The sequence below is a fragment of the Mobula birostris genome, chromosome 19 (assembly GCF_030028105.1).
Source record: "Mobula birostris isolate sMobBir1 chromosome 19, sMobBir1.hap1, whole genome shotgun sequence".
Classification (NCBI taxonomy): Eukaryota; Metazoa; Chordata; class Chondrichthyes; order Myliobatiformes; family Myliobatidae; genus Mobula; species Mobula birostris.
In genome coordinates this window covers 13,167,318-13,239,406 of record NC_092388.1, presented here as the reverse complement: position 1 = coordinate 13,239,406, position 72,089 = coordinate 13,167,318, and the positions used below count along the sequence as shown (strand labels likewise).

At 43.5% G+C, this 72,089-nt stretch overlaps 2 protein-coding genes across 9 annotated transcripts in view; both read right to left on the bottom strand.

Annotated features, from left to right (window-relative positions):
- osbpl3b (oxysterol binding protein-like 3b) overlaps nucleotides 1–20,168 on the bottom strand; it is a 197,490-nt gene extending 177,322 nt beyond the window's left edge. For 2 of the 3 annotated variants that reach the window (XM_072283249.1, XM_072283248.1), the window contains exon 1: nucleotides 19,960–20,138. The gene's annotated coding sequence lies outside the window, so the exon portion shown is untranslated. The other variant, XM_072283250.1, reaches the window with a different exon arrangement.
- Nucleotides 20,169–34,553: 14,385 nt separating this feature from the next.
- On the bottom strand, nucleotides 34,554–71,468 carry LOC140212445 (ornithine decarboxylase-like). 6 transcript variants are annotated; one of them, XM_072283242.1, is made up of 12 exons: nucleotides 71,399–71,465; nucleotides 70,585–70,705; nucleotides 65,536–65,694; nucleotides 61,037–61,210; nucleotides 56,421–56,593; nucleotides 48,890–49,024; nucleotides 47,297–47,378; nucleotides 46,503–46,586; nucleotides 42,717–42,876; nucleotides 38,988–39,091; nucleotides 34,952–35,166; nucleotides 34,554–34,798 (listed from the first exon to the last, which is right to left on the bottom strand). In XM_072283242.1, the coding sequence occupies exons 3-12, from the start codon at nucleotides 65,632–65,634 to the stop codon at nucleotides 34,729–34,731; spliced, it is 1,296 nt and encodes a 431-aa protein (XP_072139343.1). In that variant the 5' UTR covers nucleotides 65,635–65,694; nucleotides 70,585–70,705; nucleotides 71,399–71,465; the 3' UTR covers nucleotides 34,554–34,728. The 6 variants fall into 6 exon arrangements, with proteins under 6 accessions (XP_072139343.1, XP_072139342.1, XP_072139346.1 ...); XM_072283241.1 differs by having other exon boundaries at nucleotides 70,585–70,750; nucleotides 71,399–71,417; XM_072283245.1 differs by having other exon boundaries at nucleotides 65,536–65,660; nucleotides 70,585–70,750; nucleotides 71,399–71,417.
- Nucleotides 71,469–72,089: the final 621 nt, after the last annotated feature.

The window sequence follows — 72,089 nt, the reverse complement described above, 5'->3', positions numbered from 1 at the left end:
TTAGGGGACCAAAACTGCACACAATACTCCAGGTGTGGTCTCACCAAGGCCTTGTACAACTGCAGTAGTACCTCCCTGCTCCTGTACTCGAATCCTCTTGCTATGAATGCCAGAATAACATGTCACGAAGTGTTATTTTGTGACAGCAGTACAGTGCAATGCATTAATATACTATAAATGACAATAAGAAATATATATTAAAACATTTAAAATGTAGTGCAAAAAGGGAACAAAAATAGTGAAGTATTTATGCGTTCATGGACTGTTCAGAAATCTGATTGCAAGGGGGAAGAAGCAGTTGCTAAAATGTTGAGTGTGGGACTTCGGACTCCTGTACCTCCTTGCTGATAGTGGTAATGAGAAGAGAGCTTGTTTTAAGTAGTGGAGGTCCTTAATAATGGATGCTGCCCTTTTGAGGTATCACCTTTTGAAGATGTCCTTGACTGTGGGGAGGTGAATGTTCGCGATGGAGCTGGCCTACTTTACAACCCTCTGCAGCTTTTTATGATCCTGTGCAGTGGCCTTTCCACATCAGGCGGTGATGTAACCTGCAAGAATGCTCTTCACAGTTCATCTGTAGAAACTTGCTAGAATCATTGGTGACAAATCTCAAATCTCCTCAAACCCCTAACGAAATATAGCCACTGTCATGCCTTCTTTGCAATTGCATCAATATATTGGGCCCAGGATAGATCTTCAGAGATGTTGACACCCAGGAACTTGATACTGCTCACACTTTAAACTGCCAACCCCTCAATAATGCTGATGACCTTCTGATCACTGGTGGGATCACCATGCTGCTGAAGAGGAAGCCTGTGTGGCCTGTCACTGTGCCTGAAGCCTCTCTTGCGGTAATGCTGGTGAAAGTGACTGAGGTTTCGGAGTATGAATTTTGGAGTTCTTGTTGCATTATGTATGGGGGGGGGGAGAAGAGATGTTTGTGGGGGGAGTTGATGATCGTGTTCATAGGGTTGCTGTTCCTCTCTGAACTGATTTCCATAGTTTTTCTTTGTTTTGTGGCTATCTGGAGAAGATGAATCTCAGGGTTGTATGCTACATACATACCTTGATTATAAATGAACCTTGAATTTGAACTGGAAGTCCACAAGTCTTCAGTCTTAACAGTAAAATGTGGAAAACGCACAAGTACACAAGACAGAGAACCTTTCCTTCATGAAGGTGTTAAACCATCAGGTTATTCTGTAATATTAACCAAAGGACAAAATAGCAGAATTCACAATAATTAAAGCTACAATGTTTTAATGATAAGTTATTCTTTGACAAAGAATCTGCAGTTCAGATGAAAGCTTACAATAGATAATATTTAGGGCCGTAAGTATACAAAGAGCAACTAGCTTGCATTCAATGTTTACATGAGGTAGTCTTAATGATCCAGGGAATGAAAGGGTTTACGTACGAGGAATATTTGATCGCTCTGAGCCTGTACTCACAGGAGTTTAGAAGAATTGGGGGAGGAGTGGGGAGAGCCTGATTGAAACCTGGATGGATGGCTGGTTCTTTGCTTGTGAAGATCAGGAGGGAAGAAGAGCTGGCATGATTGTTGGTGGCTGTAGAGGCTAATTCTGGATCTACAGACCTGGAGCAGTAGAGACATGGGAACACCTGGGATGTGGGCGACTGGGTAGTGGGATCCTTCCTGCATCTCCTCTTCTCTTCAGCAGTCACTCTTCTGGATTGCTTAAAATCCCTGGCTGCTCCGTGGATCAGCGTTCTCCAGTGGTCTCTGTCACAAGCCAGCTGCTGTCACTCATTGACCTCAATTCTTGCCTGCGAGAGCTGCTGGTTAAGTTGAGCTTTGCACTGATTGTGCAGGGCACCACGATCTCCCTTGCCCTGAGAGAGTTCTCCGTAGAGTACTACTTTCAGTAACCTGGGGTTGTCCATGCAGGACACGTGACCTGACCAGCTGAGATCCAGATGAGCAGCAAAGTGGCTTCAATGCTTGGAGGTTGAGTCCTTCTCCAGGACCTCGTTGCTGGAGACATGATTCCACCAGCTGATACCCATGATAGAGCTGATGGATGCGCTCGAGCAACCAGATTTGCTTCTGGTACAAGACAATCCTTTGGAGCCGTATAGTAGCATTGTGATGATGGCAGCCCTGTACCCCTGGGTTTCTGTGGTCAGATACAACTAGCAGCTCTTCCACACGCGTTTCTGGAGGCTCTCAAAGCCACTGCTGACTCTGGCAAGTTGACTATCATAGTCACATTCACAACACGCTGGAGGAACTCAGTGGGTCGGGCAGCATCTGTGGAAAAGATCGGTCAATCGTAAACACAAAATAATCTGCTGCCCGACCTGCTGAGTTCCTCCAGCGTGTTGTGAGTGTTGCTTTGACCCCAGGATCTGCAGATTATTTTGTGTTTATGATCCGCTACTCCGCTGCGAAGTCTCTTCAAGGTATGCCTACCCTGAAGTTTAAATCTTCTCTTCGACAGGAGTTCAGTGAGACCCTCTCTCACTGCTCCCCCCTGTGATCTCCGCCTCTCTCCGACTCTTCGACCAGATCCCGCACCTGGAACCTACCAGCCTTCTCCTTCCCACCCTCGCCCCACCTCCTTTATAGGGCCTCTGTCCCTTCCCTCTACAGTCCTGACGAAGGGTTCCAGCCCAAAACATCGATCCATCGTTTCCACGGATGCTGCCCCACCTGCTGAGTTCCTCCAGCGTGTTGTGAGTGTTGCTTTGACCCCAGCATCTGCAGATTATTGTGTTTATGACTATCATAGTCCCTTACTACAGTAGATCATTGGAGATGACGCTGGCCAGGGAGGTGAACTGCTCAACCATGGTGACAGGGGAGTCAATGGTGACCAAAGGTGGGTTGTAAACATCACGAGGGGGTTTCTGATGGAGGATCATTGTTTTCTTCAGACTGACCATTAACCCGAGAGCCCTTGCTGCCTTGGCGAACTGAGTGAAGCAGCCTGTAGTGCACCCTGTGTGTGTGTGTGTGTGTGTGTGTGTGTGTGTGTGTGTGTGTGTGTGTGTGTGTGTGTGTGTGTGTGTGTGAGAAGAGCACAGTTGGCTGCTCGAGAAACGGCTCTTGTATGGCTTTTGTTCGGGCGAGAAGGCAGTGAAGGTTGAAGATATTTCCGTCAGTGCAAAACCAAATGTAGATACTCTCTGAAGTGGTCACTTTCACTTCTCACAGCATCATGCTGACAAAGATGGCAAAGAGCGTCGATGAAAAACACAGCCTTGTTTCACACTGGTACCGATGGGTACGGGTCAGACAGGTCGCGGTTGTGTTTAACCCGACCGCTTTGGCCTTCATGGAGCTGCTGCAGGACAGTGAGGAACTCTAGGTAAAGTCAAGCTTCAACAGAATCTTCCCGAGACCATCGTGACTGACTGTACCAAAGGCCTTGGCCAGGCCAATGAATGCTGTGTACAGTCCCTGTCCTGTTCACAACACCTCTCCTGTATCTGGCCCAGGATGAAGACCATGTTGGATGTGCCTCTGTTTGCCCTGAATAGTGAAAGGCCCAGACAGAGTGGGTGTGGAAAGGATATTTCTCTTAGTGCGAGAGTCCAGCATCAGAGGGCACAGTCTCAGAATGGAAGGGTGTCCCTTCAGAACAGAGGTGAGGAGGAATTTCTTTTTTTCATTGTATCTGTCAGTGGAGCCCAAGTAATTTGGTATATTTAAAGCAGAGTGTGATAGGTTTTTGATGAGTAAAGTGTCAAAGGACATGGGGAGAAGGCAGGAAAATAGGATTTAGAGGGATAATAAATCAACAAGAAGGAATAGCAGAGGAAGCTGAATGGCCTAATTCTACTCGTGTTGTCTTGTGGTCTTAGTGAATAGATTCCGCACTAAGCAGCTAAGACAATTCTCTATGAAAATCAATATTAAAGCAAAATAACACTAGCATTTTTACAGTTAAATGCTAAAATCTGAAGTTGGTACCACAGATAACTAGCTCCTTTTGGAATGTAGAGGTCATCAATGAAAAGTGTTTTCTGAGAAATCTTGAACTAGGGGTGTCTCCCAACTCATCTTTAAAGAGAGCATCCTTATGCTGGGACATTCAGAAGTCTTTATAACGGTGTGTACGATCATTTCTCAAACAAATGCTCTAACTGGTGGATAATTTCTTTTCTGAGATGATGGACTTGTGAACATTAAAAGGCCAACAAAAACACACTGTCAGCTGTCTTATTTAATTGCTGATCCAGCCTATATTGTCCATCTTAAACAAGCGATTGCTGAAGGGTCTTGGCCTGAAACGTTGACCGTTTACTCTTCTCCATAGATGCTGCCTGACCTGGTGAGTTCCTCCAGCATTTTGAGTGTGTTGCTTTGTCAATCTTTATTTTGCCTTCTTAAATCATGGCATGGTCGCGTAAGACTATTGCAGCACCAGCAATCGATGATTCGGGTTCATTTCCTGCCACTGCCTGTAAGGAGCTTGCATGTGCTCCCCACGACGCAAGCATTTCCTCCCGGTGCTCTGGTTTCCTCGTACATTCCAAAGATGGACGGTTAGGGTTAGTGAGTTGAGGGCTTAGAGTGTTCTTCTGTCTTCATGGTGTTGTTTTTGCTGGGATACTGACTTCAGCGTTGGACCTTCCCGATACAGGTGTGTTTTTACTACAACCCATTGAAACATCTTGACAGCACACAGACCTCCACTTAACTAATGTGCGACTTCCAAAACCAATTGGCTGCACCAGTGATGATTTGGTGTGTCATATTAAAGGGTGGAAATACTTGTGCAATCAATTATTTTGTGTTTTATACTTGTAATTAATTTAGATCACTTTGTAGAGATCTATTTTCACTGACACAAAAGAGTCTTTTTCTGTTGATCAGTGTGTAAAAAAAAGATAAATCCACTGTGATTCAATGCAGTAAAACAATAAAATATGTAAACTTCCCAGTGTGGTGAGTACTTTTTACAGGCACAATACCTGCATTACCACCTTTAAGAGCTAGAGACTCTGCAGTCCCACTGCTCTTTAATACCCTCCAAGGCCAGATGATTCACAGTGAATGTCCTACGTCCATGGTACATGTCCAAATCATACCCTAGCCCATAATTATACCAACCAAATCAAACAAAATAATAAATAGACCAAGATATTCCTGATGACAAAATTCCTCCAATAACTTAAGTGTTAAATGCTACTATAGGGAAATATTAATGATTTTTAGAATAAATAAATAAAATGGACTGACTCAGACCGAATTAAATAACAGACGTATAAAGAATCTCCTGGAGTTCAGGATTCTGTCATCGGCTAGTCTGGGGTCAATACCAAATATTGGAGCCCAAGTCCAGAAGTTGAAGCCTGATGGCAGAAGCCTGAAGAGGCCTGTCCTGGTGTGCGAGGTCTTAGTCATAGTCATACTTTATTGATCCCAGGGGAAATTGGTTTTCATTACAGTTGCACCATAAATAATTTAATAGTAATAAAACCATAAATAATTAAATAGTAATATGTAAATTATGCCAGGAAATAAGTCCAGGACCAGCCTATTGGCTCAGGGTGTCTGACCCTCTAAGGGAGGAGTTGTAAAGTTTGATGGCCACAGGCAGGAATAACTTCCTATGAAGCTCTGTGTTGCATCTCGGTGGAATGAGTCTCTGGCTGAATGTACTCCTGTGCCCAACCAGTACATTATGTAATGGATGGGAGACATTGACCAAGATGGCATGCAACTTGGACAGCACCCTCTTTTCAGACACCACTGTGAGAGAGTCCAGTTCCATCCCCACAACATCACTGACCTTACGAATGAGTTTGTTGATTCTGTTGGTGTCTGCTACCCTCAGTCTGCTGCCCCAGCACACAACAGCAAACATGATCGCACTGGCCACCACAGACTCTGACCATGGGTGTGGGAGGTCTGACCATGGGTGTGGGAGGTCTGACCATGGGTGAGGGAGGTCTGACCATGGGTGAGGGAGGTCTGACCATGGGTGTGGGAGGTCTGACCATGGGTGTGGGAGGTCTGACCATGGGTGAGGGAGGTCTGACCATGGGTGTGGGAGGTCTGACCATGGGTGAGGGAGGGTGGAACAGTGGTAGGACAGAGGAAATGGGCTTGTTTTGCTGCTTGCTGTGTTCTGTGTTGCTCTGCTGAACATTGTGGGCACGCCAGAAACTTGTGGGCAGGCCACAGCACATCCCGATATTGTGTTGTTTGTGTTAACAAATAGCACATTTCACTGTGTGTTTAAAGGAACCTACAACAAGCAAATCTGAATCTGAGTTACAACTTCTCAGTTCTTGTACGAGGATGGTTTAACTTTTTGTGTTTTCACCTGTGGCTCTTCATTCAATTCAGTATATGAAGACCACAAAATTGTTTTTTTTTTGGCGCGTGCGTGTGCGTCTGTGCGTGTGCGATGTTGGCGGGACGATGTCTTTATCATGGCTTTACAAGGCATGAATGAGGGAGAGACTGTGTGGCGCGCCACTCCTCACACAGACATTTCGCAGTATTTTTCCCTTTATTTTATGAGGTCGAGTTGCAATCTCGACACTCAACCCGGCACGGATAGAAAGCATATTCGGGAGCAGCCCCGACTGAAATCGAACCTGGGAACTTTCGTTCCACAGTCTGGCGCTGATGTCATTGCGCCACCAGCCGGCCCAAGACCACAAAATTGTACGCTACAGATAATATCCTAACCAAAACTGCTTGAAGGTTTAATACGACTTCTTTGCTAGATGAAATCATATTAGCCAAGATGGAAGATATCACATGAAAATTTTTATACAATGACCCACCTCTTGGACTTTTATAAATTTCAAAAATAAAAACAAATCTCCTTATTACTCTGTACATCGGTGACCATAGATAGTCAAGTAGTCGCAGAACAGAATTGATGGGCAAAATGGCCTAACTCTGCTCCCATGTCTCATTTCTGTTAAAGTACTTCACCCTTTTCTTTAAGTATATTTCTCAAAATTACAAATTGGTTAATTATTCCTTTGTATTTTAAATTGCATTTTCCTTTTGTATGAACTGCAACATCCCATTAACAGACCCAGAATTGGAGTAATTGGCAAATACAGACAACACAACAAGTCACTTGTGCAAATTGTGAACAGCGGCCCCAGCAGCTATCTCCATGGAATAATTTTGCCAGATTTAGCAGATGTCAATATAATCCATTTTGATGATCCCTCAATTCCATGGCCTAACTTAATTATGACTCAATGCATAGCCTAACTAAAGAACTTTTATAAACTAATTCCATCTCTTTTGAAAAGGTGAAGACAATTATTATTTTTAATTTTACCTTAGATCAAAAACAATTAACCACTGAGAGAAGCAATAACCCTCAGATGCCCACCAGCCTTCTGATGTTCATACGTAATATTCCTAATTAGATCAGATTATGAGGACACGCAGTCCTCTTTTATTGTCATTTAATAATGCATGCATTAAGAAATGATACAATATTCCTCTGGTGTGATACCACAGAAACACAGGACAGACCAAAACTGAAAAACTGACAAAAACCACATAATTATAACATATAGTTATAACAGTGCAACAATACCATAACTTGATGAAGAACAGGCCATGGGCATAGTAAAAAAAAAATGTTCAAAGTCTCCCAAAAGTCCCGCATCTCATGCAGACAGGAGAAGGAAGAAAACTCTCCCTGCCATGTCTGACCACAGTCCGACTCTGAGTCGTCCGAAAACTTCAAGCCTCCGACCAGCCCTCCGACACTGAGCACCATCTCTGCTGACCGCTTCGACCCCAGCCCCGGCCGCCAGCAGCAGGCAAAGCCAAGGATTTTGGGGCCTTCCCTCTGGAGATTCTTGATCGCCCAGTTACAGCAGCAGCAAACCGGGCATTTAAGAAGTTTCTCCAGATGTTCCTCCATGCCTGCGATGCCTGTCTCCATCAAATCAGAATTGTGCACGGCATCCTACTTACAAATACGATATCATTTCACCGGACAGCTGTGCGCGCTGCGTCGCGCCGCCATCTTCTCCTCCCACCTCAGTTAGTTATATTTATTACAAAATTTCATCAATTAAGAAACTTTTAAGTTCTTCATAAAACTTAAAAAAGTTTGTCTGCCATTTCACAACTTGCGAGATCACTCCAGAATTTCTGTTATGGATCCACAAAACAATTCCATTACCATGGGCGCCATGGTGGTGTTGCCATTAGCACAACAGTTTGAGTCATTTCAGAATTCGATTCCAGTGCCAACTGTAGGGAGATCATATGTTCTCCGCACGATCCTCCCACTGTCCAAAGACATACTGATTAGTAAGTTCATTGGTCATTGTAAATTGTCCTGTGACAAATACGTGTTAAGTAAGTTTTATTCGTGTTAAATAAGTTTTGTTTCTAGGCAGTGTGGCTCATTGGGCCTGTTCCTCATTGTATCCCTAAATAAATATGCATCTGTTGGGCTTAATCTGATTTTAAACCACAATCTATTTAAATTCATTCAAACACAAAACACTTCCTTGTCAACAATCATAAATCCAACAAATTATTTTCTCTGCCTCCAAAACAACAGCAACTCCATTATCACCCTCTCAATAAAGTTCCTCCACTACATAAAAGATAAAGGTGCTTTATTCAGGCAATTACTACTTCTCACATTATTATCCAACATGTTCTACACACTCTTCAAACTAGTTCTCACATATGTACAACTTGCGATGTTACTCCACCATCCAGGTCATCAAGGTAATAGACAAATGCAGCGGAGAGTATACTGCTATTCCATGTAACATTTGCTCCAATTCTACATATTTTGCAGAGGAACTTATTTCTTTGTAGACCATAAAACCATTAAACTCAGGAGCAGAAATAGACTATTTGGTCCATTGAGTCTGCTCCGCCATTCCATCATGGCTGATTTATTATCCCTCTCAACCCCATTGCCCTGCCTTCTCCCCATAACCTTTGACGCCCTGATTAATCAAGAACTTGTCAATCTCCACTTTAACTATATCCAATGACTTGGCCTCCACAGGCATCTGTGGGAATAAATTCCACAGAATCAGCACCAGCTAAAGAAATTCCTTCTCATTTCTGTTCCAAAGGCATGTCCTTCTATTCTGAGGCTGTGCTCCCTGGTCCTAAACTCCCTCACTATAGGAAACATTCTCTCCTCATCCACTCTATCTAGGTCTTTCAATATTGGATAGGTTTTCAATAACCTCCAACAAGTATAGGCCCAGAGCCATCAAGCTGTCCTCAAATGTTAATCCTTCATTCTTGTCATTATAATGCTGCTGCAGCAATTATGCAGCTACTCAAATGCAAGCAGCTAATCCACATTCATTTACTCTTTCAAGATTTGCTCCTGTCTGAAACAATATTCATCTAGGGCATGTGCTCTAGACTGTAAATGGGTTGATGCAAGAGAACAAGTCAATTTCCACTAACAAGTTGCTGGTGACACTTGAAAACTGTGATCCACAACTCCCTTAAAAATGTAAAGTTACAGTAAAAATTGCAGATGCTGGAAACCTGGAATTTGATTAGGGAGCTTAAGGTAAAGGAACCTTTAGGAGATAACGATCATAATATGATAGAATTCACCCTGCTAAAGCCAGATCTATCAGTTTACAGCAGCGTAAAGAGAATTATAGAAGCATGAGAGAAGAGCAGGCCAAAGATGATTGGAAGAGAACACTAGCAGGGATGACAGCAGAGCAGCAAGACTCAGGATAGATACATCCCAAAGAAGTAGTATTCTAAAAGGCAGGATCATGTAACTGTGGCTGTCAAGGGAAGTCAAAGACAACATAAAAGCAAAAGAGGGCATATAATAGAGCAAAACTTAGAAGTTTGAGGACTGGGAAGGTTTTAAAAATCAACAGAAAACAACTAAAAAGCCATTAAGGAAGAAAAGGATGAAATATGAAAGCAAGGTAGCCAATTATATCAAAGAAGACACCAAGCATTTTTTTCAGATAAACAATAAAAGAGACGAAAGTAGATATTAGACCACTGGAAAATGATAAGGGAATAGCAGATGAACTTAATAAGGATTTTGCTCAGTCTTCATTGTGGAGGACAATAGCAATATCACTGAAGTTCAAGAGTGTCAGGGGCAGAAGTGAGTGCAGTTGCTATTACTAGAAGAAAGTGCTTGTGAACCTGAAAGGTCTGAAGGTAGATAAGTCACCTGGACCAGATGGACCACACCCCGGTGTTCTGAAAGAAATAGCTAAAGAGATCGAGGAGGCATTGATAATGATTTATTAAGGATCACTAAATTCTGGCATGGTTCCAGAGGATTGAAAAATTGCAAATGTTATTCCACTCTTTAAGGCAGAAGAAAGGACATTATAGGCCAGTTAGCTTGATCTCAGTGGCTGGGAAGATCCTAGAATTGATTGTTAAGGATGAGGTCTCAAGGTACTTTGAGGCACAAGATAAAATAGGCCAAAGTCAGCATCATTTCCTTAAGGGAAGATCTTGCCTAACATATCTCTTGGAATTCTTTGAGGAAATGAAAAACAGGTTAGACAAAGGATAACTGGTAGACGTTGTGTACTTGGATTTTCAGAAGGCCTTTGATAAGAAGCTGCACTGGAGGCTGCTTAACAAGATAAGAACCCATTGTATTACAGGAAAGATACTAGCACGGATAGAGGATTGATTGATTGGCAGGAGGCAAAGAGTAGGAAAAAAGTGAGCCTTTTCTGGTTGGCTGCTGGTGACTAGTGATGCTCCACAGTGGTCAGTGTTAGGAAAATTATTTGGATGATGGAAATGATGACTTTGTGACCAGGTCTGCAGATGATATGAAGATAGATGGAGAGGCAGATAGTGCTGAGGAAACAAGGAAGCTACAGAAAGATGTGGACAGATTAGGAGAATGGGCAAAGAAGTGGCAGATGGAATACAGCATTGAGAAGTGTATCATCATGCACCTTGCTAAAAGGAATAAAAGTGTAAACTATTTTATAAACAGGGAGAAAATTCATAAATCCAAGGTGCAAAGGTACTTGGGAGTCTTCATGCAGGATCCCCTAAAGGTTAATTGCAGGTTAGATCAATGGTAAAGAAGGCAAATGCAATGTTAGCATTCATTTCGAGAGGACTGGAATATAAAAGGAAGGATGTAATGCTGAGGCTTTATAAGGCACTGGTGAGGCCTCACATGGACTATTGTGAGCAGGTATAGGGCCCTTATCGGAGAAAACACTTATCTAATTCTATGTCTGGCAGCATCTATAGGAAGAGGTACAGTCAATGTTTCATGAAGGATCTCGGCCCGAAACGTCGACTGTACCTCTTCCTATAGATGCTGCCTGGCCTGCTGTGTTCCACCAGCAGTTTGTGTGTGTTGCTTGAATTTCCAGCATCTGCAGATTTCCTCGTGTCTGATCCCATGTCTTGTGGTTTTATGGAATGAAGGAGAAAATTCTAGAAGTACTCAGTAAGTCAGGCCACATCTGAGGAAAAGAAAAACAATGTTAATGTTTCAAATCAAAGACCTTTGTGTCACAAGACCTGAAACATTACTTCCATTTCTCTTCCCACAGATGCAGCCCGACCTGAGTCTTTCGAGCAGTTTCCATTTTTACTTCACCATTCCTTAACGCTGCTAGTTTTCCGGTTAACACTAATTAGTTTCTATCATTATAGCTTTGTAAGAGCAAATTTTATCCTGTGTCTCAAATGTTGGGTAGCAATTTGTAAATTCCGTAAAGTTGAATTTCTGTAACCTGATTTGCCGCAAAAAGCAAACAACTTTGATGTCATCACATGAAATCCAGTTCTCTCCCTTTAGAACAGAATGAAGAGGTGTTTTTTAAGCCAGAGGGTGTCGAACCTGTGGAATTCATTGCCACAGGTGGCTGTAGAGGCCAAGTCACTGGGTGTATTTAAAGGGGAAATTGATAGGTTCTTGATTAGAATGGGTGTCAAAGGTTACATGGAGAGGTCAGGGGGAGAGGGGTTGAAAGGGAATGATGTCATTCAGATTTGATGGGCCAAATGACCTAATTCTGTACTCCTGTCTTATGTTCTCCACAGATGCTACCCCAGCCTCCAGAGAACCTCCAGAATGTTCCATGGTAAAATCAGGTTTAATAAATCTTCGTACCCAATCTGATTTTAATAAGGAAGATTCTCAAATCTTCCGCAAGCCACTTGATATTACTAAAATGCTGCCATAATGCATAATGATAAAAATGAAGAAAGAAACTGGATCTAGGTGCCAGGAGAACAAAAACTATGTACTGACGGCACCGTCATATCTGAAAGTACTGTCATATCTGAAAGCGTGCCAAATTAGGACAGCTTGAAACGGGGTAGAGGAAATTTACAAGATGTTGCTGGCAATTGAGAACCTGAGTTCTAGGGAAAGATTGAATACATTAGGACGTTATTATGAGGGATATAGATAGGATGGCAGGGTGGAGATACGTCTCTACCAAAGCCGGTGTAAGACACTCCTTCCCTCCGCTAACGTGGAGGTCACCCTTGGACAAGGTGTAGCGCCTGCTTAACCCACACCCCTTCCCCACCCCCCAAACCCCGGATCGGGTCACGTGAAGCCATGGGAGCAGGAGGTGGATGGTCGTATGAGCAGCTGGTGCACATCAGAAGTCCTGGTTATGCGACTACTGACGCCAGGCAGACCATTTCTGAAAAGTATTGGTAATGGCTGATGTCCCCGGTTTTGTAAAGAAGTGCCCAGAAGGCGGCAATGGCAAGCCACTTCTGTAGAAATAAGTCGCCAAGAGCAAATCATGGTCGTGGAAAGACCATGATCGTCTACATCACAGGACACAGCACAAAACGAATGAATGAGACGGTGAATGAGTGCAGGCTGTTTCCCCCTCAGGTTAAGTGAGACTAGAACTAGAGGTCATAGGTTGAGGGTGAAAGATGCAATGTTTAAAGGGGACTCCTTCACTCAAAGTGTGGTGCAAGTGTGCACAAGCTCCCAGCGTAAATGGTAACTGCAAGTTCAATGGCAACTTTTAGATCATAAGATATAGGAGCAGAAGTAGGCCATTTGGCCCATCGAGAAGGCCATGTAAGAGAAGTTTGGGTAGGCACATGGATGAGAGAGGTATGGAGAGATATGGTCCGGGTGCAGGTAGATAGGGCAGGACAGAAGCCCAAGCTGACACAAACTAGATGAGCCAAAGACCCTGTTTCTGTGCTGTAATGCTCCATGACTGTACGTACCACAGAAAAAAGTCAGGAAATAGAGTCACCCCCTTCCGACCTTTTGGCCCTCACTCCCACTTTGCAATCTGTTTGGTGCTTTTCCTCTCATCATTCTCTCTCTAGGTAGTGAAATAACGGACTCCATCTGGGAGGGTGACTCAGGATAGCTCCAGTACTGGTCACCAAGGACATTACTTGATATCAGGTGAACCAGATGTAAGAACATCCTGCTAACTACCACCTAATGAACACAGTACAAGAACACTAATAAGGGTGTAGAATTCCCCCTGGGTCACGAACAAGTATCTATTATCACTGTGACTCAGGAGGTCAGCGCTAAATGATGCAAGGAAAAAAAGTCACAACTTAGATCCTTCTCAAAATGGGGAATACAGTTGAGCTTTGTTATGTGGGCAACTTCCTCCAATACTAAATAGGTTAACTAAGGTCATTCCTGTAAGTGAGAGCTCTTCACAGCAAGAACTAAATTCACCAACCTACATAAATCATATTTCAAACCAGGTCTCGGACAGCTGCGTATTCCAGTTATATACTCTCCCACTGACTGTGGATTTGTTCAAAATTTACCAGGGAACATATCAAAACTCATTTGATCCTTCAGCTAACAAATGAAGAGAAAGAAAAAGGGCAGGCTATGTAGGAGAGAAGTGTTAGATTGATCTTGGAGTAGGTCAAAAGGTTGGCACAACATTGCAAGCCAAGGAGACTAATGTGCAGTAGTGTTCTATGTTCTGTCTGCAGAACAGAACAGCCAGTCTGGGTCTAAAGCACAGAACATAACAGCCCTTCAGCCCACAATGTGGTGCCAATCTTTTAATCTACTCTAAGGTCATCTACCCCTTCCCTCCTACAGAGCCTTCAATTTTTCTACCATCCATGTGCCTATCGAAGACTCTCTTAAATATCTTTAAAGTGTCACCCTCTACCACCACCCTTGGCAGTGCGTTCCATGCACCCAAGACTCTCTGTGTAAAAAGCTTACCTCTGATCACTTTCCCCAATCACCTTATGTCCCCTTGTATTAGCAATTGCTGCACTGGGGAAAAAAATCTCTGGCTATCCACTTGAGCTATGCTTTTGTCATCTTGTACACCTCTATCAAATCATCTCTCATCTTCCTTCGCTCCAAAGAGAAAAGCCCTAGCTCACTCAACCAATCCTCGTAAGACAGACTCTCTGATCCAGGTATCAACCAGGTAAATCTCCTCTGCACTCTCTCTAAAGCTTCCACAACCTTCCTATAATGAGGCAACCAGAACTGCCTGGTGTCTCAGGTCTGGGACGTCACGCCACGCCACACCCCAGCACTTCTTCTCTGCTACCTGTTCCACGTACACATGTGGCGCTCCACCATCGCCATTCCCACCAGCCTTTGCTCCCAACAGATTTACAAACTGTGCGAGTCTTGTCCTAGTATATTTTTATATATACACATACATATATATACATACATACACACATAATACACATACACCATATATGCCTAAGACCTTTGCACAATACTGTAGCTCCCAAAAACATTATCACAAGGAGAGGTGCCCAGCCCTGATTCAATGAGAAGGGCAGAATTTTGCACCCTGTGCAGCACAAGGGTCACCCAAAAATAATATGCCAACAAAGCGAATGCTATGATACCAACATAAATGGTATCAGGACATGAATTCAGTGGGTGGACAGTGACCTTACAGGGTAACCATGGTTGTTTCACTTATAGAGCAGGTAACTACATCTTAAATTGTCCTTGCTTTCCTTAGATGTTTACAGACCCAGGGATCCCTTTGCCTGAACCAATCTTCTGGATGTGATTGCTCAAGTTTGCTGTCAGCCAATTTGAGTAACCACCAATTTGTTCTGAGGTATCAGAAAGCAGCCAAGCACTGTACATTCAAAACAGCAAAGTCTTGGAGCCCTGACAACCTCCCAGCTGTCATGCAGAAGACGAATTTCAGAATGTTACATACCAGTAGTCAACATGTTTCTGTGCATTGGCACGTACTAGAAAAAAATCCTACAAGGAAAAGGACAAACAAAGTACGACCAACCACACCCTATCAATGTGCTGGAACATTGTTAGCATTATTGCTGTCAAGTACCACTCACTTTAATCCTGCTTCCCGATTCTCAGCTTGTTCTCTGACTTGACCAATTGTCTCCAGACCTTGAACCCCAAAGGGTTCCAGCGAAGAGGTAGGATCCATGTCTTTTTACATCAAAACAATATTTAACTGGTGCACCAACAAGGAGCCTGAGTAAAAATGAAATTGGGAGGCAAGGATAGGAAAGTACAGTGACAGGGCCAGTGTCAAAACTGGCACAAGAGAGATTTGCAATCCAAGCTTAAATCATCTCATTCCAAATATACACACAAGAGATTCTGCAGATTCGGGAAAGCAAGACAGAAACACAAGAGATTTTGCAGAACTGGTCCAGATGAAGGGTCTCTGCATAAAATGATGGCCCATTCCCAATGATTTGCTCCTCTCCATAGATGCTGACTGTCCTGCTGAGTTTACCCAGCATTTTTTTGTGCACAAGTCATTCCAAATATATTTCTGGATGTATTTTCCAAGAACAGTTGCCTAAGACGGATAATCATTGCCTGCTTCAGTGACGATATTCTCCCCGTAATAAAGTGAATTGAGACTGTCTGCAAATGATTCCAGTGTTCTTATTTGCTCTTCCACAGTTAATAGGAATGTTCAAACATCCAACTTCAAACAGCATTAACGGGAGATCACCACTAAAGTGAAACATAATTTGACCACTCATAGTCATATTAAGACATTACAAAATTATAGAAATGGGCCCTTTAGCCCATTCAGTTTGTACCAACCTGCTTTTTTATCTAGTCAATTCTATCGGAGACAACACTGAAACAGGACTTTTGGCCCAACTTATCCATGCCGACCACATTACCAGTCAGCAAGCCCCATCTGTCCATATTTGACCCATAGCCCTCTAAACCCTTTCTTTCCACGTCCTTATCTAGATGGAAATAAGTGTTGCTAATGAGCCCTCCTCGACCAATATTTCAGGCAGCCAAACAAATATTGCAACAACAAAGAGCCAGGGTACAGGTAGCAAGTGAGTTGCCAGACTTTCCAACGCCTCTTCGTATACACACACATATTAGGAGGAAGACTCCGAAATGTGGCCGTTTGAACCCACTCTGCCATTCAATAAGACCATGATATTCCCATGTGTTAACTTTCTTTGACGACACAAAGGCTGAGGGTGTTATTGATAATCTGGAGGGTTGTCAGAGGTTACAGCAGGACATCACAAGGACGTAGAACTGGGCTGATAGGTGGCACATGGACTTCAACCCAGAAAAGTGTGAAGCGATTCATTTTGGTAGGTCAAACTTGAAGACAGAATATAATATTATTAGCAAGACTCTTAGCAGCGTGGAGGATCACAGAGATCTTGGGGTCCGTGTCCATTGGACACTCAAAACTGCTGCGCAGGTTGACAGTGTTATTAAGAAGGCATATGGTGTGTTGGCATTCATCAACCATGGGATTGAGTTCAAGAGTTGTGAGGTAATGTTACAGCTACATAAGACCTTGGTCAGACCCCACTTGGAGTACTGTGTTCAGTTCTGGTCACCTCACCACAGGAAGGATGTGGATACTATAGAAAGGGTGCAGAGGATATTTACAAGGATGTTGCCTGGATTGAGAATAGGTTGAGTGAATTTGGCCTTTCCTCCTTGGAGCGATGGAGGATGAGAGGTGACTTGATAGAGGTGTATAAGATGATGAGGGGCATTGATCATGTGGATAGCCAGAGGCTTTTTTCCAGGGCTGAAATGGCTAACACGAGGGGGCATAGTTTAAGACGCTTGGAAATGGGTACCGAGGGGCTGTGTGGGTAAGTTTTTCCACACAGAGTGTGGTTGGCGCATGGAATGTGCTGCTGGCAGTGGAAACGGATACAATGGAATATTTTAAGATCCTCTTAGATAGGTACATGGAGCATAGTAAAATAGAGGGCTATGTGCTAGGGAAATTCTAGGCAGTTTCTAGAGTAGGTTACATGGTTGGCCCTTACAGTTAGAGTGCCAGAGGTGGAGAGAATGAGTGGCATTGCATCCACTCCCTCAACTACCTTCTTTCATCTTGAATTCTTGACGGTACAAAAACAACCTGCAGGAAGAACTCAGCAGGTCAGGCAGCATCCGGGGAGGGAAGTGGACAGTTGAGGTTTTGGATCAAGACCTCTCATCAGATCAAATGCTGTCTAACCCACTGAGTTAGTCCAACGATTTGATTTTGTTGCTGCAGATTCCAGCACCTGCACTCTCTGCTGCCTTCATCTTGGGGGAAGGCTGCAGCAATGAAAGGTTCCGCAATCGTCCGGCCTGCCAAGTCACTTGACCCCTGAATCCGATCTGGCATCAGCCTCCCGCGTTCCACAAAGCCATGCGCAGGCGCTCTCCTTTTAGGGAGTAATCCCGTGGGAGAACATTTCACCCGACTCGCGTGATCGCACGACTCGCGTGATCGCACTACAAGTCCCTCCCCAAGGTATAAACCATCCAAAGTCAGAACAGTATGCAGCTTATTTCACCCGTGGTAGCTTTAAATCGTGGAACTTCCGAGTTTACAAATACCTTCGCCAGCAGTCGTTTAGCATCAACTTTTCCAATAGCCAACGGAAATGAATGCTGATGTCGCCGCTGACACCGACAAAGGCAGTGAGAAAATGAAATAAGTGTTGTTTTTGGACTTAAGTTACAAGTACTGATTTCAAATGCTAAACAGTTATCACCTATAATCTATTTGGCTGGTCTCCGAGGAGAGCGGTGAAAGCTAACGCGCTCCTCCATTTAACAGCAAAGCTATCAACTTGCTGGGTTTCCCATTAACTGCCCGAACACTTAGCCGCCTCTCTTTCCCATTACAATATGACCATACATTTCACTTCCCATCTTTTTTTTTTATATTCCTGACTTGAGATTCGTTGTCCATATGCTTCTGCGAAGCACTTTGGACGCTAAAGTGACCAGATAACAGACCCAGATCGGAGCAGCATACATTCCTAAATGACTACGCCGATCAAATATATTTCTCTTATAACACTCCCTCACACTTCTCCACACACAGTCCTGATGTCGGGTCTCGGCCCGAAACGTCGACTGTTTGTTTATTCCTTTCCACTGATGCTGTCTGACCTTCTGCGTTCCTCCACTATTCTTCGTATTACCCCCATAAAATATAATCCGAAGCAAGGACTCTGAATACCTGACGGTCCACTATTTGCTTAATTTGCACCAAGGCGTTGTTTAATCATGCCTGAAGTTGAAATCATACCAGACGGCTTTCCCGACACCACCCTTCATTCGAGAGTTTACCTCCGAAGCCGCCCAGTAATTATCGTCGTATTACATTCAGACGCAGTAAATACACGCCCCGACAATGTCCTGCGAACTCAACAAGTTAGCATTCTGCGTTTCTTAACCTAAATAATGTAATGCTCGACGGAAACAAATCCTCAAGCAGCCTTCACCATGTCAACTATGTGTCTTAGAGTCATAGCACAGAAACAAACCCTTCGGCCCATCCAGTCCGATCCATTTAACCTGCCTACTCCCATGGAACTGCACTGGGACCATAGCCCTCCGTACCCTTAATCTCCTTATATCTATCTATCCAAACTTTGCTTAGACATTGAAATCTTCTAATCACAATGACTACATCACGCACTCTGCACTGCAGTCAGAAAAGGGATTCCTAGCTCTTCACGCCAAAAAGAAAAACATCTCCTCCGCTTGTTATTTCAAACCATGTTTAAGATTCTATTGAATGTACCAGTCAGTCGTTCCCTTCACCAGAGACCAACACCCTTCACTTTCGGTCTATTTTCAAAGCTATTGAAACGTACAACATGGATCTCAAGCAACACACAAAGTTGCTGGTGAACGCAGCAGACCAGGCAGCATCTCTAGGAAGAGGTACAGTCGACGTTTCGGGCCGAGATCCTTCGTCAGGACTAATCTAGGAAGGGGTACAGTCGGCGTTTCAGGCCGAGACCCTTCGTCAGGACTAACTGAAAGAAGAGATAGTAAGAGATTTGAAAGTGGGAGGGGGAGTCCTCCTAGGCCTCCTGTCCCATGATCCTCTCATATCCCTTTTGCCAATCAACTGTCTAGCTCTTGGCTCCATCCCTCCCCCTCCTTTCTTCTCCTATCATTTTGGATCTCCCCCTCCCCCTCCCACTTTCAAATCTCTTACTAGCTCTTCTTTCAGTTAGTCCTGACGAAGGGTCTCGGCCCGAAACGTCGACTGTACCTCTTCCTAGAGATGCTGCCTGGCCTGCTGCGTTCACCAGCAACTTTGATGAGTGTTGCTTGAATTTCCAGCATCTGCAGAATTCCTCGTGTTTGCATGGCTAGATCTCCACGGTTTGGGACAAGCGCCTTGCTATGTTTTCAACTCAAACACCTCAGTTTTTTCTTACTGAGGGAAAGAAAAACTATGAGTACACGTTAACATTAAAAGTTATGTTAACCATATTTTAAATATCGCAACTCAGTAACATTGCCAATATTATTTCTTACACTTTAAAATGTTCGACACTAAACTCGAGAGTGTTTACTAGGGATAGCTGCTGAGGAACTGGCTCTACATTTGGAAGAAAGTTCGCCTCGTTCTACAAGTCTCAGTTAGGGACAACAGCTGTTAACCACAGAGCAGGAAGACGAAGTAATGCGCCAAGCCCGAGTTCGAAGAGCCGACTAGAGCCTCCTGCATCTTGACACACGCACACACCCTTACCTGGATGCCCCAGGAACCGACACTTCCTCTCGCGGTCGCGATCTCGCTCACTTCGACTCCCAGAGAACCTGCCGCAAAAGGCTCAGTCCCGCAGAAGAAGCAGACGGGGGCAATCCGAGCGAAAGAAATCCGGCTTCGGGAAGAACTGGCGGGGGCAATCAGGAAAAGTAGCACAACATACTTACGAACGCGGGCCAATGCGACAGCCCCAGGCACCCGGCAGCCACCAATCACAGGGCACGCGTTCGGTGATAACAGCGCGCAGAGAATCGCCCACCTCTCCGGCATTTCCATGACGTCTCCATGTCAGTAACGGGTGTTCATTCACAGAGGCTGCAATTGACGCCAGCCTTGCTGCAGGTAGTTAAGATAATTGCAAGTGTTGATTAAAGCCTGACAGGGCTGTCATGGCCCGTGAATATCCACTGATTAGCTGGACAAACTCTCTCAGCACGTTATATATTTAAACCACCGAATTCTTCCTCCCCAGCAAATAAAACAGTGCCGAGAGATAGACTGATATTCACGGACTCTGACACTTCGCTGACCGAAGACTACAAAGCCAACCTTTACACTTCATATTTTTTTAAAAAATCATTATGATATCTTATGGAAAAAATAGAAAACAGGTGTTGATATGACTGGAATATCATGGCAAAGTGACTTTGAGCTTGTCGGAAGAAATGGGTTTTGCTAAAGTGTTTCCGGGAAAGGGGAAGAGGGCTGAGGATATACATTCGGTACCTAATAAAGTGGCCACAGAGTGTATGTCCGTGGTCTTTTGCTGCTGCAGCCCGTCCACTCCAAGGTTCCAGGTGTGGTGTATTCACAGGTGCTCTTCCGCACACCACTGTTGTTACGCGAGGTTATTTGAGTTACTGCCGCCTTCTTGTCAGCTTAAACCAGTTTGGGCATTATCCTCTGATCTCGCTCATTAACAAGGCATTTTCGCCCACGAGACTGTCGCTTACTAAGTTTTTTTTTTGGTTTTCGCTCCATTCTCTCTTGAGATTGTTGAGCATGAAAATCCCAGAAGATCAGTAGTTCCTGAGATACTCAAACCACCCTATCTGGAACCAGCAATTATTCCTCAGTCAAAGTCATCTCGACAGCATTTCTACCCCATCCTGGCGTTCATTCTGAGTAACAGCTGAACCTCTTCATTTTGTAAAGTTTAGTGGCCTTGCTGGCAGACCCACATAAGGTGCGTTACCGCCACCTACTGGGTTGGAAGGGGGGAGCAAAAAGACAGGAAGTATACCCATTAATTCCACCCTCCCAAAATAATCAACCTATATCAAAAAGTCTAATGCTTTTCAGAAAGTCAAATTATGTACATTACGATGGCAGTGACATCCTAATAAAAGTTTCATGTTAAAATTTGTCTGTTCCAAAGATCTCAGTTTAGCAATTAGATGTTTCCTTTGCATCTCACAGGAACTGCATTCAACCATTAAATGCTGAACCATTTCTCAACAAGTACTCTTCCTACAGATGCCAGTATCATGTATATTAATTTTGAACTGAACCTCTTGACCATGTCTGCATGCTTTTATGCACTGAGTTGCTGCCACTTGATTGGCTGATTAGATATTTGCATTAATGAGGTGTGCAGGTGTACCTAATAAAATGGTCACTGAGTATAGTTCCACAGAGTATAAAAAAGTTCAAATGTTCTAAGTGTTATTCTATTATCAAGGTACTTTTATGTCACCATATACAACCCTGATATTCATTTTCTTGTGGGCATACTCAACAGATCTATAAAATAATCATAATGGAATCAATGAAAGACTGCACAACTTGGGAATTTAACCAGAGCGCCAAATGCAACAAACTGTGCAAATACAAAAAAGAAATAATAATAATCAATGAATAAGCAATAAATATTGAGATCATGAGATGAAGAGTCCTTGAAAGTGAGTCCATTGGTTGCGGGAACATTTCAATGATTTGGACAAGTGAAGTTGAATGAAGTTGTCCCTTTGCTTCAAGAACCTGATGATTGAGGGGTGATAACTGTTCCTGAACCTGCTGGTGTGAGTCCTGAGGCTCCTATACCGTCTTTCTGATGGCAGCAGTGAGAAGAGAGCTTGATCTGCGTGGTGGCGGTCCCTGACGATGGATGCTGCTTTTGTGAGACAGTGTTTCATGTAGATGTGCTCAATGGTGGGGAGGGCTTTACCCATGATGGACTGGGCCATATCCACTACTTTTTGTAGGATTTTCCATGCAAGTGTATTGGTGTTTCTATACCAACCCGGTCAATATACTCTCCACCACACATATGAATGATGACACTGAGCATAAAAGAGGGAGAGGAGGGGATACTCAGTAGCTTGGACACAAAGGACCAAAGTAAGTGGGAAGGGCAGCCTTTAACAAATGCAATAAGACACCAGTGTAAAATTAGATTAATAGGGAAGTGGAAAACTGTAAAAATTACATTGCTCATACTTTAGAGGGCATGAGCCTTAAGGAGAGGTTGCACAATCTTGGATTCTTTTCTCTGGAGTACTGGAGGCTGAGGGGACACCTGATAGAAGTTTAAAGGCATAAATAAGGTCCCCAGTCAGAATTTTTTTCCCAGGGTAGGAAGCTTAAATGAGATGTGTGGCACAAGTTTTTTTATGCAGAAAGTGGAAGGAGCCAGGAAAGGCTACCAGCGGCAATAGTAGAAGCAGATGCACTAACGGCATTTTAGATTGACACATGAAACTGCATGAAATGGAGGAAAATGGATCACGTGCGGGCAGTAGGCATTTAGCTCAGTCTGGCATTGGTTCAGATATCGCAGGCTGAAGGGTCTGTTGTGTGCTGTAAATTTCTATGTTTCTATGTTCTATGTACCTGGATTGTAGGGGTATGCAGGGCTATGATCCGGTGCAGGTCAATGAGAATAGGCAATTTAAATGGTTTGGCACAGAAGAGATGGGCCGAAGGGCCTGATTTTGGGCTATACTTTTTTATGACTGTATGACTCCATGAGATCTTGCCTCGTGCAAAGCTTCGTAAAATCCTGATTGACTCTTTTTTTCTATTTAGTAATAATTCACATTATGCTGTTTTCTCTCCCTCTTTCCATTTACTAACAAACATTTTTACAACTTATCCTCTCGTTTCCTCTCTATAGACCAAGAAGTGTGAGTGGACACAATTGCTACCTCAGTTCCTGTTGCATAAATCAAAACTTGTCAGGCAGCCGCACTCTCAGTGTTCTCCTCTACTGTGCTCCCCTGCAGCCGAATCAGCAAACCATTATCTGTCTTGAATTGTTCTGCTGCACATAAACATCAGCAGCAAGACAAAGCCGAGGTGTGTTACTAATTTCCTTGCCTTCCATAACTACAGCAGCCGTGGATTACAGAGGACGATTGTGCAGGTTCTGTCCACCCGAACAGCAGTGGACAGAAACCATCATCACCTCTAATTTACCACATTTCCACCGGTGCTGAGTCTGCCTGCTGACCTCTGGCACCCATTGGCCTGATTTATCACTCAGCCGGTCAGGCAGCATCTATGGAGAGGGATAAGCAGATAATGTTTCACTCCTAATGAAGGGTCTCAGCTTGAAATGCTGACTGTTTATTCCTCCTCGTTAGATCTGGCATTCCCAACCTTTTTTCACGCCATGGACCCCTACCATTTGGACCCCAAGAATGGGAACCCCTGCCATAGATGCTGCCTGACCTGCTGAGTTCCTCCAGCACCTTGTGTGTGTGTTGCTCTGGATGTCCAGTATCTGCAGACTCTCTTGTGTTTATTGTTTACGGAGATGCTACTGTAAACATATTGGCTCCAATATGCTAGCAAAATATAGCAAGACTAAAGGCAGCCAGTGTTATCCATCCACAACTGACCCAGCAACTACATATCAAGGAGAATGCAGGGTTAAAAGATGTTTGGACGGAGGCCATTCGGTCAATGTCCGAATGGGGGATATTAGCTAGAAATATTGACTGTTTATTCCTCTGCATAGATGCTGCCTGACTTGCTGAGTTCCTCCAGCACCTTGTGTGTGTGTGTGTTGCTCTGGATTTCCAGCATCTGCAGAATGTCTTGTGTTTATTTATCACTTGCTGTCTTTTCTTTCTAATGGCTTCCTGCCATGTAGTTTTCAGAGCATCCACTGGGAGCCAGTGCTAAATAATTAATATTCCTAGCCCCATTAAGTCCAAAACAGGTAAATGGAAGATACCCGCAGAGGAACGTCCACATGGAATTCTTTCTATTCCATAACAACGCCCACGATGTATGTTGCAAACTCGCACAAAATTCACTTACTCCTCTGATTGCTCCGTCCCTCTCTATTCGATAACAAATATTACCACAGGATGGCCACAGAGCGTAGCGTTGTTCCCTTAATTAAGCACTGTGCAGGAAGAGGCATCCACTGAGAGCTAACAGCTGAACACCGATGTCCTTGATTCTCCGTGCATTAAAATGAGATGATTTAATCTGGAACCACGTTGGAGAGACTCAGCACACCAAAGGGCACCTTTGGCCCATCGAGCCCGTACTGGTCATGTGACCAATTACCCTACTAATCCATATGTCTTTGGAATGTGGGAGGAAGACCACAGTCATGGGGGAGTATACAAACTCCTTACAGACAGCGGCTGACAGGGGTCAGTCATAATTGCACTAGCTGCTATGTTGCTGTGTCCTCCTCTGAGCAATTCATCTTGCTGAGACTTTGCCTGATTACTAAGTGATCAGAATCAGGTTTAGTATCACAGGCATATGTCACGAAATCCGCTGATTACTCACCAACAGCACTCATTACAGACACAGGACTGGTTTGCTGTGGGGTGGATCTTCCGCCTAATCAGTTCAGCAGCGACGAGGCATGTCAAACAAGTTCCAGAAGGCTGATGTTTGCTTCCCCTGGGCTCCTCTGCAGGAATATAACTGATTAAGGGAGAATTTATGATATGACACATAGATAAGACATGGCACATCCTTCAGTAAAAGCACTGTAAATTATTTAAGCCTTCAGCTCTGGCACTCTGAGTCTCTTTTGGCTTTGAGCCATTCTAGAATTTAGTCAATTGCAGACACCAATGAGGTGAGGTGCAATGTAAAGTCCCTGACTATAATAGTTACTCTGCTTAAGAAACAAATTGAATTGAATTGACTTTATTACTTACATCCTTCACATACACGAGGAGTAAAAATCTTTACGCTGTGTCTCTGTCTAAATGTGCAATGTGCAATTTATAGTAACTTATAATAAATAGTATGTACAACAGGACAGTCAATATAACATAGAATACAGTTGTGTCAGTGTGAATTAATCAGTCTGATGGCCTGGTGGAAGAAGCTGTCCCGGAGCCTGGTGGTCCTGGCTTTTATGCTGTGATGCTGTTTCCTGGATGGTAGCAGTTGGAACAGTTTGTGGTCGGGGTGACTCGGGTCCCCAATGATCCTCCGGGCCCTTTTTACACATCTGTCTTTCTAAATGTCCGGAATAGTGGGAAGTTCACATCTACAGATCTGCTGGGCTGTCCACACCACTCTCTGCAGAGTCCTGTGATTGAGGGAACGTAATGAGGAGCTTGGTAGGGGGGATTCAGTTTTCACACGCTATACAAATGAAGGGTCTTGACCCAAAACGCTGACTCTCCATTTCCCTCCACAGATGCTGTCTGACCCATTGAGTTTCTCTGGCATTTTCTTCATTAACTCCAGTCTCCTGTGTCTCTATCTCCTCTGGCTCTACCTGTGCACTTTTGGGTTTTTTTTGTAACTTACTTGCTTTATTTCAGCCTTCTTTCATCTTGTGCAAGTACATCTTGCATCTGTCCACAAAAACGGTGCGTAAGATGGGAGATGTACAGTGCGATCAACTTGACCTCATAATCATTCCCAGGAGTAGAACTGGTAGGGTGGGGAGTAAAAACATAAATAGGCAGATATAAATATCTTTCTCTCTTTTAAAAATTAGCTTTATTTGTCACAAGTACATAGAAACATACAGCAAAATGCATCATTTGCATCAAGTCAGCGAGGCCTGTGCTGGGTACTTCTGACACCAACTTAGCATGTCCACAACTCACTAACCCTAAGCTGTACATCTTTGGAATGTGGGAGGGAACTCATGGGGTTCAAGGAGTTTATACATTCTCCCTACGGACAGCGGCAGGAATTCAAAGTTCAAAGTAAATTTATTATCAAGATACATACATGTCACCATATACAAGTCATTTTCTTGAGGCATACTCAATAAATCCATAATAGAATAATAAGTATAATAGAACCAATGAAAGACAGTACCACCTGGACGGACAGCCGTTGTGCAAAAGACAACAAACTGTGCAAATTCAAAAGAAAATAATAATAAAAATATAAATAAGTAAATATATACACACACAATAAATATCAAGAACATGAGATGAAGAATCTTTGAAAGTGACTCCGTAAGTTGTGGGAATATTTCAGTGATGGGGCAAGTGAAGTTGAATGAGATTATCGCCTTTCATTCAAGGGCCTGATGGTTGAGGGGTAATAACTGTTCTTGAATATGGTAGTGTGATTCCTGAGGCTCCTCTACCTTCTACCTGATGCCTGCAGTGAGTAGAGAGCATGACCTGGGTGGTGGGGGTCCCTGATGATGGATGCTGCTTTCCTGTAACAACACTCTGTGTTAATGAGCACAGTTGAGTGCCAATCACTGGCACTGTAAAGTGATGCACTAATTGCTATGTTACTTTGCTGCTCTTGTCTATGTACTGGCCACATAAAGTGTATCTAAGCTTTCCAATTCCTCCTCAGAAATGCAGCGGATGGTTTTCCTTACTGGATATTAACAAATTAATCCTGCAGCATGCACTCCAAATTGAACTGGACAAAGATGTAATGTTTAACACTAACATTGTAACAGTTAATCCTTCTTCCGCAGTTTATAAACAGAGACTAAATTTTACAATTTACAATTACGCAAGCTGTTCATAATTACGCAAGTTGAGATGGGAAACTGCTTCCTGTTTAAGTTCCTGAAAAGATTACTAGCTGCCCTAAAGTTACCATACAGAAGGATTGTGGGCTTAAAATGCACATTAAGTTAGTAAAGGAATTGCATCACTCCTGTTAGCAAATGAGTTAACTATTTGAATTATAGCTAAGGTAATAAGAATTTAAAAAAACTAAAACATGCACTAATAAGTAATATTGACAATGAATGCTACTTGATTCACCAGCATGCAAATCACAAAGTACATGGAACTGCTAAAAGTTAGAGGATAAGATAAAAACTTGCATTATTCAAAGTAGTTCCCCTGTGATCACTCAACATACTTAGTGATAGAAGGACACCTTGTGGTCATTACTCACAGTTAACAGTAAAGTGCAAGGTTGGGGTTGGTTTTGGGGTGATAGGATTTGCAGAGCAGACTCAATGGGCCAAATAGCCTAATTCTGCTCCTATATTTAACGGTCCTATCTTATGATCAATAACTACAGCTTCAAATGTATGGAACAAAACTGTCTGTCCACCATAGGCGAAGCATATATTTTGTAGTTTAAATGAGTGAAGAGCTGGAGATGGTTTAGTGGCAAAGTGTTGCAAGAGGTGCTGGTAGCAGACCCAAATGCAAGACACAGACACCGAGTACTAGGAACAGGACTAGGTGGTCAAGAAAGCAAGGGAAGAAATGACACTGGACATTGACACAGGCCCTGGACAAGACTAGGATTCAGGGCCTGGGCTAGGACTTGGGCTAGAAGCATAGGACCCGGACGAGGAACTAGGAACTCAGAACTCTGGAACCAGAGTCTGGGCTAGGACTCGGGACTAGGATCTTGGCATGGGCAGGGCAAGGATCCAGAACCAGATGAGGACACAAAGCTCAGATTTGGACAGGGCTGGAACACAGCACCTGGACTTGGTCTTGGAACACAGAGCCTTGGACGTGGACTGGACGCTCAGAGCCTTGGACGCGGACGTGGACTGGACGAGGTACTCCAGGGCAGGATGAGGCTCTTGGACTAGGCTTGGCTCAGCTCTTGGACTCAGCTTGGTTAGGCTCTTGAGTACAGAGCCAGGACTCCTCCTTGGAGCGCAGGGCCAGGATCCTTTCTAGGACGCAGGGCCCAGGTGACTAGCAAGGTAAACTGCTGAGGATTCAGATGGGGACAATCCAGCACAGGACAAGGAATCTCCAGCACCAGGCTGGGCGAGGTACCAGAACTGGATGAGGACACAAAGCTCAGACTTGGACAGGGCTGGAACATGCACCCGGACTAGGTCTTGGAACACAGGAACACAGAACACAGAGTCAGGACCCCTCCTTGGGAACAGGGCATAGGGCCAGGACTTGTACACAGAACACAGACACTAAACACAGGGACACAAAGAGACAGTTCCAAACTCAATGATAGATAATCCCTTCTCTTGGCGTGGCAAGGCTCCAGTCTCACTCCAGCAGTTGAACTTGACAGGGATATTAACAAAGTTGCAGGTAAAAGTTCAGAAGGAAGGGGAAGGGAACTGTCCAGCAGGGAATCCTTGGTTTGAGCATTATTTAAGGGCCAGCCCAAAACAAGAATCAGGTGCCTCAATTACGGCATCCAATGGAACAAGGGAAAACAGGAAAACCCGGAATAAGGAATCAACGGACCGGGCCGTGAACCGGAATGCAGACTTCACGGACTGGACCATGACACAAAGGGCTAGCAATCAAATCTGTATAGCGGCTTCAACAATTTCCAGACCTGCAAAATCAGATTACAACTAAGGTGAATTTTCCTGAGCTGGAGCCTAGAAACACAACTCAGCTGACTTTCTGACCACATAGCTACTGTGCTTTAGAGTGTGTTTTGTCAAATGACCCCGTGTAAAGCAACACGGGGCATTGTCTGAAACAGCTCCACTTCCACTTTATTAAAATATAGCAAAATAGGACAGAGTTCAGGCTTTCTTTATCAAGTATTATATTTTCTGTGCTATGCCATTGCTGTGACTGTGAATGAAGCCACCGGAGAGACACAGAGGGTAGATGTAAAAGTCTTTATTCGGGACACACAAGAGCTGACAGTTGTTGAAGTCACTCAAAAGAGAGGGAGGGAGATTCTCTGACCAAAATTTACAGCACATTTTTATATGTTAAAGAACAAAGTTAACAAGACAATTTCTATAGTTACAATGCCCTTATAATGCTTCTTCTGAGTTATATGTGATTTTTCAAATTCCTTGGTCTTCCCACCAACGCATCCAAAATGAGTGTTAATCTCTGTGGTCTCTGAGTTGTATTCCTGCAATGGGGTATTGATTGCATTCACGCATATGCAGGCATCTCAGTCAGTTGGGTGTTCCTTGGTGTGAAATTTACTCTAAAATGCAGCTTCGGGAAGACCATTGTTCCAGCTGGATTTTAAATTCAATCTACAATCTATATTCAGATCTGAAGGCTGTTTGGTGCTGAAGTTAATATTTGCTATATTGAATCTCCAAAATAAAAGTCCCTCCTCTTGTTCCTTCTGGGCAAAAATAACTTTGTTCCAGGAAAGGCCAAACTCAAAGGAGGATCAGTATAAAAGGGGGCAGAAAAATAGCACTGAACTTTGGACTCCCTTTCCCAATTACCTATTCTATCCCTCTGTGGATCGATATCTACACTATCATCCCTAATGGCTACTCACAAGCTCTATGCAACGATTGTTCCAGAAATTTGACCAACTGTATTTAAGATGCAGCTTTGTCATCCATATGCCTGTTGCCTCCTTCCCTGCTGGCCGATTGTAGTTTACCTGTGTTCTTCTTCATCTCTCTGTTCACTGAAAGCTAAAACTCAGCAGTGGTTACTCTCTGGTTGGGTGCACCAGCAAGGTAAATGTATCAGGCAATAGTCCACACTCCACGTCATGGCAGAAGATTATCAGAATCCTGACCCTCAGCTCCTCTCATCAATGTACAGGAGGGGTTGGGGTGGTCGTGCGGTTTAACCCTGAGCCCGGTATTTCCACTGGCTACCTCGCTGAGTCTGCACACAAACACAGGAGTCACTCATCCGGAGCTCCGCTTGCGGTTCTATTCACCTGAGAACGAAACCAGTTTTTTCAACCAGCTCCCTTACCATGGTTTGGTCACCTGGCTGTGGGACGACTACCTTCTCTCCCTCTGCCTCTCTCTGAATCGCAATACGTTGCTGCTGCTTTGCTCGATTCCTCAATGTGTTACCCTAGTTACAGTGGACTTCCACATCTCTATGTAATCTTACTAAACTGGCAGTTGTAGTTTCTTCCCGTACTCTTGTAATTTCTTTTGCTTCTTGTTCTTCTGCTGTCCTCCTCACACTGATGTCTGGCCACTCGTTCCCTCTCTGCTCCTTTTTGCTGCACTGTGGGTCACACATGTTCACTGTCCCTGTCTTATCCTTGTTATTTCTCCTTTTCCCAAGTCTACGATAGCACCTGCCTTACTCAGTGTGTCTATCCCCAGGATAGTACCTTCATTGTTTGGGCACACCCGGAAATCTACAGGAACCTGCACTCCCTCAATCTCAAGTACCTGGGGCTGACTGCCCTCCACCCTCATTGTTTCACCTCCTGCACGGGTAATGTAAATCGCCTCTCCAGTCGTGGGCAAGGGTAGATCAGTTATCAATACTGACGACCCAGTGTCTACTAACATTTCACATTACCAGCCCCCTAATAAACCTCTTGAGTAGATCTGTAGATGACCACCACTGGCAATAGAGGCTGCTGTCAGCCATTTGTCTGACCTCACCCGCTCTAAAATCTGGTCAGCAGCCAGATTGGAAAGAGAGGGTGCTGCTGTCGATTCTGCCTGCTCTGGAGAGCAATTTTCACACTTTCCTCTTTTTACAGGACACTGCCTCCCGCTATGCCCTGAGAAGCCGCAGCTGTAGCATGTCCCCCACATCTATTCCAACAGTTCCTTGCTAAATGCCCAGGTCCTGGCACACAAAGCAAGCCCCCTGTGACATCACAGCAGCTACACTCACTGCAGCCACTTTACCACTTCTCTTCCCCCTCCTCTGGGTTATCTCACCGGCCCATGATATTATCACAGAGTAAGTCAGTACCACCACGATCCCCAAATCTATAACTTCCTGGTGGGCTGTGGTCAGGCCTTCCTTCAGCATCTTCAGGAAGACTAGGCTATCACTCCCTGGATTATCCAAACCTAAATACTCCTCCTAAGCTTGATATTGACATTCTGTGTGATCGATGGCTGGCTCATCAGCTCTCTTAATCACTGAGATTACTGTTCCCTAGTTACTCTCACCTTCCCCCAGTCACTGCCTCATTTCCCCCTTAAAAAATCAATATCTCTCTTCATTGCAGGTGTTCCTGGTAGTTGCCCATGTGCCATCCTGCACCCCCGGGCCATAATCCCCCACGTATCCGTTGGGCACTTCACTTATACCAATACATATATATTTTAAGGGTGCATCTGGTGAAATTCAATCATTTCCTTGAGGTTACACCAGAATTCTGCATTCCAGCAGGTGAACTTAAGTGAGGGCCACCCTGACAACATGTTCTGCTTCTCCCCAGGGGTGAAAGGTGTGCAGATGGTCATAATCAAGGTCAAGGGCTGGTTCTGGTCATCAGGGTTCTCGACCTGATGTTGCCTGACCTCACATCCCAACAGACATATCCGGGTATAGCCTTTCCCTCAATTGTCGCCCCACTAATTCCCACTTTATGCAAAATATAAGTGATGGATAAAAATTAAACACTATATGCTTACAACTGGAGAGTACGTACTCTGCAATCTACCACTTATGTGCGTCTGAACTCACAATGCCTGTTGTATTCCATTGCATTTAAAAACTGTTACATCAAAGTTACAGACTCATTCTTATAAAACACACACCACACACACACACAGAACTTTTATAGTGTGTTTGTGATACCTTGGAAACAGATTTAAGTGTGAGTACTAATCTTAAAAAAAAAATGCTCACCCACTTAAACGGCTGAGATTGCTGGCCACACGTTAGGATACAAACATATCCCAGATGAGCCCCCAAATGTTGTGACTGCGAATGAAGTCACCAGAGAGAAGCAGCTGGTAGATATTGAAGTCTTTATTCAGGACACAAACACACAAGCTCACAGCCTCTGAGGTCACTCATGAGACAGAGGCTCATTCCACCGAGATGCAGCACAGAGCGTCATAGGAAGTCATTCCTGCCTGTGGCCATCAAACTTTACAACTCCTCCCTTGGAGGGTCAGACACCCTGAGCCAATAGGCTGGTCCTGGACTTATTTCATAATTTACTGGCATAATTTACATATTACTATTTAACTATTATGGTTCTATTACTATTTATTATTTATGGTGCAACTGTAATGAAAACCAATTTCCCCCAGGATCAAAAAAGTATGACTATGACTATGACTATTTTGCATCAGCCTTCACTTTGGAAGGCACTATCAGTATGCCAGAAATTTGAGATTGTCAAGGGGTAGAAGTGAGTGCAGTTGCTATTACTAAGGAGGAGATGCTTGGGAAGTTGAAAGGTTTGAAGGTAGCTAAGTCACCTGGACCAGCCAAGACTATTCCCCAGGGTTCTGAAAGAAGTAGTTGAAGAGATTGTGGAGGCATTAGTTATGATCTTTCAAGAATCACTAGATTCTGGAATGCTTACAGAGAACTGAAAAACTACAAATGTCACTCCAGTCTTCAAGAAAGGAGAGAGGCAGAGAAAGGAAACTATAGGTCAATTGGCCTGACCTCAGTGGTTGGAAAGACACAAAGTCTATTATTAAGAATGATGTTTCATATACTTGGAGATGCACGATAAAGTAGGCCAATATCCTTATGCTTTTCTTAAGGGGAAGTCTTGCCTAACAATTATGTTGGAATTCTTTGAGGGAATAACTGGCAGGATAGACAAAAGTTGTTTTCTTGGATTTTCATAAGCCCTTTGACAAGATGCCACACGTGAGACTGCTTAACAAGACAAGAGCCCATGGTATTACAGGAAATGTACTGTCACGGATCAAAAATTTGCTCACTGGCAGGAGGAAATGAGTAGGAATAAAGGGGGCCTATTCTGGTTAGCTGCCGGTGACTAGTGGTGCTCCACAGGGGTAGGTATTGGGACCATCTTTCACATTATTTATCAGTGATTTGGATTACATATTGATGGTTTTGTGGCTAAGTTTGCGGGTGATACAAAGATTGGTGCAGGGGCAGTAGTGTTGAGGAAGCAGGGAGTCTGCAGAAGGACTTGGACAGATTGGGAGAATGGACAAAGAAGTGACAGATGGAAATACAGTGCGGGGAAGTTTATGATCCTGCTCTTTTGTAGAAGGAACAGCTTTCTAAGCAGGCAGAAAATTGAAAAATCAGAAGTGCAAAGGGACTTGGTCCTTGGGCAGAATTCCCTAAAGGTTAACTTGCAGGTTGAGTCGGTGGTAAGGAAAACAAATGCAATGTTAGCATTCATTTTGAGTGAACTAGAATATAAGAGCAAGGATGTAGTGCTGAGGCTTATAAGGCATTGGACAGACCACACAAAGTATTCTCAGCAGTTTTGGGCTCCTTATCTAAGAAAAGCTGTGCTGGCATTGGAGAGGGTCCAGAGGAAGTTCAAGAGAATGATTTTGGGAGTAAAGGGGTTAACACGTGAGGAGCATTTGATGGCTCTAGGCCCGTACTTGATGGAGTTTAGAAGATTGGGAGGTGGGTGTGGGATCTCAGTGAAACCTATTGAAATTTGAAAGGCTTAGACATGGTGGATGTGGAAAGGATGTTTCTTTTTGTGGATGAGGCTGGGAAAAGAGGACACAGCTTCAGGGAGACATCCATTTAGAAGAGTGATGAGAAGAAATTTCTTTAGCTAGAGGGTGGAGAATCTATGGAATTCATTGTCTCAGAAGGCTATGGAGGCCAAGTCTTTGAGTATATTTAAAGCAGAGGTTGATAGGCTCTTGGTAAGATGACAAAGGCTACGGGGAGATGGCAGGAGAATGGGGTTGAGAGGGATAATAAACAAACCATGTTCAAACTGCAGAGCAGACTTGATGGGTCGAATGGCTGAGTTCTGCTCCCATTTCTAATGCTCTTATGCTTCACTAAGCAAACAGCAGAATTCAACCATCTGCACATGTAGACGCCCAAAGCAAAGAAGGGGGCACTATTTTCACAGCTCATGATATTGTTTACTTGGTAACCAACCTCCTTACTTGGTTACACTCACAACCAGTCCGTGAAATTTGAGCTGGTTATGGGGTGAGCCATCACACCATCATCTTGGTAAGTGAATTAGGACTGCCGAACACGGTGTTACACAGCTACACTGGAGATAGCACACCTCTCTGTCTTGGTGGGATCGGTTCTTAGCTCCCACTCAGTTACACAGCTATTACTAACGTGACTCAGTAAAAATGTTTAACCATGTGACACTATTGCCATTCTTGCTCTGCGCATACTGTACGTAACGTCTAACTTAATTATTTACACCATTTAGTTTTTATTACATACTACTGCACTGATTTGATTCCTTGATGCATTGAGAATGAATAATGACCGTTTCAAGTGATAAAAATTTATGCTTTTAGAATTGCGCTTATTTTGCCCTCACCTGAGAAATAAATCCTAGGGGAATTTGAAAAGTTGTCATTGTATTGGAAATTTAATGAACAACTTATGGTAAACTAAACACTAAAAGCTTATTAATTTCTAACATAATAGAAATGTGACAGAGCAGTTTAAAATTAACTTGAGAATTCAGAATAGTTCACCATGTTGGTGGTGATTGATGAAAATTATGCTCAGCTTCTCTCAGCAATTAAATCTCTCCTTGGACTTGCTCTTCTGTTGGAAGTTGATTTTCCTGCTTTATCTTCTGGAGAGTTTCCCTTTGTTTGGGAACAAAATGACAAGTTAATTCTTATGTATAGTTGAACAGCTGCGTACAGAGAAAGATGTGTAGAACAAATGTGGGTTGAAATGTAGCACATTGCTGAATCACATTCTCAATTCTAATGGGAAGGAAATTAATTTGTTCCTACCAGCCTTCTCTGGTCATTACAAAGTTTGCAATGGGGCCTTGAAGACTATTGAACTTGTTTGCCATTGTGATCGTGTACGCTCCTTTGGTTTCAAAGAACAGCCAGTCTCCAATTTCCAGCTCAGGCAGCTTGCAGTGATCAATGACATAATCAAAGGAATCACAAGTTGGTCCCCAAAGTTTTGTGTCAAACAGTTGTTGGTCAGGGCTGACTTTCTGCAGGAAGTAAATATCAGATCAGTTGTTAACTTGGACTTCATCAAACATTGCATTGTTGGACAACGTAAATATGTCATCCTATTGTTACCACTTTTATCATTTATTGCTATCAAAATTTTTCAGCTTCTGTAGATTTTTTAAAAAATCTCCTTTAACTTCCACCCTGCCCTTAAATTCACTTGGTGGACTCCTTTCTCAATCTCTCTATCTCCATTTCTGGAGACAAACTGTCGACTGACATCTTTTATAAACCCAAAATAATCTGCAGATGCTGGGATCAAAGCAACACTCACAACACGCTGGAGGAACTCAGCAGGTCGGGCAGCATCCGTGGAAACGATGAGTCGACGTTTTGGGCCGGAACCCTTCGTCAGGACTGAAGAGGGAAAGGGCAGAGGCCCTATCTTTTATAAACTTACTGATTCCCACGGTTATCTTGACCATACCTCTTCCCACCCTATCTCCTGTCAAAACGCTCTTCCCTTTTCTTCGCCTCCACCGCATCTGTTGCCAAGACTTGGCTTTCGGAGATGTCCTCCTTCTTTAAAGGACGGTTTCCCTCCCTCTACTATTGATGCTGCCCTCACCTGCATCTCCTCCATTTCCCGTACATCTTCCCGCTGCCTTAATAGTGATAGAGACTCTCTTATCATTACCTACTATCCCATCAGCCTCCACTTCCAAAACATTATCCTCTGCAACTTCTGCCATCTGCCAATGGATCCTACCACTAAACATTTCTCCTTCCCCCTCTCCCATTCTCCTCTTTCTGTTTCCTCTGCGATTTGCTTGTCCATTTATCCCTCCCCATTAATCTCCCTCCAGGCACTGATCTCTGTGAGAGGCCTAAGTGCTACACCTGTCCATACACCTCCTCCCTCATCTTCGTTCAGGGCCCCAAAATGTTCCTTCCAATGAGGCAACGCTTTTTCTCTACACTGGTGAGACCTGTCGCAAACTGGGGGGCCGCTTTATGGAGCACCTCTGCACCTTCTGCCGCAAGCGGTACTTTACAGTGGCCAAACATTTTAATTCCATTTCTCGTTCCCTTTCCGACATGTTGATCCATGGCTGCTGCTTGTGCCAAGACGAGAGCACCCTCAGGGTTGAGGAGCAGCACCTTATTCTTCATCTGGGTGCCCTCCAACCTTACGGTATGAATGCTAATTTCTCCTTCCAGTGGACAAATTTCCTCCTGACCCCTTTCTCTATTTTCCTTTTTGACCTTTAGCTCTTCTCACCTGCCGCTGGGTTGCCTCCTTCCCCTTCCCCTTTTGTTCACTCTCATCTCCTATCAGATTCTTTCTTCTACAGCCCTTTGCCTGGCTTCACTGATTAACTTCCAGCTCGCCTCTTACCCCTCCATTTTCTGTCCTGAGGAAGGGTCTCAGCCCGAAACGTCGACTGTTAACTCCTTTTCCATAGATGCTGCTTAACCTTATGGAGCAACTTCCCTTTCCCCCTATCTTAGAAGGGATGTACTGATGTTGGAGAGAGTTCAGAGAAGATTGACGAGGATGGTTCCTGGAATGCAGGGGCTAACATGTGAGGAGCGTTTGTTGGCTCTTGAACTGTATTCATTAGAGTATAGAAGAATGAGAGGGGATCTCATAGAAACATTTCGAATGTTGAAAGGGTTGGACAGAGTAGATGTGGAAAGGTTGTTTCTCTTGGTGGGTGAGTCCAGGACAAGAGGCCATAGTCTTAGAATTAGAGGGTACCCAGTTAAAACAGAGATGAGGAGAAATTTTTTTAGCCAGAGGGTCGTGGATTTGTGGAATTCATTGCCACATACAGCTGTGGAGGCCCGATCATTGCGAGTGTTTAAGGAGGAGATTGACAGGTATCTAATGAGTCAGGGTATCAAGGGATATGGGGAAAAAGCTGGAAATTGGAACAAGATGGGTGAATAGTTTAGCTCATGGGGGAGCTGCGGAGCAGACTCGATGGGCCGAATGGCCTACTTCTGCTCCTTTGTCTTGTGATCTTGTGACCTGCTGAGTTCCTCCTGCATTTTGTGTGTGTTTCTGTCCTTTATGTTAATATATAATCAGTCAGATGGCCATTTTAATCATCCTCTTGAAGAATTGCTTATGGGTTCCAATCCTGGACTTGTACCAATAGCCTCTTGTTATATATTGGAAATATTGAGGCAGATCTTCCACTGCACTTTAACTAAAGGTTGCTACCCCCGGGTCATGCTTGTATTGGTAAGGTCTCGGGCATGATCTATAATGGGGAACCCCGAACAATGGTTGCGTGTCCCGCACAACTGAAACAACTGCTGAACCCAATGGTTTTGGCAGCCGGCAGGCTCTTTTCACAAGCCTTCAGTAACTGTTTAAAAATTAGATTTAATTTTACTAACACCACATATCCACTTAAAAATAATTTTCATAATAAATTTTATTGAGAAGACACTTTCCGAACCAGGAACTGAGGAACCTACAGAAGATGATACCTAGCACACTGGACTTGCCATTGCTAGATGGGCACCTACATTGTAGCTTGCACCTGGGATTTTCACAATTCCCCTCACCCCATGCAATCCCGCCCCATCCACGGACTTACCATGAATGTTTTTAAAGAACAAGTTAGGCAGGGAATAAGTAGTATTCCATATTTAAAGGAAGGCTCGGGCACTCTAGGTTTTAGCTGTGCCCACTGCACATGGAGGTAGCAGCCAGATAAAGGATTGTTGACCTGAAACATTTAACTTTATTTCACTCTCCATAATTATCTGATTTGCTGGGTAACTCCAAAGCTTTGTTTCTAAGATTGATTGTTGTTAAACTTTTTCCATTATACATGCATGAATAACTTCATGTGCTATCATCAACAAACATCCCCAATTCCGATCTTAAAATGGAAGGAAAATCAACACAAACACGAGGAAATCTGCAGATGCTGGAATTTCAAGCAACACACATAAAGGTTGCTGGTGAACGCAGCAGGCCAGGCAGCATCTCTAGGAAGGGGTACAGTCGACGTTTCAGGCCGAGACCCTTCGTCAGGACTAACTGAAAGAAGTTGCACTAGCAACTTTTATGTGTGTTGCTTGAAATTCCAGCATCTGCAAATTTCCTCGTGTTTGCGTTTTTAAATTCACTACTGTGAAGCCTCTTCTGGTGGTGCCTACACTGAAGAAGTTTAAATATTGTCTTCGACAGGAGTTCAGTGAAACCATCTCTCACTGCTCCCCATCTGTAATTTCTTCGCCAATCAACTGTCCAGCTCTTGGCTCTATCCCTCCCCCTCCTGTCTTCTGCTATCATTTCAGATCTCCACCTCCCTCTCCCACTTTCAAATCTCTTACTAGCTCTTCTTTCAGTTAGTCTTGACAAAGGGTCTTGGCCCGAAATGTCGACTGTACCTCTTCCAAGAGATGCTGCCTGGCCTGCTGCATTCACCAGCAATTTTTATGTAGGAAAATCAACAGTTAGGTTTACCCTGGATAATGTTTTGAGACTGTAATGTTCCTGCCTTGATGCCATTGCCTTCTGTGTCTCCAGGTCTCTAAGGACCCATTCACCCAATCTCTCTCACCTCTGAAATTAAACTTTGATCCAGGTTTGGACCTAGGCTGTAATAACACAAGGAGCCAATAATCCCTGTGAGACCCATTCTGGACATTATTTGACAGACCATTGGTGAGTTAAGACTGCTCGATAACATCAACAATATGTGTCTTGTTAATGAATGAAAGTAAACCAATAGGGTGGTAGTTTGCTGGGGTAGATTTGGCCTGCCTAGATGATAAGCGTGCTTACAAAAAGACTTAACAGCATTTTTCTTACATTATTTTTGTGAATTCTTACCTTAAATGCTGTTGGTTTTATTGGAGGTTGTTCAGCTTTTAAAGACCCATACCGACCATCATTGATATAGTACATTATGGTTTTCTTAGTCTCAGTCTCATCGTCTAGAAAAGAGAATTAACACATATCCATGTACTGAATTTCAAAGATTAGCTTTGTAACATTAATGTTTAAGAAGGAAAGTAAAGGGCTCGTTCTGCTATCTTTAAAAACATGGCTATCCTGAACCATGAGTAGAGAAAGTATGCAGTGGAACCAGCTTTTTATGCATTTATATCATAAATACAGAAAATATTGTTCTTTGTGGTTGCTAACTCTTTGGAGATAATCTCATATGTTAGGGAAAAACAGCAGACACAATTTTCCTGGTCGCACACGTTCAATTCCCAGTAGGGGCTGTCAGCCAGAAGGATGTTGAAGGGCTGCAACTGCATAGCATTCGTATGTCCACTGCTTTTTCTGAGTGGCTTCCATCACTCAGTTTCCGACCTTGGTGAGTGGATTTCACAAATGTACTTCAATCCATCACCTGAAACAATAGTGGAGGGAGATTCAGTATTGGAATGGGCCCTTCCTGCTCTTTGAGCACCACCGACAACCCGGATTTTAACCCTAACCTCAACACAGGACAGTTTACAATGACCCCTTAACCTGCCCAGTATGTCTTTGGTCCGTGGCAAGAAACTGGAAGACCCAGAGAACACCCACGCATTCCTCAGGGAGGACATACAGAGACTGTGTATAGGGAATGCTGGGATTAAATTCCGAAATCCAATACCTCTCTTGCAACAGCATTGCACAAATTGCTACACTACCATGGTGCCCAATAATCTTGTAGAAAGGGGTATTGGACCAGCAGAATCAAGTTTAATATTGCTAATATACGAGGGGTGATTGATAAGTTCGTGGCCTAGGGTAGGAGTCAATTTTAGAAAACCTAGCACATTTATTTTTCAACATAGTCCCCTCCTAAATTTACACACTTAGTCCAGCGGTCATGGAGCATACGGATCTCAGACCTCCAGAAAGTGTCCACAGCAAGGATGATTGGTAAGTTCGTGGCCTAAGGTAGAAGGAGTCAATTTTAGAAAACGAAGCACATTTATTTTTCAACATAGTCCCCTCCTACATTTACACACTTAGTCCAGTGGTCATGGAGCATACGGATCTTGGACCTCCAGAAAGTGTCCACAGCAGGGATGATTGGTAAGTTTGTGGCCTAAGGTAGAAGGAGATGAGTTATTAACTTCAAACTTTCTGCATAATCATTCAAAGAGTTGAACTGCACGTGCATGTAACAAGAGTTGTATAACTCATCTCCTTCTACCTCAGGCCACAAACTTATCGATCACCCCTGCTGCAGACACTTTCTGGAGGTCCAAGAGCTGTATGCTCCACGACCGCTGGACTAAGTGTGTAAATGAAGGAGGAATATGTTGAAAAATAAATGTGCTAGGTTTTCTAAAATTGACTCTGTCTACCCTAGGCCACAAACTTATCAATCAGCCCTCGTTATGTTGTAAAATTTGCTGTTTTGTGGTAGCTATACAGTGCAATACTGCAAGAAAAGAACAGAAATAGTGAAGTAATACTTCAGGGTTCATTATCCCTTCAGAAATCTTCTGGTGGAGGGGAGGAAGCTGGTCCTAAAACATTGAGTGTGTGTCTTCAGTTTCCCGTTCCTCCTTTCTGATGGTAGTAATGAGGAGAGATCATGTTCTGGGTCGTGGAAGTCCTTAATGATGGATGCCGCCTTTGTGAAGCATTGTCTCTGAAGACCTTGTTGCTTTGGAGCCTAGTGCCCATGATGGAGCTGGATGACTTTACAGCCAGCTTTTACCAAATCTGTGCATTAGTGCCTTCATACCAGACAGTGATGCAGCCAGTCTGAATGCTCTCCATAGTAAATCCGTAGAAATTTGCTGGAGTCTTTGGTGAGGGGGATATAGAGGCTCAGGCTTTGACGCTTATTGATTAGCATTGAGGGGATGATGACATTGAATGCTAAGCTCTAAATGATTTTTTAAAAAAAGCTTGACGTAGTAATTGCTATTGTCCAGGTGGTCCAGAGCCAAGTGGAGAGCCCAGTGAGATTGCATCCACTATAGACCTGTTGTGACTATAGGCAGATTGCAGCAGGCCCAGGTCCTGGCTTGGGCAGGAGCTAACTCTAGCCCTGATCAACTTTCAAAAGCACTTCATCACAATAGATGTGAGTGCAACTGGGTGACAGTCATTGAGACAGCTCAATGACTGTACTGGTATGATTGATGTCCTTTTGAAGCAGATGGGAACATCTGACTGCAAATAAAAAGTTTTCAGGGCTTTTACTGTAAGTACTACATGGAAGTGGGATTAACTGGACACCATCATAGTCACAGTGAGTCCTATGCTGTATGAAACTACAATACCACATGGCTACAAACAGCATCAAAAGCTGGTTTAAACCTAAAAAGAACCCAAGAGTTAACATTCCCAGTGAAAAATCAAAAGCCAATAATGTCAACTCTTCCTTTCTCCACAACTGCTATCTGATCTGTGGAGTATTCCTGACTTTTTCTGATATTTTTTCACAGTCCAGGTAAGTTTAGTCCATACCTAAAATTCACATGAATTAGAGGTTATTGGATACTTCCCTCTAGCAGAATTCAAAGCTCAGCCATCCTAGATGCTTGGGGTCTTTGATGAAGGATGCAGCTTTCCTGTGGTATGGCTCCGTGTAATTACTCAAATGTCATTCATCCTACTAACCTGGGCTGAGAGATGCTCGGCAGACTAAGCATTAGTGATGATCTTTCAACAATCACTAGATTCTGGGAGGATTCTGGAGGAATGGAAAATTGCAAATGTCACTCCACTCTTTAAGGGAGGGAGGCAAAAGAAAGGAAATTATGGGCCATTTAGGCTGACATCAGTGGTTGGGAAGTTGCTGGAATTCGTTAATAAGGATGAGGTTTGGGCATACTTGGAGGTACATGATAAAATAGGCCAAAGTCAACATTGTTTTCTTGGAGTTTTGTCAGCAGTTTTGGGCCCCTGGTTTAAGTAAAAGATATGTGGGATTGGATAGGATCACGAGAATGATCTGGGAATGAGAGAGTTAAGTATGAAGAAGATTTGATGGCTCTGGACTTGTACTTGCTGGAGTTTAGAAGAATGAGGGGATCTCATTGAAACCAATTGAATATTGAAAGGCCTAGGTAAAGTGGATATGGAGAGGATGTTTCCTATAGTGGGGGTGTCTAGGACCAGAAGGCACAGCCTCAGAATAGATGTACGTCCCTTTAGAAAAAAGATGGAGGAAAAAAAATTCTTTACACAAAGGGTGGTGAGTCTCTACAATTCATTGCCACATATATAAGGTTAAGTCATTGAATATATTGCAAGTGGAATTTGATAAGTTCTTCATTAGTAAGGACATTGAAGGTTGTGGAGAGAAGGCAGGAGAATGGTGTTGAGAGGGATAATAAAGAATTCCAGCCATGTTGGAATGGTGGAGCAGACATGATAGGCCAAATAACCAAACTCTTATGGTCTTAAGAAGTGGACCAGGAATTTCAGCCATCTCCATGAAAAATCTTCCATCCTTTGCCTGTGAGGAATACTAAACTTCCCCTGCCACATCTCCTTCTGGTGGTAAAGCACTGGAATATATCACCCATCATTCCGTCATACAGTATTGAGTGCAGAAGATCACTGTAGCTGCTGGGGATTTGTGGAGGATTTTACCATTGGAGTTAGTTGAATCTATAGTAATTTTTCTTCCAACGATATTCGCAACAATTGTAAGCGAAGATGCCACGTAATAACGGCCAGGTTCAGCAATTATATTCACTCCACTTGCTTCAGGAAAGTGAAGCTCCAATGCACGATTGATCACTGCTGCAATCTACAACATGGAAATCAATTAGGTATTACTACCAAATTTTCAGCACTTTATATGCAGTGGATTCTGGTTAAATGGGGCAGCTGTTTATTTGGGACAATTCTCAAAGAACAAAAATTAATTGAGAAAATAACTGAGATTCGCTTTGATAATTTGGGACATTCTGCCGCTTAATTGGAACAGCAGACTGTTGCCGAACAGATTCTAACTAGCATCAGTTTCATGCACTTGTGTGGCCATTGGACACTACACTGTGCTTACAGCGAACAATTTTCAAATAGCATCAGTTGTGTGTGTTTGTGTTCAAAAAGCAGTGATTTTTAAGAAATAAGCAGTAAGACGATTTTGCTCACTACTTGAACATTACAATGAAAATTAAGATTTGGAGGAAGAAATAGTTTCTAACTAGTGTCAATTGTGTGCATTTGTGTGGTTGTTAAAAACTACACCGTGCTTAGAGTCAACAGTTTTGAAACAGCCTCAGATGCATTTGCATATATTATGTTGTTCATTTTAGGCTGACTGATGCTGAATTGAATAGCAGTGATTTTTGTCACTACTTCATGCAGGAAGGCAATGAAAGCAGTCCATTATCTGCACGGGGTGTCTGCACTGATTTTATTCATTTACAGTGTATCAAAAGAACACAGAAGTGTACACTAGATTAATTCCTCCGTCGATAACAATTAGGAACTAACATGTAGTGTTATAGTACTGTAGTGATATTGTAGTGTTCTAACTTGTTCTGTATTTCATTTACATACGTAATTCGCGGGAGGAGAGAGAGCAGTGTGCCATCTGTGCGCAGCCCTCCGGTGAAAAATGATATCGTATCTGTTAAATAGGGGCTGTGGCCAATTCTGATTTGATGGAGACGGATGTGAAAGCACAGAGGAACATCTGGAGAAATTTCTGAAACACTCGTTCGCTGCTGTCGTCACTGCGCGGTGGGGAATCTTCCGGAGGGAAGGCCTCAAAATCCCCAGCTTTGCCTGCTTTTGGCGACCGAGATTGAGGTCGAATCGTTCGGACAGAGATGGCGCTTGGTACTCGTTGTCGGAGAGCTGATTTGGAGGCTCGAAGTTTTCGGATGACTCAGAGACGGATTGTGGTCGGGCATGGTAGGGAGGGTTTTTCTTTCTTCTCCCATCTGCGTGAGATGTGGGACATTTGAGAGAGTTTGAACTTTTTACTGTGCTCATGGACTTCTTCATCAAGTTATGGTATTATTGCAGTGTTGTAACTATATGGTATAATTATGTGGTTTTGTCAGTTTTTTCAGTCTTGGTCTGTCCTGTGTTTTGTGATAACACACCGGAGGAAATATCGTAACATTTCTTAATGTATGCATTACTAAATGACAATAAAAGAGGACTGTGTGTCTTCATAACCGAAAAAAAAATCTAGAAATTTTGTTACTCTGTTAAACAGTAGTTTATCTTTTTTAAACTATTTCCACAAAACATCCGCTAATTGGGGCAGCCCCTTAATTGGGCCAAAATGTACTGGTCTTGATATGTCCCAATTAACCAGAATCCACTGTAGTCACAAATGAATTTGTACGAAAAGCACACATACTGAATTTATATCAAGCAACGAGGTGTTCAAATCGAGATTCCCTTACTAACTCTCCTAAGTCAATTCTTCAGCTCCCTTCTGGCTACCTTATAACTCTCAAGAGCTCTATCTGGTTCTTGCTTCCTGAACTTTAAGTACACTTCTTTCTTCTTCTTGACTAAGTATTCTACATCCATTGTCAGCAATGATCCCTTCACCTTACTGTCCTTTCCCTACCTCAGTGGGACAAATCTAACCAGAACCACTATGAAAGTGCTCCCTAAACAACCTCCACATTTCTGTGTGTGTCACCCTGAGTACATCTATTCCCAATTTGCGCACTCAAGTTATTACCGAATAGCATCATTATGCGCCCTCCCTCAATTAAATACTTTCCAAACCGTCTGCTCTTATCCCTGTCCAAGGCCATCAGGAAGTTGTCGTCGCTCTCTAAAATGATCACCCACCAAGAGATCTGTCACCTGACCAGGTCATCGGCTAGTAGTGGGTCCAGTTTGGCCTCTCCTTTCTTTAGCCTGTCCACATACTGTATCAGGAATCCTTCCTGCAAACGCATAACAAATTCTTCCCCATCTAAACCTTTTGTACTAAGGAGGTGCCAATCATTATTAGGGAAGTTAATAATATTGATCATTATATCCATGCAACAACCCTGTTATTTTTGTACCTTTCCAAAATGTGTGTACCAATCTGATCCTCAGTGTCTCTATTGTTATTTGGGGAAGTCTACAGAATACTCCCAACAGAGTGATTACTGCCTTTGTTTCTGACTTCCACCCACACAGACTCAGTAGAAAATCCCTCCACGGCAACCTCCCTTTCTGCAGCTGTGATACTATCTCTGATTAGCAATGTCTATTCCTCTACCTATTTTACCCCCCGGTCACTTTGAAATATCTAAATCCTTGAACATCCAGCAGCCATTCCTGCCCTTGGGGCAGCCAAGACTCTGTAATGGCCACAATGTCATAGTTCTATGTACTGGTCCATGCTCTATTTTTATCACCTTTGTTCCTGATACTTCTTGCATTAGACACCTTTCAACCCATGCAACTGACTGCAATTATGCCCTATCCACTGCCAATTGTTTCTCAATCTCTACACGTAGCATCCACCTGCCCACCAACAGCACCATCCTCTGACTTAGCACTCTGGCTCTCATCCCTCTGCCAACCCAGTATGAACTCCTTCTCCAACATTTCTAACAAACCTGTCCCCAAGGATGTTTGTCAGATGTCAGCGTTCAGGTGTAACCTGCCCCTTTTGTACAGATCATGCCTTCCCCAGAAGAGATCCCAGTAATCCCCAAACGTGAAACCCTGCCCCCTACACCAATTCTTCAGTCAGACATTTAACTGCCAGATCATCCTATTCATACCCCCCTCAATGGCGACTAGCACAGACAGAAATTGAGAGAGTACTGCTTTGAGCTCTGCTTTTTATACCTCCTGCTTCACGTGACAAGTAAGTTTATCAGTTACTAAAATGGGCAGACCAGTGGTAGATGAAATTTAATGCTGCTAAGTGCAAGATGATGCACTTTGCGGCTGTCACAATGATTGGTGGGACCTTTAGAAGTATTGAGGAACAGGAGAACCTTGGTGTACAAGTGCTAGGATCCCTTAAGGCGGTAGTGGAGGTAAATGGAGCGGTGAAGAAGGAATACAGAGTACTTTCTTTTATTAATTATGGTATAAAATCGTACAGCTTTTTACTGTTCTGGTTGCCACACAACATGAAGACTTGACTGAACTGGAGAGGATATGATTTACCAGGATATTATCTGGAATGGGTGCCAAAATTACGACATGAGACCAAACAGTTGAGTTTTATTGTCTTATTCACTTTCTTACATGAAAGGATTAAAGAGCAAACATATAATTTAACACAGTGATACTGTTATACCTGCAAAATAACTAGAAACCTGTCTGCTCTTTTTTCGACTCCGAAAACTCTCAAGCCCATATTTTATATGTAAAATGCATACAGTAGGTATACCTATTTGAATATCAATTGATCATCAAATGTTACTTTAATGCATAACATGTTACCTCCTGAAATGTAATCTTGCCATCCTCAGAACCAGGAAAACCACCACCAATATCGAGCAAGTTCATATGAAATCCAAGGCTCATCTGGAGAAGATGTGTAAAAGATCTAATATTTGCATAATATTGTTGTCTCATTACCAGCAAGCACTTTCCATGCAAACCTTGTCACTTTCTGTTACCGTCTTGTGCATTCATACAAAAGCATCACTGACACCAAAGGACATCCCAAACTTTAGGTTTTAGTTTGTCACCACTGCACCATTAATCAGATTCAAATAGGCCCAAATGTACTTTTTTCCATAGATGCTGCCTGGCCTGCTGAGTTCCTCCAGAATTTTGTGTGTTGTTCTTAACTGTCTCAATATGCCTAAAAAAACCTGTTATCGTTGCCTTTTATTCTAATGGGAACATACAAACTCTGTACTCTCAATATTTCACCTCTGAAGCCCTCCCAACCATCTTAATGCTTACGAAGCATCCCTTTGGCAAAAATAATCTCTCAATCCACACCTGCATGTTGTTCCTTTTTGATGCCATCAAAAATGGCTTTCCTCCAGTTTTGAATCTCAACCAGAGGACCAGTTCTATCCTTCTCTATAGCTATCTTGAAACTAATCTAATTATGTTTACTAGATCCGAAGTGTTCCCCTACACACACTTCTGTCACCTGCCCTTTCTCATTCCCAAATAGATTGTGTAATTCATACTGTAATTAACTCATCATACCTGAAACTTTCATTGTTATGACTGAAAATTTCTATTATTCAATATATAAAACTTCAAAAGAAACATACCCCGATATCAAAAACTATGCGCGAATCTGCTATGGCCTCAGCAAATGCCTGTGGTTCAGTACAGCCACTTCCAACATGAAAGCTGGTTAAAGAAGAGTCATTAGATTAGAATTCAACTGATATTTTTAAGAATATTTAAGGAAAATTTATTTATTTCTCTTACCTGCTAGTTCAGCACTTTGTTAAAACTCAACCATTGTCCGTTACATTTCTAATACAGGGAATGATGAGGCCAAAAACGATTTGGGTTTTTGGACATGGATCAGCCAAAAGTACTTTTCAAAATCTGTATTTTTTGTGTTTACACTCTAATAATAGTGTAATTTATATTGGTAGATGTCATCATTACACAACATGTTCACTTTGGAACTGCCGTGATTCCCTTGCACATGTTTTTGCCGTTGCCATGGTCACAGAGAGTGACACAGCCTTGACATGTTTGTAAATAAACTATTGAATAAAAGTTGCAAGCAACACACATCAAAGTTGCTGGTGAACGCAGCAGGCCAGGCAGCATCTCTAGGAAGAGGTACAGTCGACGTTTCGGGCCGAGACCCTTCATCAGGACTAACTGAAAGAAGAGCTAGTAAGAGATTTGAAAGTGGGAGGGGGAGGGGGAGGGATGGAGCCAAGAGCTGGACAGGTGATTGGCAAAAGGGATATGAGAGGATCATGGGACAGGAGGCCCAAGGAGAAGGAAAAGGTGGGGGGGAACCAGAGGAAGGGCAAGGGGTATAGTGAGAGGGACAGAGGGAGAAAAAGGAAAGAGAGAGAGAAAGAATGTGTGTATATAAATAAATAACAGATGGGGTACCAGGGGGAGGTGGGGTATCAGGTTGGAGGCTATCCAGACGGAATATAAGGTGTTGTTCCTCCAACCTGAGTGTGTTTCATCTTTACAGTAGAGGAGGCTGTGGATAGACATGTCAGAATGGGAATGGGATGAGGAATTAAAATGTGTGGCCACTGGGAGATCCACATCCCATTCCCATTCTGATATGTCTACCCACGGCCTCCTCTACTGTAAAGTTGAAGCCACACTCAGGTTGGAGGAACAACACCTTATATTCCGTCTGGGTAGCCTCCAACCTGATGGCATGAACATTGACTTCTCTAACTTCCGCTAATGCCCCACCTCCACCTCGTACCCCATCCATTATTTAAATACACACATTCTTTCTCTCTCTCTGTCCCTGTGACTATACCCCTTACCCATCCTCTGGGTTTTTCCCCCCTCCCCCTTTTCTTTCTCCCTAGGCCTCCTGTCCCATGATCCTTTCGTATCCCTTTTGCCAATCACCTGTCCAGCTCTTGGCTCCATCCCTCCCCCTCCTGTCTTCTCCTATCATTTTGGATCTCCCCCTCCGCCTCCCACTTTCAAATCTCCTACTAGCTCTTCCTTCAGTTAGTCCTGATGAAGGGTATCGGCCCGAAATGTCGACTGTACCTCTTCCTAGAGATGCTGCCTGGCGTGCTGCATTCACCAGCAACTTCGATGTGTGTTGCTTGAATTTCCAGCATCTGCAGATTTCCTCGTGTTTACAAATAAAAGTTGCAAACTTTGTTTCAGAAAGTAACACTTTTTTTTCTTACCTTACACCAATGATGTCCACACACAAAGCCTTTGCACATTCCATCAGCTGTCTGCACTCTTTTAAAGTTGCTCCAAACTTCGTACTTAAGGGTAAGAAGGACTTGGCATCATTTGTAACAATGCGAAGAACCATTCTGTGAAGATAGCAACATTCGGAAGACAGGTGTGACGGCTGAAAAGTCAGAGGGAGTTTACCATTTTTGTTTGTTCAGTAGACAATTAGTAAACAGGCTTGAGGGTCAGCAATGGAAAGAGTAAGCAGTTTCAAATCTCAGGACCTCTGGGACCAAACATATTAATGCAATCACAAAGAAGGCACATCCCAAAGAATCTTGCCAACTCCTACAAATGTACTTTGGAGAGTATTATGACTGGTTGCATCAACGTCTGGTATAGAGTCTCCAATGCACAGATTCGCAAGAGTGTGCAGTTAGTTACAGACTCAGCGAATTCCATCTCGGGCACAAGTTTCCCCACCATCAAGGGCATCTTCAAAAGGTGGTGCCTTAAGAAGGAGTGTAAGATTGAAGGCCCTCACCATCTGGGACATGCTCTATTCTCATTACTACCATCAGGGAGGAGGTACTGTAGCCTGAAGACTCTCACTCAACATTGTAAGAATAGCTTCTCCTCTGCTATCAGATTTCTGAAGGGTCCATGAACACTACCTTGCTGATCCTCTTTTACACTCTTCAGTTATCTCTTTGTTTATTTAATAACGTAATTTATATTATTTTTTCATGTGTTGCACCATACTGCTGCAACAAAATCATATATTGAATTATATATATGTCAGTGATAATAAAGTTGATTCTCAGATTTTGTTTTTGGCTTGTCCCAATATTATCCTTCTGGAAATAGTGTAGCTATTCTGCTGCCTGGGATCACCAGTTACTTGCACACTTGTTTCTGTTATCCAGTGTGCAGTCTCCAACAATTCCTATATGCAATGCCCTGGCTGATACATGGGTGTTACTCTGGTTGGCAATCAGTGGTGAGCGATGTGCCACAGCTCAGTGCTGGGCCTGCAATTGTTCACGATAAGATGAAGAGTGACATAGTTAATTCAGAAACAAAGGTTCTGAACTTAAAGAAGGGTAACTTTGAAGGTATGAGACGTGAATTAGCTAAGATAGACTGGCAAATGATACTTAAAGGGTTGACGGTGGATATGCAATGGCAAGCATTTAAAGATCGCATGGATGAACTACAACAATAGTTTGGCAAAAGAATAAACCAGGGAAGGTAGTGCACCCGTGGCTGACAAGGGAAATTAGGGATAGTATCAATTCCAAAGAAGGAACGTACAAATTAGCCAGAAAAAGTGGCACACCTGAGGACTGGGAGAAATTCAGAGTCCAGCAGAGGAGGACAAAGGGCTTAATTAGGAAAGGGAAGAAAGATTATGAGAGAAAGCTGGCAGGGAACATAAAAACTGACTGTAAAAGCTTTTATAGATATGTGAAAAGAAAAAGATTGGTTAAGACAAATATAGGTCCCTTACAGTCAGAAACAGGTGAATTGATCATGGGGAACAAGGACATGGCAGACCAATTGAATAATTACTTTGGTTCTGTCTTCACTAAGGAGGACATAAGTAATCTTCTGGAAATAGTAGGGGACCGAGGGTCTAGTGAGATGGAGGAACTGAGGGAAATACATGTTAGTAGGGAAGTGGTGTTAGGTAAATTGAAGGGATTAAAGGCAGATAAATCCCCAGGGCCAGATGGTCTGCATCCCAGAGTGCTTAAGGAAGTAGCCCAAGAAATAGCGGATGCATTAGTGATAATTTTTCAAAGCTCTTTAGATTCTGGATTAGTTCCTGAGGATTGGAGGGTGGCTAACTGTAACCTCGCTTTTTAAAAAAGGAGTGAGAGAGAAACCGGGGAATTATAGACTGGTTAGCTTGACATCGGTGGTGGGGAAAATGCTAGTCAGTTATCAAAGATGTGATAACAGCACATTTGGAAAGTGGTGAAATCATTGGACAAAGTCAACATGGATTTGTGAAAGGAAAACCATGTCTGACGAATCTCATAGAATTTTTTGAGGATGTAACTAGTAGAGTGGATAAGGGAGAACCAGTGGATGTGGTATATTTGGATTTTCAAAAGGCTTTTGACAAGGTCCCACACAGGAGATTAGTGTGCAAACTTAAAGCACACGGTATTGGGGGTATGGTATTGATGTGGATAGAGAATTGGTTGGCAGACAGGAAGCAAAGAGTGCGAATAAATAGAGCCTTTTCAGAATGGCAGGCAGTGACTAGTGAGGTACTGCAAGGCTCAGTGCTGGGACCCCAGTTGTTTATAATATATATTAATGACTTAGACGAGGGAATTAAATGCCCATCTCCAAGTTTGCAGATGACACGAAGCTGGGCGGCACTGTTAGCTGTGAGGAGGAGGCTAAGAGGATACAGGGTGACTTGGATGGGTTAGGTGAGTGGGCAAATTCATGGCAGATGCAACTTAATGTGGATAAATGTGAGGTTATCCACTTTGGTGGCAAAAACAGGAAAACAGATTATTATCTGAGTGGCGGCCGATTAGGAAAAGGGGAGGTGCAACAAGACCTGGGTGTCATTGTACACCAGTCATTGAAAGTGGGCATGCAGGTACAGCAGGCGGTGAAAAAGGCGAATGGTATGTTGGCATTCATAGCAAGAGGATTCGAGTACAGGAGCAGGGAGGTACTACTGCAGTTGTACAAGGCCTTGGTGAGATCACACCTGGAGTATTGTGTGCAGTTTTGGTCCCCTAATCTGAGGAAAGACATTCTTGCCATAGAGCGAGTACAAAGAAGGTTTACCCAATTGATTCCTGGGATGGCAGGACTTTCATATGATGAAAGACTGGATCGACTAGGCTTATACTCGCTGGAATTTAGAAGATTGAGGGGGGATCTTATTGAAACGTATAAAATTCTAAAGGAATTGGACAGGCTAGATGCAGGAAGATTGTTCCCAATGTTGGGGAAGTCCATAACGAGGGATCACAGTTTGAGGATAAAGGGGAAGCCTTTTAGGACCAAGATGACGAAAAACTTCTTCATACAGAGAGTGGTGAATCTGTGGAATTCTCTGCCACAGGAAACAGTTGAGGCCAGTTCATTGGCTATATTTAAGGGGGAGTTAGATAAGGCCCATGTGGCTAAAGGGATCGGGGGTATGGAGAGAAGGCAGGTACAGGGTTCTGAGTTGGATGATCAGCCATGATCATACTGAATGGCGTGCAGGCTCGAAGGGTCAAATGGCCTACTCCTGCACCTATTTCCTATGTTTCTATGATAAACAGAAATGATTGGGAGAGGGGGCCGAGTGTAGTGTATATAAGTTTGCTGATGACACTAAATTAAGTGGGAAAGCAAATTGTCCAGCAGATACAGAAAGTCTGCAGAGAGATGTAGATGGGTTAAGTGAGTGGGCAAGGGTCTGGCAGATGGAGTACAATGTGAGGTCATCCACTTTGGAAGGAAAATGGAAGAGCAGGTTATTATTTAAATGGTGAAAAACTGCAGCATGCTGCTGTGCAGAGGGACTTGGGAGTGCTTGTGCATGAATCACAAAAGGTTGGTTTGCAGGTACAGAAGGTTATTAAGAAGGCAAATGGGATATTGGCCTTTATTGCTAGAGGAATTGAATTGAAGAGCAGGGAGGTTATGCTGCAACTGTACAGGGTACTGGTGAGGCTGCACCTGGAGTACTGCGTGCAGTTCTGGTCTCCTTACTTGAGGAAGGATATACTGGCTTTGGAGGCGATGCAGAGGAGGTTCATCAGGTTGATTTCAGAGGTGAGGGTGTTAGACCATGAGGAAAGATTGAGTTGCTTGGGACTGTACATGCCGGAATTCAGAAGAATGAGAGGAGATCTTATGGAAACATACAAAATTATGAAAGAGACAGGAAAGTTATTTCCACTGATATATGAGACTAGAACTATGGGGCATAGCCACAAGATTTGGGGGGATAGATTTAAGACGGAGATGAGAAGGAACTGCTTTTCCTAGAGAGCAGTGAATCTGTGGAAGTCTCTGCCCAATGAAGCAGTGGAGGCTACCTCAGTAAATACATTTAAAAGAAGGTTTGATAGATTTTTGCATAGCAGGGGGATTAAGAGTTATGGGGAAAAGGCAGGTAGGTGGAGATGTCCATGGTCAAATCAGCCATGATCTTACTGAATGGCAGAGCAGGCTTGATGGGCCAGGTGGCCAACTCCTGCTCCTATTTCTTATGTTCTGAAGAAGGCCAGTGTGTCATACACAGTTTTCACCACCTGTTTACCTGTGACACCATTTTCACTGAACAATGTACTTGTATTTCTCAGTCACTAATGTGGAAATGTACTGGTAGTAACAAAATGGCATTTTTATTTGTGACAGAATGGAAACTGTAGTGTACCAGAGTGGTTTGCTAATAATGTTTGTGCAACATTATGCTGAATAAACCTGAATCCTTGACAAACTGCAGACCATCACATGTATTACTGGAAGAATGCCAAACACATTGAAGTAGCAGAAGGACAGAATGTACCCTTTCCTTGAACTAAGGTGTGGGTAGCTGCACTTGTGTATAAAGGAGTGACTATGCTGTCTGTTGTTTTTTTTGGAGGCTGTCATGCTGTCATCAGCACTTGTGCGGTGCTAGTCTCCTCTTGCTGTAAGGAAAATAAATGTGCTTCTGATTGATCCACTCTGTTGTTTACTGTAGGACGTGGTGAAAAGGTACTCACACACTGTTCCTCAGCGCTCTCCAGACCCTTAACATTCACTGTGAAAATCCTACCCTGCTTTGATATCTCACATACACGGACTGGAATGAGGCTAACAAACCTTATTAACAAAAACAATTTACAAAAGGACTGTAGTATCTTATGCTGTTCCCAATCCACTATGAGTGCTCTGAGTTACAATTAGTATCCCTCACTTAATGGTGCCACTGAGAATAAAATTCTACCAGGAGATTGAATCGCTATATCTTTCAGCAAAAAACACACTGCTGAGGTCAAGGGTGTGTGCTTAACTCACTGTTCTACTCTCTCTGCACTCACAGCTGTTTTGCTAGGCACCACTCAAACACCATCTATATACTTGCTGATGACTTAACTATTGTAAGTATAATTTCAGATGGTGACGAGAGAGATAGATCAACTGGTTGAGTGATGTCACAACAATCTTACACTCAGTGTTAATAAAACAAAGGAATTGACTGAGAACTTCAGGAAAGGGGAGTCAAGGGAACACACACCAGTTCTTATCAAAGGATCAGCAGTGGAAAGGTTGAGAAATTTCAAATTCCTGTGTGTCAACACCTAAGGATCTATTCTGGGCACAACATATTGCATCTCCATCTGGTATGGGAGCAACCAAGCATTGGACCAGAAGTTCCTGCAGAGGACTGTGAGTACAGCTGAGAGGATCATAGGAGCCTCCTGAACATCCATCGGGGGGGGGGGGGGGGCATTTATCAGGAGTGATGTGTACGCAGGGTCGCACCTATCCATCCAGCATCCTCTCTGACTTACTACCATCAGGCAGGAGATTCTGATGCCTCAACACAATAATGGTCAGGATGGAAAACAGTTTCTTCCCTCAGGCCATTGGGCTTCTGAACTCCCTGCTGCATTGCATTCGAATTGTCACTGGCTAATCTGTTCTGTGCCTTACAATATTTAATTTATGCACTTTAGTTTGATTATATCTGTGTAATCCATCTGTAGGTTTTATCTTCACTTTCATAAGTTATCGTGTGTTATGTGTACTATGCTTTACACTCTGGTTCAGAGAAACGTCTCGTTTGATGGTATATAGGTATATAGTTAAATGAAATAAACTTGACTTGATGTAATTACAAAGAAGGCATGACAGCATCTGTATTTCATCTGGAGTTGCAGGAGACATGGTATGTCACTAAGCTCTCTCTCGGATTTCTACATACCGTGGAGAGTGTTCTGACTGGATGCTTCACCATCTGATGTGGTGGGGACAACTGCACCACTGCACTGGATTGGAGAAAAGCTGCAGAGGGTAGCAAACCCAGCCAGCCCCATCATGGGCACGGCATCAGGGCCTCCTTCAAAAGGTGATGTCTCAGAAAGACAGCATCCATCCTTAAGAACCCTCAAGGAGGAAGTGCAGGAGCCTGAGGATACACACTCAATATTTTTAAAACAGTTTCTTCCCCTTCGTCATCAGCTTTCTGAATGGGCAATGAACCCATGTACAAGACCTCACTATATATTTTTTGCTCTCTTTTAACACTATTTATTTAAATTATATATATATAATGATTATGATTCATAAGGGAAAATGATCATCTGAGGCACACAACATTAGTTCCACCCTTCAGAAAAAGCGTGTGAGGAACCTTGTAGAAAAATACGTAACACAATTCTTCTATTCACAATGGCAACCCTCAGGTGAAATAACATTGTACTGTTCGCAAAGCTAACATCACTCTGCAACTAGTAATAGAAAATGTACGCCATTAGTTTGCAGAAATAATCAGACATAGGCTGAAATGAAAGGTTTGATGAAAAGCAGTTGTAGTGGCTTCTCTGTACTGTTAACTGCTGAGGTAATGGTTTCTTTGTTGTAGCTGCAATGTTTGGGTTATGACTAGTGATAACGGGACTTTATCCAATGGGAGAGATGTTATTCTTTCTTGTGTCTGAAAGCTGTTGGTTTCGCGGGCTTTTGCCAGAAGGCGCGATGGGGAAGAAGAGAGCAGACGCGAATGAAGAGATGTCGTGGGACGTTCAACAGAGTGGGCTCCGAGCCGGAGTCCGGAGATCGCTGATGTTTCGGCGGAGGTCATTGTGGAGGAATACCTACCGTGTGAGCTCCAATGTATTCTGAGACTTTAAATGTGGGCCCTTTTATTTTTATTTGTTTATTTTCATACTAACCCGACATTCGAATTAAGATTCATAAAGTTTATCACTTGATTGTATATGGTGTACTGTCTGATAATTTGCATTGTGGGTTTGTGACGGGAATACATTACACAGCATCCACCCAAACTTGAATACCCTGTTTGGTGGGGCTGAAAGCTGATTCTCCTAGACTAACATGAGCAGCATGCCGGGTGAGTTACACAGTGTAGCAAGGTAGTTTGGATAATGGAGTGAGGATTTTTGAATCAGAAGATATTCTGCAGATCCCAGAAATCTAGAGCAACATACAAAATGCTGGAGGAACTCAACAAATCAGGCTGCATCAATGGAGGGGGAATAAACATTTGATAGTTTGGGCCGAGACCCCTCATCAGTCCTGGAAAGGAAGGGGGTAGAAGTCAGAATATTTCTACCACGAGTGCTGGAGTTTTAAGGGGAACAGTACACAGGAGATAGTGTTCTAGAACAGAGAACTATGTAGAACTAGATGAAGGCCAGCACTATGGAAGGAAATATGAAAAGTGAATGATGATTCAGACAGGTGTCTGCAGAGAATATCAAAAGTAGATGCATATTGCCTATATTTCAATTGAAATTATCAGCTGATTCAGACGAAAAAGAGATAATTGTTATTTACTTAGCAGTGGGATGGATCCGTGCAATTTTGAAAAGTTCATCTTTGTTATCGAATGTCATCATCTGAATCCCATTGGTGGCAGCAAATTTAATATGAGAGCCCTCCTTGCAGGGGTGTGCATAAATGATTCTCTCTGGGGGAACCCCAATATCTTGTACCATCGCAATCTCATTCTGTTGGGATAGAAAGAGAGTTACCTTTAATTTTTTTTATTTTTCTGAGTTCATTGATTGGCAAATTGTCACACGTTTATTATCGTCACATATACTGAAGTACAGTGGGAAACTTTGTCTTGCATACTGTCCATAATTCATTCATTTCATTCCGACAATGCATTGAAGTAGTAAAAGGGTAACAACAGAATTCAGAGAGTTACACAGAAAGTACAGTGATAGTAACATGCATGTAGACAGTAAAGTGCAAGGCGATAACAAGGTAGATTGTGAGGTCTAGAGTACATCTTATCTTGGTGGGATATAAGGGTGGTGAGTCAGGGGACAATGGGATACAAGGTTGGTAGATCGGGGGACTATAGGATACAAGTGTGGTGGGTCGGGGGACTACAGGATACAAGGGTGGTGGGACAGGGGACTACAGGATACAAGGATGATGGGTTGAGGGACCACAGGATACAATGGTGGTGGGTCGGGGGACGATGTAGGGTGAACCAGGGACAGAGATAGGCAGAACAAAGGGGCAACTAACCGATGAGGGCAGAACAGGAATCAGCTGCAGAGTAAAGCAGGGAGAGCAAAATGATTTTTGCACTGGGCCATGAAACATGGGGCAGCATGGTAGCGTAGTGGTTACCGTAACGCTTTACCCGCGAGCCAGGTTCAGTTCCTGCCAATGTCAATACGCTCATACATTCTACCTGTGACTGTGTGGGTTTCCTCCAGAAACTCCAGTTTTCTCCCACATTCCAAAGACATACGGGTTAGGGTTATAAGATGTGGGCCTGCTATATTGCTGCTGGAAGCATGGTGACACTTGTGGGCTACCCAGCACATCCTGAAACTGTTGGTTGTTGATACAAACTACACAGTTCACTGTATGTCTTGATGTGCAGTACTGTGCAAATGTCTTGGGCACATAGGTATACCTAGGATGCCTAAGACCTTTGCACAGTACTGTAATAATTTTATGTACTGCACTGTACTGTCACCATTTAAAAAAAATCATGACGTTTGGGTGATGATAATCCTGATTCTGATATGGGTTTCAGTTGTAGATTGAGAGTGGGAAGGGGGCAGGGAGAACCTTCTTGGTTAGGAGAAGGGGAAGGCAGAGCGGAGGGTGCGGGAAGCACCGGAGAGACATTCTGTAATGATCAATAAACCAATTGTGTAGAATCAGATGACCTTGCTTGGTGTCTCAGGGCTGGTGTGTCTGCACCCACACCACCTCTGTCTCCTGGCACTCCTTCTCTGCCACATGTTCCTACACCTCCACTTTCGCCATTCCCAACATCCTTTGCTCCAGCCAGATTTACAAACTCGCTCTCTGCGCCACGTTGACAGATACCGTACTGACTATATATATGTGCTATATACTGTATATATGACAAATAAAGCTAATCTTTAATGTTAAATGTAAAGGAATGCAAGAAGACGAGGACAGCACCACCATGGGAGACCACACCTAGAATATTGTATGCAGTTTTGGTCCCCTAATCTGAGGAAAGACATTCTTGCCATAGAGGGGGTACAAAGAAGGTTCACTAGATTGATTCCTGGGATGGCAGGACTTTCATATGATGAAAGACTGGATCGCCTAGGCTTATACTCTCTGGAATTTAGAAAATTGAGGGGGGATCTGATTGAAACGTATAAAGTTCTAAAAGGATTGGACAGGCTAGATGCAGGAAGATTGTTCCCAACGTTGGGGAAGTCCAGAATGAGGGGTCACAGTTTGAGGATAAAGGGGAAGCCTTTTAGGACCGAGATGGGGAAAAACTTCTTCACACAGAGAGTGGTGAATCTGTGGAATTCTCTGCCACAGGAAACAGTTGAGGCCAGTTCATTGGCTATATTTAAGAGGGAGTTAGATATGGCCCTTGTGGCTAAAGGGATCAAGGGGTATGGAGAGAAGGCAGGTATAAGGTTCTGAGTTGGATGATCAGCCATGATCCTACTGAATGGCGGTGCAGGCTCGAAGGGCCAAGTGGCCTACTCCTGCACCTATTTTCTATGTTTCTATGTAGGGTGAACTATGAAATTGTCATGTTCCGGTCCGTGAAGTCCATATTCCGGTTCACGATCTGGTCCGTCAACCCTTGCTCCAGGTTTTCCTATCTACCCTGTTTCTGTTCTTGTTGAGCTAATTGAGGCAGCTGATGCTCGTTGGGGCTGGCTACATAAATACCTTCAGAGACCCAGGTGTGGCTGCTGGATTGTTCTTGTCCTTACTCCTTGTATCCCTTCCCCTGCCTTCTGTTTCTTCGCCTGAAACCCTGCCTTGTGGGTAACTCTCACCTCACCTGAAGTTCTGTCTCGCCTTGCTTTGCCAGAAGCCCTGCCTTGTCTTGCCGGTAACTCTCGCCTCGCCTGAAGTTCTGTCTTGCCTTGCTTTGCCTGAAGCCTTGCCTTGTCTTGCTGTCTTGTCCTGGGGCCACCCTGTACTTAGCTCCCTTCCTGTCCCTTGCCCCCGCCCAGGTAAGCCAGGCTGTCTTGCCGTTACCTGGAATTGGTTCTGTCCCTTCCTGTCCCTTGCCTCTGTCGGGTGGTGATCCACACCCTGCCCAGGAGGAGCCAAGCCTCGCCTCAAGTCTCCTGCCTCCTGCCAAGCCTTGCCTCAAGTCTCCTGCCTCCAGCCTCGCCTTGCCGCAAGACTCCTGCCTTGCCTCTAGCCTCCAGCCTCCTGCCTAGCCTCTAGCCTGAAGCCTCCAGCCTCCTGCCTAGCCTCTAGCCTGAAGACTCCAGCCTCCTGCCTAGCCTCTAGCCTCTTGCCAAGTCAAGCCAAGCCTCTAGCCTCCATCCTCTTGCCAAGCCAAGCCTCTAGCCTCCATCCTCTTGCCAAGCCAAGTCTGTAGCCTCTAGCCTCTTGCCAAGCCAAGCCTCTAGCCTCCAGCCTCTTGCCAAGCCAAGTCTCTAGCCTCTTGTCAAGCCAAGCCTCAAGACTGCAGCCTCCAGCCTCGCCTCAAGACTCCAGCCTCACCTCAAGACTGCAGCCTCCAGCCTCACCTCGCCTCAAGACTCCAGCCTCGCCTCAAGACTCCAGCCTCGCTTCGCCTCAAGACTTCAGCCTCGACTCAAGACTCCAGCCTCGCCTCAAGACTCCAGCCTCCAGCCTCGCCTCAAGGCTCCAGCCTTGCCTCAAGACTGCAGCCTCCAGCCTCGCCTCAAGACTCCAGCCTCGCCTCAAGACTCCAGCCTCCAGCCTCGCCTCAAGACTCCAGCCTCGCCTCAAGACTCTAGCCTCGCCTCAAGACTGCAGCCTCCAGCCTCGCCTCAAGACTGCAGCCTCCAGCCTCGCCTCAAGACTCTAGCCTCGCCTCAAGACTCCAGCCTCGCCTCAAGACTCCAGCCTCCAGCCTCGCCTCAAGACTCCAGCCTCGCCTCAAGCTCCAGCCTCCAGCCTCGCCTCAAGACTCCAGCCTCGCCTCAAGACTCTAGCCTCGCCTCAAGACTCTAGCCTCACCTCAAGACTCTAGCCTCGCCTCAAGACTGCAGCCTCCAGCCTCACCTCAAGACTGCAGCCTCCAGCCTCGCCTCAAGACTCCAGCCTCACCTCAAGACTCTAGCCTCACCTCAAGACTCTAGCCTCACCTCAAGACTCCAGCCTCGCCTCAAGACTCCAGCCTCGCCTCGCCTCAAGACTTTTCCTGTCCATGTCCTTGCCATCGCCCTATATCCTAGTCCTGTCCCTCGTACTTCAGTTTCTGTGTCTTGCACCTGGGTCCATTCCCACCGCCGCCTTATGACAGAAATGGCTTAAAAGAAAGGCTGAAGTGAGAACAAACAACCTGTAGGGGAACAGAGGCAACGAGAAGCACAGAGAAGTGCAGAAGCGGCTGGACAACACAGAGCAGATCTGGCAAATGGGCCACGTTGTAATGGGGATATAGAGGAAATGGCACCGATAATCATTCCACGGCCAAAGTCATTTAAGTCACATTTCTTTCCCATTCTGATGTTTGGTCTGAACAAAAACTGAACCTCTTGACCAGGTCTGCATGCTTTAATGCATTGAGTCGCTGCCACATGATTCTCTGATTAGATATTTGCATTAATGAGCAGGTGTATGTAATAAAATGGCCACTGAGTGTATAAGCAGTGAGATATTGAATGGACTTCATTACTTACATCCTTCATATACATGAAGAGTAAAAATCTTTACGCTATGTCTCCATCTAAATGTGCCACATGCAATTATAGTAATTTATAATCAATATTATGTACAACAGGATAGTCAATATAACAGATATACAGTTGCATCAGCATGAATTAAGCAGCCTGCTGGCCTGGTGGAAGAAGCTGTCCCGGAGCCTGTTGGTCCTGACTTTTATGCTGCAGTACCATTTCCCGTGAAGCTTGGGACATTATTTCCATTGTTGCATACATTAACATGTTTTAATATTTACAGAGCACCAGGGAGCTCATTATTCCAAATCCTACCTTACTGGCACAGTCAAAGTTGATCCCTAATTGAGCAAGGGTCCAAACTATTGGTTTGCTATTATTGCATTTCACAGCGTAGAAAGGTTTCACTCGAGGCAATGCCATCTTCCACTGATGATGTTTCTTTATGACTTCACCCAAGTCGGCAACGTAGAAGGCATCTGTGTTACCCTGCAACATAAGGCATGGTGATCATACTGACTGTCATTATCCACTGATTTAACATTACAGTATTAGATTCCTACAATTAGCCTTCTCTGCTAAATTCAATAAATTGAGCAAAACATTGGAATGCTGTGCCATTCATGTGTTTGACAAAATATGTAGAAAGATTTGCTAGTGCTGCTCCGGGTGTGGGTGTTTGAACTAGAGTTGTAGGAGAGGGGAACCAAAGTGACATGGCAGATTGTGGGGTAGTTGTGGGAAAAGATGTTATTAAGCCTACGTACAAAGGCAGGAATCAAAAGCATGGTGGGAATAATGTTCTTAGTAATGTCTATTTCAATGCAAGGAGTATTGTAAGTAAGGCGGATGAGTTTACAGCATGGATCAACACACGGAATTATGACACTGAAGTCAATGATGAATAGCGTAGAATGAAGAACACTCATTAAAAATGTGGCCACTAAACACTACAGTACAGTTTGAGAATGAGAATGATTTTAATTAGCCAAGACATTTGCCTTTACAATTAAAGGGGAGAGTAGGGTGGGAATGTCAAGTTTTTGACATGATAATAGCACTGGTAACAGCTGCCAATAAGGTGAGCACTGAACTGTGGGATGTGGATCTGTTGGTCTCTACTTCAAAAACTAGTAACCAGATTTATGTAGTAAGCACGTGGCCATGTGGATCTACTTTGTAATTTTAAGATAATCGTAGTCGGTTGTCATTGATAGGGTAGTAAAGAAATCTTATGGCAATCTAGTCTTTGTTAATAGAGGCATTGAATTCAAGAGTCAGGAAATTATGTTGGAGCTTTATAAAACTCTGGTTAGCCCGCATCCAAAATATTGCCTTCAATTCCGGTTGTCCATTACAGGAAGGATGTGGAGATTGTGGAGAGGTTTATCAGGCTGCTGCCTATGCTATGAAGCGGAATTGGGCAAACTGTAATGGGAGAAGCTGAGGGGAGACCTGATAGAAAGTGTAGCCCCCCCGGCCACCCTCAGGGTCGCTTGGCTCACTGTCATTTAGGGAAACAGCCTCGGCCCCGGCAAACTGGGTAATTAGTTTGTGTGGATGCTGTGTGATGTACCCCACCCCGCCCAAATAACAGACAATACACCAGATGCAATTAAATGATTTACAGTTTATGGATATTACTGGAACTATATAATTAATAGAGAATAAAATATAAAAGGAAAATAAAGGGCACCACACTTATCAAAGTTCAATCTCTTCATGCACAGTTGGAGCTCGGGACCCTTCTTCTTCACCCTGCAACCCCTCGGACCGCCTCAACCGGCCACCTGGGACCAACAACCGTGGTCGACCAGACGCTCCACACGAGTCCGTCTCCGTCTCTTTGCCAAACGCCCTCCTCGGGGTCCGACCCCGTTAACGGACATCACAGCACCTGGTCCATTCTCTGTCTCTCCCTCCCGCCAAAACCCCGCGCATACAAATCTTCCAGATACACTGAAATCATAACAACTATCCCAATTGGTTAATAGCACCCTGCTATCTGTATTAACCCAAGCAAATGTCTAGCTGGAGACTTTCTCAGCATTTAACATAACAAAGAAGCCATTTTAATTAGCCTCCGCAGTAACATAAAAGACGAAACCCCCTTACAAAAGTTATAAGATTATGAAGGGCGTAGATAGACAGCCTATATCCTACTCACCAGGGTCAAAAGGTCTAATTTTAGAGGGTATATATTAAAGGTGAGAGGCAGCAAGTTCAAAGGAGAGGAGCAGGACAAATTTTTTTTAACGCAGACTGGTAGTTGCTTCGAGAGCGCTGCCAAGCTTGGTTGTGGAAACAAATATGATGGAAACATTTAAGAAGCTCTCAATACAGAGAATGGAGAGATATGGATTTGTGTAGGTAGAAAGGATTAGTTTAGTGGGCTTTCAATGATTGACATAATTAGTTTGGCACAACATTGTCAGCCAAAAGTCCCATTCCTGTGCTGTCCTGTTCTATGTTCTAAAGGGTTTACTATGATATACAAGGTATATGATGAACTGAAGGGCCTGTTTCTGTGCTGTGTGATGCTCTCCGGTTTTCACACAGAAACCACATTAGATTTCACCGTTCATTCAAAATGCCATAATTAAATATCAGAATAAAGTTATTTGATTAACAATTTGAACTCCAACATTGGGCAATAAATTACAGGACAATAGAGGAAACCTGTTTGGTTGCTCAAGGTAACAGAGGTGATGATGTAAAATTTAGCCTTTGATGTCATTTATATTTTCCCCAACGGAAGATTCAATTTATTGGGGATAACTACACTTATTTGTGAGGAAATAAATGTAGAAACCAACCCAAAGCATGTAAAAATGTCATAACAAACATTTTATTTGTGTTCCGTCTAAATCCATAATTGACAAGCAGTTGGCATGAGCTTGGACTAATGAATTTTTAAATCTCATTGACTGGCTCCTATTCTGACAAATAATGTTATGATAAGCATCCACTTGGTTTCTGTAAAAGATCTATTACATTTTTAACTGAAGCTGTAGAATGGTAAAGATTAATTTGAAGTGTTCTTCTTGATGCTTTCTCCATTTGTTTTAGACAGAGGAAGCTATTTTTCTAAGCAGTGCTTAAAAGATATTTGTATTTGTTTCCTTCTCATTTACCTCTTCACTCTGATTCCTTTGATTCAAAATTCAAGTTTATTTGTCATGTGTACATGGAAACGTACAGTGAAATGTGTCACTTGTGGTAACAATCAAATCACCACAGGACATGCTGGGGGCAGCCCACAGGTGTCACCACACATTTCGACGTCAACATAGCATACCCACGACGCTCGGCAGAACAACACAGAACACAACAAGCCACGAAACAACAAGCACAAGACATGCACACGCACATTCCTTTAACCTCCAGCAGACACGGACTCAGACCTGCAGATACTGGGCTTCAACCCCTCAGGCGGACTTACAGAGAGTCACAGCTTTGTCTTCAGCCAACAGGCCTTGATTTCCAGACTTCTGATTAAACTCTTGGGCCTCAAGGCTTGATGCTTGGCATCAATCCCAGGACATGCTGATCACCGAGCACGGGGCATCAAGCTCCAGTCTCACTGATGACAGGACCTGAATACTAGACCTTGAAATCTGGTCTCACTAATTTGCAAAATAAGGGGGTTGTTGGAACTCATTTGTTCCTGCCCACAAGGAACTCCAACTCTAGAACCCACCGACATTCTTGCCGCTGACCGGAGGTGGCGGGGGTGTGGGGGTAGTGTGTGGGTGACTTCGTCCATTTTCTGCCGGTCTGGCTTCCAACCACAGATGTCCCACATCTGCGGTGCCGGTCTTCAAATGTGGAGTGGAGACTTAGACTCCAGCCTGACCTCTGATACCACACACTCCTGCTCCTAAACCGTAACCTGACCCCTAAATCCTCTCTGTCCTCAAAACCAGTCTTATAGATCTAAAAACAATTAAAAGTTAAACATTCAGACAACTAAAAAACAATACACCTGCTGACCATCCGCAGGATTGAAAGTCTAGATTTTAACACTGCAGGGTCCACACACTAATCATTTGTAGAGGGCATGCTTAATTAGAAAAATTGACCTGCAATTCCCCATTAAAATTGCATTGGGGCCTTACTCTTCCATAGGATCCTGACTGGAATGTAGCAAGATAGCTCCCAACTATTCCTGCAGGAAGGCTTTGCTAGTTATTTTGAAATTCAGACCCATAGAAAAAATCCGAGAAGGCAACGAGGAGAGTTGGGTTCCAGTTCAGATATGTTCCCATTATCACCAAGTTGCTGGAGTAAAAATCACTGACACAAACAAGTGACACAAGAGAGACTGTAGGTGCTGGAAATCTGCAGCAGTGTATGCAAAATTCAGGGAGAACTCAGCAGATCAGGCAGCATCTATGGAGTCTGATGAAGGGTCTCAGCCTGAAATGTTGATTGTTCATTTGCCTCAATAGAGGCTGACTGACTTGCTGACTTTTGACTTTTTCCAGCATTTTGTCTGTATTGCTTCATACAAAGTAATAGTTTTGAGGGTATATTGATGTCATGATAAATGAATCATAGTAAATGTCGGAAACATTTGATTTGATATTAATGAACTAGATTACCTTGTCAAAGTAGATGATTATTTACTTTTATGTTACTAGCATTCCTTGAGGATTATTATAACTCCAAACATTTAATATATAATTCATTTTTTGAATATATTGTCAAGATTAATAGTGTCAGAACTTGTTATCCTTGAATAAGCAGAAGAATGACATGTTTATGACTTAATCTGAAATTTACTACTGGCATAACATCATGTCAATACTCACTGTGAGCTTTTTCTCATTGATCTTCTGGCCAATGACGTCCATGGCAGTGACCCCCTCCTCCAAAATGACAAAGTTGGTCTCATTAACACAGTCTTCCATTTTCAGTGTTTGCAGGGGGCTTGGTGCTATTCCAGAATTCAACAATGGAACTAATTTAGTCTTAAATAAAAATCCAAAATATTAGAAGTATCACAATAAAGATTATCAGAGGGTAATGTAAGTGTTGTTTTCTACATAAACTTTCAGGTTAAATATTGGACTGTTTTAACAATGTCAGTCAAGAGATAGAAATAGCTGCTCTTCATCTGAATATATGCCATGACAACACATTCGCAAATTATTCTTGGGCAAGAAAATTTGATGCTATTATGGAGCAGGTAACAAAAAATAGAAATTTTAACAAAAAATGTGTGAAACTACAGAATGAAAGTTAATATTTTTTGTCACTGCACAAGATTCAACTGTGTATTGTTATCATCGGCAGCAAAATTTGCTGCCGCTAAGAATACGCCAGTTTCAGATTAAATATTAAAAGTCAAACAATAGAAATAGCTGCTTTTCAACAGAATGTAAGGCCATAAGATATAGAATTAGACCATTTACCCAATAAGATTGCTCTGCTATTTCATCATGGCTGATCCATTTTCCCTCTCAACCCCAATCTCCTGTTTTCTCCCCATAAGCCTTCATGCCCTGGCTAATAAAGAATCTATCAACCTCTGCCTTAAATATACCCAGTGACTTGGACTCCACAACCACCCGTGACAATGAATTCCACATATTCACCACTCTGACTAAAGAAATTCCTCCTCATCTCTGTTTTAAAAGGACATCCCTTTATTCTGAGGCTGTGTCCTCTGGTCTTAGACTCCCCCACCATCAGAAACATCCTCTCCACATCCACTCTATCAAAGCCTTTCAACATTTGATGGATTTCATTGAGGTCACTCCTATTTCTTCTGAATCCTAGTGAATACAGACCCAGAGCCATCAAATGCTCTTCATATGACAAGCCATTCAATCCTGGAATCATTTTCATGAACCTTCTTTGAACACCCTCCAAGGTCAGCATATCCTTTCTCAGATAAGGGGCCCAATATTACCCACAATACTTCAAGTGAGGCTTCACCCATGCTTTATAAAATCTCAACATTACATCCTTGCTTGTCATACTCTGGTCATCTCAAAATGAATGCTAACATCACATTTGCATTCCTTACCACAGACTCAACCCGCAAGTTAACCTTTAGGGAGTCCTGCACAAGGACTCCCAAGTCCCTTTGCACTTCAGATTTTTAAAAATTTTCTCTCCATTTAAAAAACAGTCTACCCCTTCATTTCTTCTCCCAAAGTGCATGACCATACACTTCCCAACATTATTCCACGTGCCACTTATTTGCCCATTTTCTTAACCTAAGTCACCTATAGCCTTTCTACTTCCTCAGAACTACCTGCCCCTCCACCTATCTTCGTATTGTCCGCAGACCTGGCCACAATGCTCTCAATTCCGTCTTCCAAGACATTGACACAGAATGTAAAAAGAATCGGTCCCAGCACAGACCCCTGTGGAGCATCACTAGTCACTGGCACCAACCAGAAAGGCTCCCTTCATTCCCACTCTTTGCCTCCTGCCAATCAGCCACTGCTTTATCTATACTAGCATCTTTCCTGTAGAACCACAGGCTCTACTGGAAACTTGTTAAGCAGCCTCATGTTTGGCACTTTGTCAAAGGCCATATGAAAATCCAAGTACACAACATCCACCAATTTTCCTTTGGCATACATATGACTTGACAACACATTAGTAATTAATTGTTGGGCAAGAGATCGTGATATCCCCTTAACTATTGTGGAGCCAGAAACTAAAAAAAAAGAACGTCCTTAAAAAAAAAGGTTTGTAAGTATAGAGTAGTAACACACACAAAATGTCTAGAAGTGTTTCCCCCCTCGACCTTCCCTCTTCTCTATTTCTCCACTCTGGCCTCCATCTTATCATTTCTCTTATCATGTGGCCAAGTGGTTAAGGCATTGGACTAGTGACCTGAAGGTCGTGAGTTCGAGCCCCAGCCGAGGGAACATGTTGTGTCCTTGAGCAAGGCACTTAATCATACATTGCTCTGCAACAACACTGGTGCCAAGCTGTATGGGTCCTAATGCCTTTCTCTTGGATAATATTGGTGTCGTGGAGAGGGGAGACTTGCAGCATGGGCAACTGCTGGTCTACCATACAACCTTGCCCAGGCCTGCGCCTTGGAGAGTGAAGACTTTCCAGGCGCAGATCCGTGGTCTCGCAAGACTAATGGATGCCTTTACTGTTATCATCAACAGCAAAATGTGATGTTGCTAAGAATACACAGACCTTCAAGCATCTACAAGTTCCATTTTACAAAGATATGTGATAACTTGATCCTGTCTTTATGGATCAGCAACCAATTGGAGTGTTTCGCAAATGATACCATACCAATTCCATCACTACTGCTCAGGGAGCTACTGACACAATTCAGGATAATAAAAAAGCTGAGATCATAAGGCAGAGGAGCAGAATTAGGCCACTTGTCCCATCAAGTCTGCTCCACTATTCTATCATGGCTGATTTATTATCCCTCTCAACCCCATTCTCCTGCCCTGGCTGGATGAAGTGTCTGGGCCCAAAATGTCAACTGTTTATTCATTTTCATAGATGCTGCCTGACCTGTTGAGTTCCTCCAGCATCTTGTGTATTTTACCTTGGCTTTGCAGCATCTTGGCCTTGGATCACCAGAAAGTGGTGGGGAAACGGTCCTCGCTGGGTGTCAACACCTCCCTCTGCAACTGGATACTGAATTTCTTAACAGTAAGGTGACAGTCAATCCGTGTGGGCAGTAACGTCTCTAGTCCCATCAGACTGAGCACTGACACTCCCCAGGGCTGTGTGCTCAGCCCGCTGCTGTTCACACTGCTGACGCACGACCGTGTCGCAGGATCCAGCTCACACCGTGTCACCAAGTTTGAGCTTGACACAACAGTGTTTGGCCCTATCAAGAACGATGACGAGACAGACCATAGAGAGGAAGTGGAGTGGCTGGTGGATTGGTGTGAGAAGAACAACCCAAGCCTGAATGTGGAGAAGACAAAGGAAATCATTGTGGACTTCAGGAAGGGGCAGACAAACCATCCCCCTCTGCGAATACATGGCTTCTCCATAGAGGGAGTTAAGTACACCAAGTTCCTGGGAGCTCACATCATGGATGACCTCACCTGGTCCCTTAATATCACCTCCCTGAACAAGAAGCACCTCCACTTCCAAAGAAGATTGAGGCAAGAAAGGCCGCCCTCATCTTAACTGTATTTGACAAGAGCATCCTGACAAGTTGCATCTCCTCCTGGTATGGGAGTGGTTGAGCATCGGACCAGAAGTCTTTACAAAGGACAGTGAGGATCATGGCGGGGTGGGGGGTCTCCCTACCATTGGGGACATTTATCAGGAGTGCTGGAGTGCTGGGCAGGCAGAGTCCGTATTATTAAGGATCCCACCCAGCCATCCAGCATCCTCTTTGACTTTCTACCATCAGGCAGGAGACTCCAATGCATAAAAACAAAAATGGTCAGGATGGGAAACAGTTTCTTCCCCCAAGCCATTAGGCTTCTGTATTGGAGGGGTCGTGACTGTCAGGTGACACCACTGCCCATTACCTGGCCGAAAGACATGCCACCTGCCAATCAAGGTTTGATCCCTCCACGCCCATCAATGCACACCTAGCCATTGCCCCCCCAACCCCCGTGAATTACCTAGGCGGGACCCTCCAGCCCTGCTGCACTACAAAGGGTGCCACGTGTGCTGGACTCTCTCTCTCCTTGCCATCCGAGGGATCAGCCTGCTTCACTCTAGGCTGAGAACCGTGGAACAGCGCTGGCATTGAATAGGGTTGGGAGCGTTGGTTGTTGTCCTTAAAAGCAGAGAGCTATGCCTGCACAGAGTCAAGGGTAGCGGGTATTGCATAGACTTTTCCCTTAGTTGTGTGTGTGTGTGTGTGTGTGTGTGTGTGTGTGTGTATGTATATACACTTGGTTACCATGCAATGTTATTAATTGTCCGCATGTGTTTTATTGCCGGGGGGTTATATGGGAGGCAGGGTTTGAGGGTCGGCACAACATTGTGGGCCGAAGGGCCTGTAATGTGCTGTACTATTCTATGTTCTATGATCCGACTTCTCCCACGACTGCTGTAAATCGTGTGCGTGAGCATGTTGCTTCTGTTGCCATTTTTCCCATGCTTGTTATTTATGTGTAGATTTTATCCTTCCCTTCATCAGTTATCATGTGTTATGTGTCGTATGTGTACTACTGTGCTTTACGCCCTGGTTCAGAGAAACATTGTCTCATTTCTATGTACATTATATTGTTTTATATATATATATAATTTAAAATATATACACACACACACATATACATATATATATGTAAATAACAATAAACGACTTCAGCTTGATCTGCAGATTTTCTCGTGTTTGTGGTTGCTCACAATACTCCAGGTTTGGTTGGACTACAATCCTCAAGATCCTGCTTTTCAGCTTTCTACCTAGCTCCCTACATTCGCTCTTTAGGTCCTCATCCCTTTTCCTACCAATGCCATAGGTACCTATATGTACCACAACTTCCGGCTGTTCACCCTGCCCCTTTAGAATGCTGTGAACCTGCTCCACGATGTCCCTGACCCTTGCACATGGGAGGCAATATCAGGGCATCTCTCACATCCACAGAATGTCCTGCTTGCCTCTCCAGCTATGGAATTCCCGATCACCACTGCACTCCACTTCTCCCCAGCCAGTGTTTCTGAGCCACAGAGCCAGACTCAGCCAGCCAGAGAGCTGGTCGCTGTGGCTTTCCCCTGCTCTGCACTGTAGGCATTGTGTCAAGCCATACAGTGACCCAAGAAAGAAAATAAAACTCACATGCACCGAGGTACAGTGAAAAGCTTGTCTTACACACCATTCAAGCAGATCAATTCATTACTTCATGGTAAAACAAGATAAAACGTCAACATAATTCAGAATAAAATGTAATACTTACAGAGAAAGTGCAATGAAGGTAGACAGTAAGCTGCAAGGTCAAAATGATGTGGTTTGTGAGGTCAATTCCTCTTTACCGTACTAGGGAGCCGTTCAGTAGTCTTACAACAGCGGGATGAAAGCTGTCCTTCAGACAAGTAGTACATGACTTGAGGTTTTTATATTGTCTAGCCGATGGGACAGAAGAGGAGAGCAAACACCTGGGATGGGTGGAGTCTATGACTATGTTGGCTGCTTTACTGAGGCATTGTGAAGTGCAGAAAGAGTCCAAAACATTCACTCTATTTTGTTTCACTTGACCTACTGAATAATTCCTGCTTTCTCTGGTTTTATTTTATATTTCTAACATCTGAAGTATTTTGTTTACTTGTGATGTCATCAAGTTGTGTGAGCAGTTAATAACATTTAAAAATTCTTAAGTGTGCAAAAAAGTAAAAAGTGCTGTTTTTAAGTTGATGTTAACATAGTTCACAAGATAAAAATAAACATAAATCCCCAGCATTAAATGAAAGCTCAAGTATATTAAGCACATATTTAACATAAATTCAGAACTAGTTTTTTAAACAAGAATGGGATCTTGAAATAATTAACTTAGGAAATAAATTTCAGTTAGTTTATTTATAGCAAGATAATTTTCACTTAAAGTCATAGAGAGACAACATGGAAACAGGCATTTAGGCTCTGTGTCCGCACCAACCTTCACCCACCCATTTACACTAATCCTCTATCAATCCCATTTTTTATTCTTCTCAAGTTTTCCAACAAGTTGCCCCAGATTCTGCAATTCACTTGCACACAAGAGGCAATTTACTCACCAAACTACACCACTTTGGGACCAGAGCACAGTCGGGAGAATAAGCAAACTGCAGGCCACACTATGGTGATACATGCCTTGTGGGTATCTTGTGACTGTCTCATGACCATGATGTAATTGAGTATCTTGTGAGCATGATGTAATTGTCTTCTAATGGTGGGGTGATGTAATTTTTCTGCCAGTGTGAGATGACATGATGTAATTTTCCGCTGGTGAGTGGTCACATGATGACATGTTCTAACAGGCATATAAAGGGGAAATCCCTATTGTCACGCAGTTAGTTCATCAGTTAATTCGTAAGTTGGTGTTTTGGTGCGTATTCGTCTCATGACGCAGTTTCATTTTAAAGTGGAGTTTTATTTTCTATTTTAAGGTGCAAAGGTTGTGCCAGCAGTTCACCAATTGCTGCCAGTTCTTGTTTGTTGCACCTTTGTTTTACCCTTACAGTCTAGTATTGGAGAATGAAGACCTTACCAAAGTACGGGAACCCAAAGGATTGAGTAAAGTTGGTGTCGTTTGGCGGTTTTATAAAGGATTGACCTTAATGAATCTTCATTCAGGAATAGTGGCCTGCATCTAAGATAACCCCTGCAAGATCAGGAAGGTTTGTGCAGTGTTCACCCTCCAGCAAAAAGGTCAGTTCTTTAAGTCGTTTTATTTTCTTCGTCCTGAAGCCTTTGGACAAGGCATCT

Excerpts from the sequence above, each read along its gene's own strand:
- LOC140212445 (XM_072283246.1), bottom strand. The coding sequence starts at position 65,634 with ATGGAAGACTGTGTTAATGAGACCAACTTTGTCATTTTGGAGGAGGGG. Across the intron at positions 49,025-56,420 it reads CGGATCCATCCCACTGCTAA|AATGGTTCTTCGCATTGTTA; the intron begins GTAAATAACAAT and ends CTATCTTCACAG. Across the intron at positions 47,379-48,889 it reads GTGGACATCATTGGTGTAAG|CTTTCATGTTGGAAGTGGCT; the intron begins GTAAGAAAAAAA and ends TTCTTTAACCAG.